Source organism: Anarhichas minor, unplaced genomic scaffold (assembly GCF_050575085.1).
Source record: "Anarhichas minor isolate MPS153535 unplaced genomic scaffold, ASM5057508v1 ptg000027l, whole genome shotgun sequence".
NCBI classification, from domain to species: Eukaryota; Metazoa; Chordata; class Actinopteri; order Perciformes; family Anarhichadidae; genus Anarhichas; species Anarhichas minor.
The window spans coordinates 12,573,995-12,632,998 of NW_027466473.1; the positions used below are offsets into that span (position 1 = coordinate 12,573,995).

The 59,004-nt window shown below is 40.4% G+C and overlaps 11 protein-coding genes across 12 annotated transcripts; 4 read left to right on the forward strand and 7 right to left on the reverse strand.

Annotated features, from left to right (window-relative positions):
* The first annotated feature begins 8,803 nt into the window (after positions 1-8,803).
* Positions 8,804-9,779, forward strand: LOC142960383 (olfactory receptor 5B12-like). Its single transcript, XM_076102197.1, has one exon. The coding sequence runs from the start codon at positions 8,804-8,806 to the stop codon at positions 9,764-9,766; it is 963 nt and encodes a 320-aa protein (XP_075958312.1). The 3' UTR covers positions 9,767-9,779.
* Positions 9,780-12,149: 2,370 nt separating this feature from the next.
* On the forward strand, positions 12,150-13,148 carry LOC142959924 (olfactory receptor 1M1-like). Its single transcript, XM_076101437.1, has one exon. It carries the CDS (start codon positions 12,150-12,152, stop codon positions 13,146-13,148), a length of 999 nt encoding a protein of 332 aa, XP_075957552.1.
* A 1,751-nt stretch (positions 13,149-14,899) lies between these two features.
* On the forward strand, positions 14,900-16,071 carry coa4 (cytochrome c oxidase assembly factor 4 homolog). Of its 2 annotated transcripts, none has more exons than XM_076101756.1 (2): positions 14,900-15,036; positions 15,701-16,071. In XM_076101756.1, the coding sequence occupies exon 2, from the start codon at positions 15,728-15,730 to the stop codon at positions 15,989-15,991; it is 264 nt and encodes an 87-aa protein (XP_075957871.1). In that variant the 5' UTR covers positions 14,900-15,036; positions 15,701-15,727; the 3' UTR covers positions 15,992-16,071. The 2 variants fall into 2 exon arrangements, with proteins under 2 accessions (XP_075957871.1, XP_075957872.1); XM_076101757.1 differs by having other exon boundaries at positions 14,906-15,036; positions 15,704-16,071.
* A 2,024-nt stretch (positions 16,072-18,095) lies between these two features.
* LOC142960160 (olfactory receptor 2AT4-like) lies at positions 18,096-19,124 on the forward strand. The gene has a single exon (XM_076101813.1). The coding sequence runs from the start codon at positions 18,165-18,167 to the stop codon at positions 19,122-19,124; it is 960 nt and encodes a 319-aa protein (XP_075957928.1). The 5' UTR covers positions 18,096-18,164.
* A 2,945-nt stretch (positions 19,125-22,069) lies between these two features.
* LOC142959926 (olfactory receptor-like protein OLF4) lies at positions 22,070-25,666 on the reverse strand. Its single transcript, XM_076101441.1, has 2 exons — positions 25,651-25,666; positions 22,070-23,031 (listed from the first exon to the last, which is right to left on the reverse strand). Exons 1-2 carry the CDS (start codon positions 25,664-25,666, stop codon positions 22,070-22,072), a joined length of 978 nt encoding a protein of 325 aa, XP_075957556.1.
* Positions 25,667-32,626: 6,960 nt separating this feature from the next.
* On the reverse strand, positions 32,627-35,476 carry LOC142959927 (olfactory receptor 1E16-like). The gene is made up of 2 exons (XM_076101442.1): positions 35,461-35,476; positions 32,627-33,588 (listed from the first exon to the last, which is right to left on the reverse strand). The coding sequence occupies exons 1-2, from the start codon at positions 35,474-35,476 to the stop codon at positions 32,627-32,629; spliced, it is 978 nt and encodes a 325-aa protein (XP_075957557.1).
* A 6,131-nt stretch (positions 35,477-41,607) lies between these two features.
* On the reverse strand, positions 41,608-42,588 carry LOC142959932 (olfactory receptor 8G17-like). The gene has a single exon (XM_076101451.1). The coding sequence runs from the start codon at positions 42,586-42,588 to the stop codon at positions 41,608-41,610; it is 981 nt and encodes a 326-aa protein (XP_075957566.1).
* A 1,549-nt stretch (positions 42,589-44,137) lies between these two features.
* Positions 44,138-45,106, reverse strand: LOC142960159 (olfactory receptor 1f45-like). Its single transcript, XM_076101812.1, has one exon. The coding sequence runs from the start codon at positions 45,104-45,106 to the stop codon at positions 44,138-44,140; it is 969 nt and encodes a 322-aa protein (XP_075957927.1).
* A 1,767-nt stretch (positions 45,107-46,873) lies between these two features.
* LOC142960158 (olfactory receptor 1E16-like) lies at positions 46,874-47,842 on the reverse strand. The gene has a single exon (XM_076101810.1). The coding sequence runs from the start codon at positions 47,840-47,842 to the stop codon at positions 46,874-46,876; it is 969 nt and encodes a 322-aa protein (XP_075957925.1).
* Positions 47,843-50,714: 2,872 nt separating this feature from the next.
* Positions 50,715-51,686, reverse strand: LOC142960157 (olfactory receptor 1E16-like). Its single transcript, XM_076101809.1, has one exon. The coding sequence runs from the start codon at positions 51,684-51,686 to the stop codon at positions 50,715-50,717; it is 972 nt and encodes a 323-aa protein (XP_075957924.1).
* Positions 51,687-53,877: 2,191 nt separating this feature from the next.
* LOC142960154 (olfactory receptor 1E16-like) lies at positions 53,878-54,861 on the reverse strand. The gene has a single exon (XM_076101807.1). The coding sequence runs from the start codon at positions 54,859-54,861 to the stop codon at positions 53,878-53,880; it is 984 nt and encodes a 327-aa protein (XP_075957922.1).
* Positions 54,862-59,004: the final 4,143 nt, after the last annotated feature.

Sequence of the window (59,004 nt, forward strand, 5' to 3'; positions counted from 1 at the left end):
CAATTACCATGGTTACTTTCAATTAATTGTCAGCTTTCGAGACCGACATTTATAGCTCATTATTAGTGTGCACCCCCACAAATTCCCTTGCAGTTTTATTGAGTGCATGCTTGGTACTCCTAACAGGTTCTTATGAGATTAATTAAGCTTAAATTCGAACAATAAAAAGTTTGGTTGTTTGTTCCAAGCAAGGTCATTAACCGGCATTCAGTGGTAATGCCGTCTAAAGAGGAGCTCATTAGAGAGACTCCCAGGAGTCAAAGAGGCAGGAGTGAATCCTTTTGTTTGGGGTCACCGTGCCCTGTTTGATGATAAATCCACCCTCGGGGAATACTTAACATTTGGCATTTCATCATATTATTTTGTTGACTTAATTCATACAGCCAAAGCTCACACACAGTAAGATGAACAGAGACTACCATACAAGTATTGTACAAGACAAGAAAGAAAATGATGGAATAATCAATCCCATCTTACATCTGGACTACTCCAATCGATATTTCCATTTTCTGGCTACTCTGCAGTGTAATTACAAACCATGGGAACCGATATTCTGAAGTGTGATATTTTGAACTTTTGTCTGGCCTCTGAGTTTAAGGGTCGTGGGTTTTGATCAGAACCACATCAGGTTTTAAAGTGGACGACTGCAGTCCTGGCCTGGGTTTTGATTAGTCCTGGACTGTGGATAAACACAGTTGGCTGGTCGATTGGCCTTTGACCGGGAGGACAGATTCTGTCCTCACAAGCTGTCCAGCTGTCTCAGATCTATGCACTAATTAAACCCGTTGACTTGCAGGTCAGAGATACAGAGAGAGAGTTTTGACCTTAATCCCCCACTGGAAGGCAAACATCAATTATTATATTTCACACGTTAATTTCAATCAAGTTCTTTCCAGCGAGGTGCTCCTTTAATGGATAATTTGGTTAACAAAAATTCCATAATACCCTTCACCTCCCTGCAGTGTTGTAGTCAAGGCCACCTGAACCAAGACCAAGTCATGACCAAGAATTCGGGATGAGACCAAGTCAACACCAACACCAAGACCAGAGCAGTACGAGTCCCTCACTGCATGACACACTAATAATAAAATGTGGAACATGCAAGTCACTCCTAAATGTGATGAGAAATATCCACATTCTCATAAAAACAAATATTTTCACCTCTTTTATTACCATATACATGCTGTATGTGTGTATGTATAAGTGTACCATGAGAAATGTATTGATAAAATAATCACAAAGGCATTGCAGAGGAGAATTTTATGTAATAATAATAATAATAATACATTTTATTTAATATAGCGCTTTTCATAGTACTCAAAGACACTTTACATTAAAATCATCATATATAAAAGCAATACACTAAAAACATAAAATACACAATAATGGTCACACGTTAAAAGCAGTTTTGAAAAGGTGGGTTTTGATTTGGGATTTGAATGTGGAAAGGTCAGTGCAGTCTCGGATGTGTTTGGGGAGAGAGTTCCAGAGGGAGGGGGCAGATATGGAGAAGGCTCTGTCACCCCATGTCCGGTGCTTGGCCCTGAGTGGAAGGGACAAGAGGTTGGCATCAGAGGAGCGGAGCCGACGGGATGGAGTGTGGTGGTGAAGCAGGTCGGTGAGGTAGGAGGGGACCTGATTATGGAGGGCTTTGTGAGTGAGGAGAAGGATTTTGTATTGGATCCGTTGTGGGACGGGGAGCCAGTGGAGGTTCTGGAGAACAGGGGTGATGTGGTCACGGGAGCGGGAGTGGGTGAGCAGGCGAGCAGCAGAGTTTTGGATGTACTGGAGTTTATTTAGGATTTTGGATGATGTGCCGTGAAGAATGCTGTTGCAGTAGTCAATTCTGGAGGTGATGAAGGCGTGGATCAGAGTTTCAGCAGCAGATGAGGAGAGTGATGGGCTGAGACGGGCTATGTTTTTTAAATGTGTGGGAAATTGTCCTTTTAGTTTTCTATGCGCTAACACAGTTATGGTTTAATCAAATAAATCAGACAATGTACAGGCAACTTAGTGATATCCTCGCAGTTGTGGTCTTGACTGGTCTTGAGTCTGAGACCAAGACAAGGCGGCTTAAAGACCGAGACCGGTCTTGAGTACTATATGAGAATTAAAAAACGCCATACATAGATGCTTCTCTAATGACTCACAGACAAACTTGCTGACGACCTTATGGCCCCGTCATTTAATCGAAAGCTTCAAACAAAGTTGCTGTCTATGGTACTGAGTGCTGAATATTCAGCAACTGCCTCGCAGCTAAGAGGCCCTCATTGAGCTTTCACTGGCTGGAATGTACTCTCAAGGACAAGTAGGAAATATAAGCAGAAATAACTCCATCAATACTTGAATGATGAATACATGCAGATGTTTATCTATTTTAGAACATTTAAGCTACACTGCAGTCATTTCTTAAATGAATACGGGTCACTTATAACAGCATTACCCTCAGTCAAAATAAGAGAAGATAATATTAAAATAAGAAAAAGAGAAATTCACATCTAATCTGATGTGAAAAATACTAATTATGGCTAAAGTCCTGGCTTTCGCAGATCTGCGTAGTAAGAACACAGAGTATTCATATACTTGTGTTTGGAAACAGAATTATACTCCATACATCAGACAAACAGCTCTGCATTTCTCACTTAAATTACCTCATTTTCTGTGGCACAGGTGACAGGAGCACACCACAGTGGCTCTAATTACAGTAACACACAAATATATTTCAATACATTCTTTTTTAATCACTGAAGCAATTCTAAAAATAACAATAAAGCATTTAAATGCCTGATGACAAATATTCAGCCTGATTACCAAATGTTTGGTGCTCATTAAATCTCACTCCCATCAATCACAGCACCATCTACTGTAGCTCTGCTAATTAGCCGCCAGCGAGCCTGTTTGAGCAGTATGAGTATGTGTAACAGGCTGCTTCTTGTTCAAATGGCTGTGAAAAAAAATTGCAATCTCGGCAGTTTGAATATTTCATGTTGTCCTTCGCTAGAGAGAAGCTGCAGATCCTCTGAGCGGTCACATTGGCTCGTTACCTCGGAGAAAACAGCATCTGCTCTGACAACCTGTCCGTCATTTTCTGAGCACTCTCCTCTCAGAACAACGTCAAGCCAACTATTACAACCCGATTTTAAACATGCAACCAAAGCATGTTACAGTACAAGATACTTTCACCATTCTTTCCCTGTCCCATTTATTTTTGTATTTCAAAATTCCTCAGAACAAAATCCTGGAAAGTCCTGGTTTCACGTCTTACTGCGCTCACAATACATCCCGGCAGTATAATGCTAAGCGGATACAGCTCCAACATGATGTTCTGTGGGCTGTAGTATACTTTGTTCAGAAGAGTACAACCTCGTTATATCATTCAGCGTGCATTTGAGTGCACACTGACTTTTTGCACCCACCATTAAAATGGGCCAGCTACTACCCCCGTGTGGCTGTTTGGCTGTCCTCTTATCCCACGGACTCAAATGTGTTGATTCATTCCTACACTTCAACACTGTATTGTATTTTACAAGTGTATGAAAGATGTGGTCACACCACCTATTGTAAAGTGTGGTTACGATGATGACATATGATGCAATATGACTTTAAAAGACACAACAGTATGTTCTTGAACATTTCCACAGATCAACATGTGTCTGACAGTCTCCGTACTGCGGTGATAATTAAATACGTATTAAAGTATTTAACACTCTCTGGATTATAAATAAATGAACATATGGCTCTTCTGATTTGCAATACAGAAAATATAAGCGTCTCTTATATTCTGAGGGATCACTCTGTGGCTGTGTATACAGTATAAAGAATAGAGATGACCTTTATTTGTGGCTGTGCTATCATGCTGCTGATGAAAACAACCGTGTCTTATTTCACTTATAAAATGACTCGCCATCCACAGACACTGATCAAACTGGTCGAATATGTTTGGGCATTAATGGAAATGAAACAATTATAGGTACAGACACATTTTTATTCTATATAGCACAAAATATTAAATTATATATTCAAAATGATTACGGATTACTCATTATTTGGGAAAGGATTTTTATTGGGAGATTTAATAGTGAGTTCAGTGCTTTGCAATTAAGGCAAATGAGATTAATTAGGCTGAAGTCCAAACAGTGAAAAGGTTTCTTACAGGCAAAATCATGAACCAACAGGCTCTGATGATATCAGAAATGTGTCTCATTAGGAAAGTTTATTGGGTAAAAACGTTAGGAGAGGGTTGTGTTTTCTGAGGGCAACTGTCTGAATAATTTATATGGATCATATGCATCACACTATGTTAGTCTGAAATGCAAACATTGTGTCATGAGTGCAGGGAAAAAATCCATTCATATGCATCTCACTTCTGGGTGATAGATGTGAAGTTTGGGGTGAACAAGTCACTTAGCTTTTTTTTGCTATATTTAAGGTAATCAAACAATTACACCATGGATAGTCCATGTCTTTGGGTTTCAAGGTACAGCGGACATGCTTTTAGAGGAGTTGATGTAGATTGGTAGATAATGACTGCGCTGTCATGTTTTCAGAGAAAGTAAATATATAGTTAAGTTTCACACATCAATTTCACCATACTGCTGTTAACTATTAACAGCAGTATGTTCAAATACCAAAAACTTTCACATTTGGGGCAAAACCTTCTATTTTGACAATGAGTCAGCCCGTGACCAACTGTTTCACAAAAGCCTGCGCTATAAGTCCTGAAACTCTAAATCCACTGTTAGAGCTCTCTGCTCATATAAACACAAGGAGGGTTTCTTGTTCTTGCCTCATCAGGAGCCTGTAGTCAAGTTATCTATTTTTACACAATAACCTATATAAATCACAGACAAGCTGAGCCTCATGAGCTCATTACTGGTGCAAATCATCAAAAGAGTGTTTGTCATGGGTTCATTGCATTACAAGTTAGCCACGGTCAACGTACTATTCAAACAGGGATTGACTTGAACAATAAAGTCAGATGTACTTATATTCAGTCTTGTCCGGCAGTCTGACACTTTCATGGGATTCAATTTAAAATTCATAACTCCTACTTTATTTTATCATCAACAAGGACATGGTGACCCAAGACAAAGGGATCGTGCCTCTAAGAGTCCCTCTGATGAATCCCAGTTGGGGTGGCATCACTGGGGAACAATGCTTAATGGCCTTGCCTGTAAACAAACAACCCTCCATTGAACTGTTTGCCTAATTAATCTCTTCCCTCATTCCTTGAAATGGAAGGGAAAGTGGTCATGCAAATATTTTAAAGACACATTACATTTTAAGGAAACCTGACACTTTAATTCAAAACAGACCTACGAACAACCACCAATAATCAAAAAGCCACCCTTCTATTAAGCCCCCATAATATGTCCATATAATGTTACAGCCCTCTGTAAATAATAAAAAATAATGTAAACGATATCTCATGTTAAGTAAACTGCTATAAAAACTGCAGTTCAGCACAGTGCCTTCACTTTGTATAGTTGTTTAATGATTCATACTAACTCATGAAAATGAGTATTGTGTTTTTTAGGACTTTGCTCTGATAGTAAATCTTTGCAGTTCGTATACTGCACTGCACAATAAAGATGTCTCTTATCTGCTCTGTTCTCATGGATCATGCTGGGCTCTTGGCCGGACTTTATCACTAACTTTTCCTATTTTCAAAGTCTCCTTAATGCTTTAGCACTGACTCACCCCTGTTTTTCACGATTCTATGTCGACATTTTTACTGTAATACCCTTGTGATGATCTTGGACATTTTTTTTTAAAGAATGTATCACACTGTTGGACTTTCAAACTACTTAAATAATATGGAGACACCATATTTTTTAAGTTTCAGTTGTATACTGCCAGTCGGTGCCAATATTGACCTTATTGAGCAGATTAGGTATCAAGCAGTTGTGTCTAATCCACAATAAATACAGTTTTTTTGTTTAAATAATTCTGTGTTTCTACTATCGGGCCACTGAATGACTTTCTTTATAGTAAACTCTGCCTCATATTACGCCACATAAAAACAACCCCAATGAGTTCCACTCATTTCTGATTTGTGGAAAAAGAGAACAGGGTAGATTAATGCTGGTGCCTCCTATAATGTTACGCCTCGCTTTAAATACCCAACATTGGATGGTAAATGTATTGATTGATTGTGGTTACCCAGGACATCACAGTAAGTTATTTAGAAGCATTTTGAATTCCCTGCTTCCGTACACAAGTAACTTCTAGATGTCTTGTGAGCATTCAGCCTATTTCAATGAATTATGTTCCTTTTGGAGATTGCACAGTAAATTGTTTTAGTCCGAGGCCAACGCAGCAAATAACTGTGAACACAATCTAAAGTTTAATGAAACTTTTATCACACGTCTGCAACTGCAGAAAAGGCATCAACAGCGTATAGGGGCTAAGCTCGCAGGCCTATCAGAGGAGAGGTGACTATTAGACAATTAGTGGGTTTATACTTGAGCTTTTCAAGAACACCACAAACTCATTAATATCGCTGTACACCCGTTCCCATTACACTCGAGTTTTAATTGCAAGAGTGCAAAACCTTCTAATAGATGCATATGAGATTAATTAGGCTGAAGTCTGAACAGTAAAAGGTTTGTTTGTTTCAGGCAGAGTCATTAACCAGCATCATTTGGTAATGACATCACAAATAGAGCTCATTAGCAGGGTTCCCAGGAGTCAAAGAGGCAGGAGAGAAGCCTTTAGTCTGGGGTCACCGTGCCCTGTTTGATGATAAAAGCACCCTCAGGAAATACTGTTGATTGTCAATGTCGTTGCACTTTGTTGTTAAATATCTTCATACACACCAAGTTTATACAAAGCGGGAACGCTTTTTTGAAAAAGATTCATGGAATTGTGTCTTAAGTTTTCGATTACTAAACAGTGAATATTGTATTATAGTTAGTATTGTATTTGTATTAGTCATGGTTGAATATAAGAAACCAAAGATGGCAATGACACAGTGTGAGTTTAGTGGGAGAAACAAACAAAGTGAGTTTATGGTTGTTACAGCAAAATCACAGCTCTGATCATTCGTTGATAGGTGCACAATGTATTGTGTGCCTACATTTAACTAAGCCTCTACAAAATCAAATGATATGTTTCTGTGTTTGTTTGAATAAAGTTAGCTTGTTATTTCAGACGAGGTACTCTTGGGGGGAAAGCACTGTGCACAGGGGTCCCAATTTCCTATCCATTTACCTCAGAATGTGAGACTGCAAGACCTGCTAATAGATGCAGGTGAGATTAATTAGGCAAAGCTTGAACAGTAAAAGGTTTGTTTGTTACATGAAGGGTCATTAACCGGCTTTCTCGAGTGATGAAATCTCAAGCTGGGTTCATTAGAAAGACTCTGAGGTGTCATATGCAGCAGAAAGTCATTTTGTCTGGAGTCATTATGGACTGTTGGATGATAAACGCTCCCTTTAGACTTCTTTTGTTTTTCACCCACTTGGAGTTCTATACAAAGATTTGTTTGCTACACTATCACATAGTGGACCTGAACTTTTATTAACATTAAATGAAATATTTTACCATCAAATTTGGTGCAATAATACTGGTTTGTAATGGCAAGTGGGTAGGTTTAAGTGTGTTTGAGAGTCCCATAGCTAAGGCAGGAGTCCAAGTTGTTGGTTAAGACGATAAGGTCTAGACCAGCCCCGTTTCTGGTTTACATTGGGACAATTGTGAGACCAGACTGGTCAATAGGCTTCTGACCAGATCTAACAAATCAGTCAGTCTCTATGTTGTCAAGAACAGAGATAGACACAAGATGTCATGAGCAGAGCTTAGGAGCGTAAGACGGTTTTGTGGTTTAGAAGTATTTATGTGGCAACAAGAGATACAAAATGTGTACATATCCTCCCAAAATCAGGATGACAGTTATATTAAGTGTAATACAACTCCAACATTTTATTATCTACCGTTGACTCTGCTGTCTCACTGAAACTGGCCTCCAAGCTCAGACAGCAAAATCAAGTTTCAATCCGTTGCACTAAAAGCATGTCTGCACCACACCAACAACTTCATCATTCTTACATTCGTTCATCGATTCCTCAAAAGCAACAATCAAATGAAAACAGAGGGGTCACACCCAACCCCAAAATGATTGACAGGTCTCTTAATACATACACGTCATTAATGTTGTCAGATGGAAATAAAGGTGATTGCCAGTTGAGTTTCAGTGTTATTAAGTGGTATTATAACCTGCATGTTTTCCTGCTCTTGAGATAAAGATGAATGTGGTGCTCAGAATCACAAAACAACAACACGTTTGTTTTGCCTGCAAGATAAATTAGAAGACAAAACACTCCATTACATTAACCTTCAATTTCAATCAAAGGGCACTGCTCATTATTGTATTGTTGATCCATGTTATTCTTAATTAGAAGACTGCACACTATCTCTGGAGATTGATTGATGAAGAGGGTATAATTACCACTGTGCACAGGTCAGACATGCAGACATTCAATGGCTACTATTGGAGTCGGCATTGCATGGAGCCACTTTGTGTAAAACGATCATCAACCGAACAGGTGAGCCACAAGTACACTGCTTTCTGTTGTGTGTTAATTGAATCACTCAGGTGGAAAAATGATTGTTTCAATGACAAATGCACAAGTGTGTATGTGTCCTTCTGAAGCTTCCAATTACTTTGTTTTCATCGATTCATGAATAAGATAACTTGTGCATTTATGCTGACAAAAAAATGAAGGAAAAATAAGAAATAAGATGTATTCTTTCCCCTCTTTTTCAGACCAGACAGCTTTTACGCACCCTGGACCAGAGGACTATGTCTTCTCTCAGGACTGTTGTAAATGACTCTGTCATCATTCATCCTCCAGGATTTTATATCGTTGCATTTGAGACATTTCCCTTCATCAGTGTTTACATTATCTTTCTAGCATTTGTTTATGTGGTTACGCTGGTGTTCAATATTGTACTGATCGCCATAATTGCTCGTGACCACTGCTTACACACTCCAAAATTCCTGGCTGTCGTCAACCTCGCGGTAATTGACGTAACCTTAAGCACATGCATTATTCCCAGCATGATTAAGACATTCCTCTTTAAGGACAACTTTGTTCCATTTAACCTCTGTCTGTTACAAATGTATGTCTACTATGCTGGTATATCTTTGGAGTCATTTGCGCTCGCTATACTTGCCTACGACAGGTTCATTGCAATATGTTTCCCTCTGCGTCAGAACTTATTCAACACACTGCCGATCATGTTGTGTATTGTAGGCGCGACTTGGGTTTACAATCTGAGTAGAGTAGCATACAGCACGGCGATCATGACTCGACTGTCATTTTGCAATTCTGTCAGAGTGTTCAGCTATTTCTGTGACTATGCGCCTGTGTTCAGACTCGCCTGCAATGATTACACATTGCATTGGTCTATAGCTTCAACTTCTAGTATGGTGAATCTGATGTTCCCTTTGACTTGTGTTATTCTGTCTTATCTCAGCATATTGGTCACTGTGTTCAGAATGAAATCACTAGGCAATAGGATGAAAGCTCTGGCCACTTGCATTGAGCACCTAGTCCTTGTTGCTGTATTTTACATTCCTATATTCAGCATATTCTTAATAGGGCTTTATGTGCGATCCATTGACCCGGACCAGCGTGTCCTGAGCCTATCACTTGCCACTTGCATCCCACCCTGCATCAATCCGATTGTGTATTCTTTGAAGACCAAAGAGATTAGAACCAGAGCCCTGGCACTGGTTCGTAGAATTAAAACAAGCCCTTGACAACTTTATTTTAACACTCAACAGTCAAGGATGTGTGTGTGTGTGTGTGTGTGTGTGTGTGTGTGTGTGTGTGTGTGCGTGAGAGCGGTGCAACAAAAAGAGGCCTATTTTGGAAGTTTCATTTGATTCCTCAGCATTTAAAAACAACCAGGTTTCCACACAGAGGAAGAACTTTTACTGTTTCACGATGTCTTGAATGCCAACAGCAGAGATATTAAACAGTACTGAGTATTCTAAAAAATAACATTCATTTAGAGTGAGTGTGGCCAGCTCCACACCACAGTATATAGGAAGGCAACAGGTGGAAATACTGTGCTGAATGCAGAGTTTTCATCCTAATTGGCTTAAGGACAACATCATTTTTGGCCAATTTCATTACATTGTCAATGCATTTGTGACACAGACCAACATTTTTAAAAGTATTCTACATGCTATAAAACAAAAACTGGATACATCTCTCCAGCAAGTCCCTTAAAAAGGATAATACACTCAAACCGCGATCTCATTAAATGTGACATATTCTTAGGGTTTATTTTTTCCTGCCCCTCTTAAGATCAGTTTAAATAGGTTAGTGTCTAGCCATCTCCTGTCAATATTATATAAAGGCATGTAGGCTACTCAAGACTCATAAGGTGTAGAACATTAAAACATTCATTAACTGCAATGCATTTGTTGTGATCAACTGAAATTATTATTAAAGAGAGAAACCTTTTATGTCCACAAGACGCAGCCCACAGCTTATCCAGGACTAAATGAAGTAATTGATTTCAGTCTTTTTTTGTAATTCCTCTGATGCATGGAGTCTGTTAATATATATTTTGATATATAATATTTCGTCTGTGTTGTTGTCTGTATATTCATGTTTTATTATAGTGCCCTCGTTATCTTTTTCTTACTTCTAAACATCTACAAATTGTTTGCAATCATCTTGTATCTACTAGTGGGGAAACTGCGTGCTGAGGAGCACACTCTGAAGAAGGCTGTTTGTGCAAAGTGGCAGCGAGCAAAGCTCCAAACCTTGAATAGTATCCTGTGCATGGTGGTGGCAGAAGAAACATAGCAAAGGCACTCACAGATAAAATTTAATTTTTTGGTTATTGTAGGCAAAAACTAAACGTGTTTCAGCTCCAAGCCATTACTGCGAACGTGATTACACGTTCCTTTTTTGCCCAAAATGAAATAAAAAAAGACCCTTTATCTGTGAGTGCTGGGGCTCTGTTTCTTCCTGTAACCCAGCTCTAACTTAACATGAACCTGCATTGTCTATGTTTTTAGGATCTATTAGGATGTTTTACTTTTTGCCAGAAGAGTGACTTGGTTTGTGTTCCCTTCTAAAGAGCCCCTTCATTAGTGTTCTTTGAACTTCTGAGCACTCCGGACCTTTTCTTTCTTTGTTCACGTTTCCACACATATGCAGTGTCATGTTATTTTGCAATTAAATAAAAACATATTACACAATACCATGTTTTTCAGAATATTTATTTTATTTATTCTATTCTGCCATTATGTAAACACTCACCAGATTCAAGTGAATTAAATACCTATTTTGAGAAATCATCAAAATACAGAACAAATTAGATTTTTAGGAGTTTGGTCTGAAATAATGCATAATAACAGTGTAACTGTAAGGTCATTTTATATATGATTTTCCATACATTTTCCATATCATGGTATATATTGATACTTACATACGCAACAAAACTCTAGCAGTGAGTATATTTTCATTCTTTCACACTTATCTTAAAATTTAAACCTTTTCCTCCAACAAAGATTATTCAGACTGAGTATTTTAAACGTTTGAACAGTCAAAGCAACATATGTCCTTAACACATTTTCTTTTCTTCTCTAATTCATTTTACTATCTTCCATGAATCTTTAAATTATCAATCAAATAAACACGAACCCTTTGTTTTAAGTAGAAGTTTAATCAGAAAGAAATAACCTATAGCCCGACTCTCCAGGGGTTAAACTAACTTCACTGATAGGGTACTGCACAATGACTCCGTCTCAGTTGATCCATCAGGAGAGTATATACGTCATCGTCCACCAGTCCAACATGCTGACATCTGCATGCTGCTTTCAGAGTCAGCATCACCAGCTAGTGCTGAGCCATTCTTCACAGATAATCAGGTTGGATTATTTTATTGACTTGTAGCACATTAATAAGTGATTTAATTTACTGAGGATGCATTATACAAATACTGCTTTGTTTAAGTGTGTTTTAACTGAATGGCATGACAATTGTGCACTTTATCTATTAGCCTTCATAGAAATCCATTCACTAATGTACAATATGATATGATTGCCCTGATTTTCAGACTGGAGAAGTTTTAAACACTGTGGACCAGAGGCCGTCATCCAACACAGGCTGTGGAGTTCAACTATGTCTTCTCTCAGGACCGTTTTAAATGACTCGCTCATCATTCATCCTCCAGGCTTCTATGTCATCGGATTCGAGACATTTCCCTTCATCGGTGTCTACTTCATCTTTCTGTCCTTTGTTTATGTGGTTACAGTGCTGTTCAATAGTTTGGTGATCTATGTCATTTCTTTTAATCACTGCTTACATACTCCAAAATTCCTGGCTGTGACCAACCTCGCAGTAATTGATATAGTCCTTAACACATGCAATATTCCCAGCATGGTAAAGATATTCCTTGTTAAGGACAACTTTATTCCATTCAACTTGTGTTTGGTACAAATGTTTGTCTACTATGCATTTGGGTCTTTGGAGTCAATTGCGCTCGCTATCCTTGCCTACGACCGGTTGATTGCAATATGTTTCCCTCTGCGTCACAACTCAGTCAACACTTTGCGGAGCATGTCTTGTATTATCGGCCTGACTTGGTCTTGGTCTCTTGGAATAATTGCATTTTCAACAGGTATAATGACTCGACTCTCATTTTGCAATTCTGTCAGAGTTTTTAGCTATTTCTGTGACTATGCACCTGTGTTCAGACTTGCCTGTAATGATTACACAATGCAGTGGTCTGCAGCTTCTTTTCTCACGATTATGATCCTCGTAGGACCCTTTATTTTTATTCTTCTGTCTTATGTGGCTATCCTGGTGACCGTGTTCAGAATGAAATCTTTAGACAGTCGGGTGAAAGCTCTGGCTACTTGCGTTGAGCATATCATCCTTGTTGCTGTATTTTACATTCCTCTCATTACCATTTTTACTATTGGGTTTTATCTGCGTCTGATTGACCCGGACCAGCGTGTGCTGAGCCTGTCGCTGGCCTCTTGCATCCCACCCTGCGTCAATCCTATCGTCTACTCTTTGAAAACCAAAGAGATCAAAATCAGAGCCCTGGCTCTGGTGAGAAAAAACAAAATTGGCACAGACCAACGTAAGAGCAAACAATTGAGGGATAATAAGTAGTTCAGGCTCTAATTGTAATGGGTCAAAAGCCTGGGCTCTTTTCATTCTGACATCAGTTTTCATTAAAACCAGTTTAATAAAGCCACCTTAACTGTCAAAGTCTGTTTCCCCTTAAGTTAACCTGACCCCAACCTGTCCCTTAACCACTTTTCTCTGCTACACCAAGCCTAAGCCTTGAGGCTTTTCCTGCAGTAAAACTGTTAGACTTTGACACAAGGCCGACTTGTAACATTTACTGTGGGAAAATTTGTGAAATATGTCTACTTATTTCTTAACCCGTACAAAAGCTATAAATAGTCTTTCTATGCCAGGGGTGTCCAAACCTTTTTCAAAGAGGGCCAGATTTGATAATGTGAAAATGCCCAAGGGTCAACAGTCCCTGCTGACATTATTTTAAACAATACAAGTAGCCTATACATACATTGTTATTTAATCATTTTATTTTCAATGACAGCAAATAGCAATGTAACCAAACGTAAGCAGCTATAATCACTATTTTAAAGTGATTAGTGACTCATCTAAAACATTTAAAAAAGGAATAACTTCAATAGAATCATTCTATACACTGTAGCTTCTTTACATTCTATTAGAATGTAAAGAAGTTACATTCTGATACAATGTAACTTATTTACATTCTATTAGAATGTAAAGAAGTTACATTCTGATACAATGTAACTTATTTACATTCTATTAGAATGTAAAGAAGTTACATTGTTGCCTTTTCTTTTCTTTTCTTCCCACAAGAACGTAATTTTGTCAGGTTGATAAAAAAATGTCACTTTACTTCCTGACATTGTTATTTTACGCAATGCTTACAGAGTCCCATCTTGATATTTTAATCAAGATTCATCCCCAAATTGGAACAACTGCAGATGAAGTGATTGCTGATATTGAAGCATGAGACTTTTCCAATATTCAACCAAATCTTTTTAATGAGGTTTTAGTAGACTAAACACATCATTTGGCGGGCATGGACGTGAACCCTGGTCTCTTTGTGTCAAACTCCTGTATGATTTGAGTCATCTAAGTTTTTTGAATTAAATCGTGCAAATGTTTGAAATGGAAACAAATGAGAGTACAACTGCAACTGTCTTTCTCCTCCATGAGCTATCCGTTGTCTGTCCGGAAATTTATTTTAATTTCAATGGCTCAGTTTGCTCTAGTAGGAAAAGCAATCAAACAAGATTCTTGCCGAAATTAGCCCCAATTAAAAAGGTGTAAGGCTAAACAGTCATATGTATGTTTAAGGCTTATTAATCAGTAGCAAGATCCATTAGTCACATCATAGCCCATTGGTCTTCATATTATCTGAGATAATAGGTCCTACCGACAATGTTTTTTTGTTAAGTTAGCTTTTAGTTACTAAATGTTAACAACTCAAAACATTATAAACTAGGCTATCAAATAATGTTCATTAGTGAATACACAACATTTTTGCTATAAACATTATGTATTCAACAGGCTACTTGGACCAACTGTACATTATACAGATAAGCATTGCAGAACAACATACAACACAAGCTGTCAATAAGCCAGAGAACGTGGACAACAAATGGTGATGTGGCCTGCCTTCTAGTGCCTTCAATGTGTACGTGTGAGTGTGACTGCTCTACTTGGTTTAAACCTGCACTGGCAACAATATTTTCATTCACATATTCATGAATTCATTCACAAAATGACTTCATTGTCATTAGTTTTCTGAAGCGGAACCGATGTAGGTATCGACGGAACTATTTTACGGTTACACTTCCGTCCTCCGCTCAAATGTGTCCTCCGCGGAGCGCCGACAGCGCCGACTGTGAGGTTGATTACGAGAAGCCCAGAAGAAAGCAGGTTATGGAAAACGTAATTTCAGTGACGGACAGATTCGCTTAAAGATAATAAACAGGTGAGAACAATGGCGGCTGATTGTGTGTGAACGTATATGTGTAAGTAGTAAGCTAGCCTTTAGGTAACGTTAAGGAGTGTAGCGTTAGTTAGTGCAGCTAAATGACCTCGTTAAGTTACTTTGACACTGACGAGTATTTCCAAATCGTTACTGTACGTAAGAAGTAGCAGCAATACAACAATTAAAAATGAATCCATGACAAGTAAAAGTCCTAGTCTCACAATCTAACTCGAGCTAAAGTACGGTGGTCCAACTATACAGCAGTCAAATGTCTTTGTATTGCACAAATGATAGAATAGTTGATTAAAAACATAAATACTTCCTCACAAAGTGGAAGTGCCTCACGAGACAGGGTAAGTTTACATTCTACACCACCAACTAAGACTCATAAGAGGTGAGGAAATATGATTAAAATGGAAATGTAACAGACAGTGAATGACAAAATACAGCAGTATCTTCTTAAGTGTGTAATTTGGCTCGCTCATAATTGTGAGTGAAATAAATAAATTACTACAGATGTTACAGCCGGAGATTTAGAGGTGTCGCTGTGAAGAGGCCTGAACAACAAAGGCACGCTGAAGGAACAGCTGGGGAGGTTTTGTGGTTGTTACTGAAACCTTATTATCACCTGTTTATTAACAATAACATCACGTGTTGTCCTCAGCAGACCCACTGAGTTCATTGAAACGGGATGGCAGCCCCTTCACCCCATGACCGCAGCCGTAAAGACGACGATGAGGACGACCCCGTTGAACAGATGATATCCCGCACTGGCTGTGCTGAGCTGCACTATGCTGTGCAGGAGTGCATGGCTGAACACCAGGACTGGCGCACGTGCAAGAGCCAGGTCCAGACTTTCAAAGACTGCATGATGAACTTCCAAATCGCACGGAAAGAACAGCTGATGAAGCAGCGGCAGCAGCAGCCGACCTCCACCCAGGCCGCGCCCAGCTGAACTCACAACACCCCCCGCAAAGACTGTACATCACTTAATTATTGTTCAGAAAATAAAGTGTGATCGGTGACAAAAAAAAATCCTGACTTGGACTTTTCAGTTTGTGTGTTTTGTGAAGAGACCAAATGTGATTTATCAGCCAATAGAAGCTTAACGCAGACAGTTTGTATCGATGTCTCTGTTTGCTGATAAAGGAAATGGGAGAACAGAAATAACAAAGACATGTTTGAGGTCATTTAGAAACAGGGTCTTATATGGTTTGTCCACCAGAGAGCAGTGGGAAGTTAATTTCCAAGCACTCTGTACATATCTTGGTCACTGCTGTATTGTTCAATTTAAGGAATTCTTAAGGGACAACATTTTTGTTTAGGATTTATATATATATGTGTGTGTATATATTGATCCAGTATTCACTTTCTTTTTATTTAGTTTTTATAATTCATAAATATAAAGAAAGCAATTTAAGTGAACCAACTTTGTAAATAGTACACGAACACCCTTTGTGTTATGGGGCTTAATTGTGTGAGAAATATTTCATGAATAATTCAGATCTTATACTAAACAAATAACAGATAACAGAGCTCAAATCCATCTCAGTTGATTTTAGGATTTAAGGTGGATAAAAATGAGCCATACTGTTGAATGAGACTGGCTCCATTCCAGTGAACGCGCTCCATGCATATGGCTCTGAATGCACCAGGTTTAATAATAATGTGATATTTATTTCCTAGAACCACTGAGGGGTCTGTGAGCTGCAATGCAATAAACCAAGCTTCACCACGAACAACATGAGCTAGTAACTCCAAAGAGCACTCGGTAATTACATTTCACTTCACGTTTTATTTGTGAGAAATTACAAGGTTCCTCACGAAGCCCAGACATCGCAACAACAATGCTCATCTCAGTTAAAACTGTGAATGAACGTCAGTGATTCAAACACCTATAAAAGGCCTACAATGTTTACAATGATAAACTTTGGGACAACAAAAAAGAGATATAGTCAGTAAGAGGATGTTGAACTTAAGACTTCTCACCTGACTTAAAAAGAAAAGGTGGACAGAGGAGAGAGTGTCAGGCTGTCTTTTCTCTTGCAGCCCATCATAGGTTAGTTAATAGGTGCTTTGGAGATTCATTAATCCCAAATTCAAACAGTAAAAGGTGTGTTTGTTACCGCAAAGGTCATTAACCAGCATCCACTGGTGATGTTATCATAAACTGAGCTCATTAGAACGTCTTTCTTTTGTCTCACCAATGATAAATGCATCCTCGTGGCACATTACGCAACAAGTCATTACTGTCCAAGTGTTTGTCACTGTTAATTCACTTTGTACAAACACTGTTCACAAAATGTCGTGTACATTCTTACACTTATTATTATTTTTATAGATCTTTGTCAGTACAGATTTCATATGCTGTAATACTTTCTGTACAAGTCGTTCCACTCGAACCATGGCCTCTAAAGATGAATGCACCTTGAGGGAACATCGTGGTGTTTGCTCACTGTGTACAAACTCACTTCACAAAGCATTTCGTAAGTGCTTATACTAGAGTGTTAAATAAAAAATGTCACAACAGCTAATCTTTGTATCTAAGTCATGATACAGCAGCTGGCCTACTTTGTAGGCCAGCTGCTGTATCTGCATTTGGGTAACCTTCAATCTATCCATATTTAAAACTGAGTGATGTGCGAAGCTCAAATTCTTCAGAATTCAAAGCAATCATCAGATGTTTGTTTTCGACGCAAAAAAAAGTGTCATCAGAGCCCTGCTCTTAATGGATCAATTCATTAATAGGGTATTGCTGAAGGAGGTCCTCTTAGTAACAGCTGGAAGCTCTATCTCAAGAGATCAATGAGGAAAGTATATCTCTCGCTGTACACAGGTCAGACACGCAGTCATCCTTCTGGATGCAGCATCAAATAGAGCTGCTGCTAAACAATCGTTAAGAGAACATCAGGTATGATACATTGTTTTTTAGCACATGTGAATTTACTGGAATATGTGTTGCATACCGCTGTGTTTTACCATGCTCATTGAACTTGTATGAAAATGATCCATGTGGTTTTTAGTCTCTATTGAGGTTTAATGTGTAATATGACTTGATTTCTCTGTTCTGTAGACTGTGGAGCATTTAAGCAGAGGCCGTCCTCCAACACAGGCTGTGGAGTTCAACTATGTCTTCTCTCAGGACCGTTTTAAATGACTCGCTCATCATTCATCCTCCAGGCTTCTATGTCATCGGATTCGAGACATTTCCCTTCATCGGTGTCTACTTCATCTTTCTGTCCTTTGTTTATGTGGTTACAGTGCTGTTCAATAGTTTGGTGATCTATGTCATTTCTTTTAATCACTGCTTACATACTCCAAAATTCCTGGCTGTGACCAACCTCGCAGTAATTGATATAGTCCTTAACACATGCAATATTCCCAGCATGGTAAAGATATTCCTTGTTAAGGACAACTTTATTCCATTCAACCTCTGTCTGTTGCAGATGTTCGTCTGCTATTCTTTTGTATCCCTGGAGTCATTTGCGCTCGCTATCCTTGCCTACGACCGGTTGATTGCAATATGTTTCCCTCTGCGTCAGAACTCAGTCAACACTTTGCGGAGCATGTCTTGTATTGTCGGCCTGACTTGGTCTTTTGCTCTGGGAGTAACAGCATTTTCAACAGGTATAATGACTCAACTCTCATTTTGCAATTCTGTCAGAGTGTTCAGCTATTTCTGTGACTATGCACCTGTGTTCAGACTTGCCTGTAATGATTACACAATGCAGTGGTCTACAGCTTCTTTTCTCACGATTATGATCCTCGTAGGACCCTTTATTTTTATTCTTCTGTCTTATGTGGCTATCCTGGTGACCGTGTTCAGAATGAAATCTTTAGACAGTCGGGTGAAAGCTCTGGCTACTTGCGTTGAGCATATCATCCTTGTTGCTGTATTTTACATTCCTCTCATTACCATTTTTACTATTGGGTTTTATCTGCGTCTGATTGACCCGGACCAGCGTGTGCTGAGCCTGTCGCTGGCCTCTTGCATCCCACCCTGCGTCAATCCTATCGTCTACTCTTTGAAAACCAAAGAGATCAAAATCAGAGCCCTGGCTCTGGTGAGAAAAAAAAATCTAATTTAACCAGACCAACGTAAGAGCAAATCTTGGCGAGATGTTAAAATGTTCGTGTAGAGTCTGTCCTCTGCCTTTCTTTGGTTTTAGTTAGTTCCAATATTTCTGAATAAAATGGCCTGACTGTAAAAAAAGGCCTTCAGTTGGCCAAACCTAAAATATAGATTACTACATCACAGCTTTTTTTGCCACGGGAAGATGTCATGCATTAAATGTCTGCACTTTTAAGGTCTGTGTGCTGTATTTTTTCATAGTTGCAGCAAATCAGTTTCAGCTCTACTCTTTGAGAAACAAATTAAACAAGATGTTAGCTTTTGTTGGGGGAAAAAGTAAGATGATCTCTGATTTGAAGGGAGTCAGAGTTAGCAAAACTAAAACTACTGGCTGTTGTGTAATGTACACCTCCATCTATTACCAACCAAGATAATAAAGGATCGAGTTTAAACAGTAAAAGTCAATTTTATTTCTCCAGTCCAAATCACAAATTTGCCTCAAGGGGCTTTACAATCCGTACAGCATATGATACCCTCTGTGCTTTGACCCTTGTTTCGGAAAAGGAAAAACCTCTCCAAAAAAACATTTTACCAGGGAAAAAACAAAATGTGGTATTTTATTTTATTTCAGATGGTTGTTTAAGTCAAAGTCACTCTCTGGTGATGCCATCACAAATTGGACCCATTAGAATCATTTAGTTTTGTCTCACTCTGGCCTGTTTAAGGACAAATCCATCCGCAAGGGACAAACACTATGCAATGTTCAAGTTATCATATTGCACTGATTAGTCACTTTTAATCTGACCTCGATGTCTACACTGAGGCAAATATTAATACCAGGTGTAAATGTATTCAGGTTAAATCCGATAGATACAATCTGGATACTGGATCTAGATGTAACAGGGGTCCTTGAGAACTGTGTGGCATCATGTACTACAGAAGACAAGTCCTTCAGATATTGTAAAAATGTATATGCTTAGTGGTATCTTATTGATATTGTGCTCCTGTTAACCTACCAAATTAAGATACAGAATAACAATACATTACACTGTACTTAATTAATAAATAATGGGGGACATAGATTAGAGCAGTGTTTCTCAGTTCATATGATGAGTGCCTGCCTTCTAGTGGATTTATGTGGACAGTGCAAGCTCTACCATGAATGACGAGACCCACCTGAGCCTGCTGGAAGTGCCAGCTATATACGCATCATCTGAACATGGCTGGCCCCCTCTTCTTTGGCTCCTAATCCTTAGCTGGCACGGCTGCTACTTTGTTTTGTTTGGTTGTCTAGTTTAGTTTGGTTTGTCTTCTTTGAATAAATGTATATTTATTACTTTTACCAGCCGTCTTGTCTCTCTTATGTTGCAACCTTTGAGCCACTGTAGTTGTTTCGACACTCAACTGTGACCTGTGTATTTCAACTGTAATCTACTAATCCTGTACAATCCAAGTCTAAACCACTAGATGGTGCAAACTCACCATAATTGTAGAGTCCTGCATGCTTCATTTTCAGCCTGAGTCTTGATTGCCTCTTTTTGTAAAGGCGTTTACATCTGTGAGGAATTTTAAGTTTTGAAGCTCCTAATTATCTTTATTATGTCATCCAGTATATTTACTTCGGAAGTTTTGAACCAAGGAGTGTGTTTGAGTGTCTGTGTGATCAGGTTGAGGAATGTGCTGGAGCGGGGGTTGGGCGAAAGTGGCTGCTTGAGGTGTTGGAGTGGAACAATAGCTCAAGAGCCAAGGCGGGTTGGAAAATGGCTGAGTGAGGTGTTAGAGGTGTCAACAGGTCAAGAACCAAGGAGGGGCTTGTTGGACTTCAGCCAATCAATGAGCTGATCGATGAGCTGAGAGATGTAACTTTGAGGGGACAAAGGGTTTGAAGCTCTCGGGGATTTCAGATCTTCTGCGGGCCACCGAGGAGGGCATACCAGCCTCCTGGGTGGCTCGGATTGGATCTCACATTTCATGGAATTTATATGTTTGTTTTGTTATTAGTAGTGTGATTCGGTTTGTAACTGTTTGTATCTGTTTTTATGCTTCTTTGATAATAAATCCATTTGATTTGACTTAAACCTGCTGTTGTGTTTTGGAGGTGATTGAGAGCGCATGGCTGCAGGAATGGGGGCGATTTCTCCCTGTGTCCAGAAGTTCGGACAAACACATCACATCAACTTATCAGTCATTATTTTTTACCAAGCTTGACCTTTCAAAATCTATGCACATATGGATGTGGTTGCTTTTTCCAATTCACAGCATGGATTTTTTTAAACCTTTATTTCAGGATTTTCAATATAATACACTATAATACACTCAGTACATCATTTGAGCAACCCAGTCCCAGTCCTCAAAGGCTTGAGAGAAACATTCAAATGCACTCTTCAAATAAGTAAACAATTTCTGACATTTCCAAAGTAATGTGTCAATGTCCTATCAATCCTGTCAAACAGTTTGGCATGTTTGCTTGAAAAATAGCAACAAATGAAACAATTAATTGATTATGAAAATAGTTGCCGTTGCCATTTAACTGCCTTCAATCGACTTATCACTGTAACAGATCAGACTCAAGATAAGACTCAAAACTGACTCTATATGAGAGCTCCACTGAAAGTATGTGTAATTTCCACTTATTTCCAACAGATACAACAACATGTTTTACTTTATTTCTGTCTCAAATAATTGTTCTAATAAGCAGTGTACAGTCACAACAACAATTCATAACATACTAAAAACCCTGATTACATTTTGGATGGGCGATCATTAGTATTGCTGAAGTAATATAAAATGCAACCACCTCATTTGGTCTGGTTACATTGCAAAGTACAGTAAATGATGAATTACCACTCCATAACCATTTCTAAAAGTGAAATAATAGTGCGTATAAGTAGTAAAAGGTCATGAATACAATTATGCTATTGTAACACTCCTAAATGTTTCATTACAGCATTGATAAAGACGTCACCCTTCTTTGGTTGTGTTTGTTATCCTATTTCTTTTGCAAAGCTTCTTGATAGAGATCAGCACTTCTTCTGTTTTTAAAGAGTATATAATAGGATTGAGCAAAGCTGGTACGATGTGTGTCAAAGATGAGTTTATGATCCTGGTATTAGGATGGATGTAGGTGGTTACTGACGCTACGTTGGTGCCCACGATTGGTAGGAAGAAAATAGCCACAAGAATCAGGTGAGAAGTACAAGTTTTAAATGCTTTGAGTCGTTCCTCTCCTGTTGCAATCCTGCTCAGTGCTACGGAAATGCAAACATATGTCAATGTTATCAGTACTAAAGGAATACAGAGGACTACAACAAAAGAGAAATAAGCCAACATCCTATTTAAAGACGTGTCATTACAGGCCAGAAGAAAAACTGGTGCGTAATCACAGTAAATGCTCTTTACCACCAAAGATCGACAGAAGGAGAGGCGAACAATAGACCAAATATCCAACGCTAGGAGAGTAATAAAAAAAGCCCACACAAACAGCAGCATTGCAGTAATAACTGGTTTAGTCACAATACTATGGTATCTTAAAGGGAAGCAAATTGCTATAAATCTGTCATATGCCATTGTGACAAGTGTCCATGACTGAATACTTACAAAGACAAGAACAAAGAACATATGACTCAAGCAAGCCTCATAGGCAATGTATCTCCTGTCAAACACAAGTGTGTCGAGGACTTTTGGGATGAGAGCAGTGCTCCCACACAAATCTGTGAAAGCCAGGTTAAAGACAATCATATATTTAGAAGTATGAAGAGTCTTAACTAGGTAAATAGTTGAGAGAAGGAAGCTATTCCCAAGAACAGTGATGATATAGGCAAAACACAGGAAGACATAGTAATACTTAACGTGAGGGACGTTGGAAAACCCACTGAGATAGAATTTGGCAGGGCGAACAAATGTGGCATTCAAATTGGAAACAGCTCTCTCTTCTGGGGTCATTATAAATATCTGTTTCCCTAGATGTACAAAGAGAAAACAAGACAATAAGACTATACGACACAGGATGAAACCTCAGACAGCATTGAGTGCACGAGAGTCAGTTGTGCTGTGACAGACCTAACATTTATATCCCACCCCTTCATTCTGAGACAGTAGAAACACGCAGTGTCACATGTTCAGTCAACGAGTAACTGTCTCATAGTTTATGTCATCTATGGGCTTTTTCATTTACAGGCAAGTAATACAGTCAGGCAGGGGCGTCGTTAGGCCTATTTTAGGGGGGCTGAAGCCCCCCTCAAATGTTATTCAGCCCCCCCAAATAATTTGGCATTATTGGCTTTAAAAAAAAAATAATTATTATTATTTTTATTTTGGTGATGTCCATCCATCCATCCATTTTCCTCCGCTTATCCGGGGTCGGGTCGCGGTGGCAACAGGCCAAGCAGGCTGACCCAGACTTCCCTCTCACCGGCAACATGCTCCAGCTCATTCTGGGGGATCCCGAGGCGTTCCCAGGCCAGCTGGGAGATGTAATCCCTCCAGCGTGTTCTGGGTCTTCCCCGGGGTCTCTTCCCAGTTGGACGTGCCTGGAAAACCTCCAGTGGGAGGCGTCCAGGAGGCATCCTAATTAGATGCCCGAACCACCTCAGCTCACTCCTTTCGACGTGAAGGAGTAGCGGCTCGACTCCAAGCTCCCTCCTGATGACCGAGCTCCTTACCCTATCTCTAAGGCTGAGCCCGGCCACCCTACGGAGGAAGCTCATTTCGGCCGCTTGTAGCCGCGACCTTGTCCTTTCGGTCACGACCCAGAGTTCGTGACCATAGGTGAGGGTAGGAACGTAGACCGAGTGGTAAATTGAGAGCTTTGCCTTCCGGCTCAGCTCCCTCTTCACCAAGACGGTCCGGTGCAGCGCCTGCTTTACTGCTGCAGCCGCACCGATCCGTCTGTCGATCTCCCGCTTACAAGACCCCGAGATACTTGAACTCCTTCGCTTGATGTAGGCACTCCGTCCCCACCTGGAGGGAGCAATCCACCGGTTTCCGGCAGAGCACCATGGCTTCAGATTTGGAGGTGCTAATTCTCATGCCCGCTGCTTCACACTCGGCTGCAAACCGCCCCAGTGAATGCTGGAGGTCACGATCCGAGGAGGCTAACAGGACCTGTCATTAACAGGATGTCATTAAATTAAACTATTGTTTCTCACATGGACAAGTTATTTATAACTCAAACATGGTACATATGTGCGTGCGTTCTGGTTTGTATGTTTTCTCCCCCTTCAAATTACAATCCAATAGCCTATCATCATACTTAACGATATAAAGTTGACACTATCAGGTCCATTCTCCATCCATTGTGTGCGGTCCCTTTAAGAATTAGGATTTGGGAGTGACGCGGATATTCTTTATTTGAGAAAAGTTCATATTTGTGTTGTCAAATTTCACGACGACCCTCAAATTCTGTCTCTTGTGTTATCATATACTGAATGCAACCAAAACTACAGAGCAGAATCACACTCTTTCTGATTGAACCAATCTATGAACTGTCTGAAACAATGGATATCCGCGGCCCCAAATGGGCCCCAAAAAAAATCGCAAACATGCCACTCCCCTTGGGGCTAAGCCCCCCCTTTCTTTGAATCCTACAAACGCCCCTGCAGTCAGAGCCATAAGTATTTGGACTGTGACACAATTATTCTAATTTTGCCTCTTTACACGACTCCAATGGAAACAGTCAATATGTGGTTGAAGTGTACTTTCAGCTTTAATTCAATGGATATAACAGCCATTTTTACACAGCCCCCCTAATTTTCAGAGGCTCAACAGTAATTGGACAAACTAACATCACTGTGAATATAATCATTATTTTTAATACTTGGAGGAAAATCCTTTGCAGTCAATGACTGGCACCCATAGACATCACCAAACGCTGAGTTCCCTCCCTTGAGATGCTTTGCCAGGCCTTTTACTGCAGCCTCCTTCAGCTGCTGCTTGTTTGTGGGTCGTTCTGCCATTAGTTTTATCTTAAGTAAGTGAAAAGCCTGCTCACTTGGGTTGAGATCAGGTGACTGACTTGGCCATTGAAGAATATTCCATTCCTTTGCCTTGAGAAGCTCTTGGGTTGTGTTCGCAGTATCTGTTGGGTCATTATCCATCTGCACTGTGAAGCGCCACCCAATTGGTTTTGTAGCATTTTGCTGAATCTGAGCAGATAGTGTAGCTAGCTACTACTACTGCTACTTCGATCAGCTGTGACATCATCAATAAACACCAGTGACCCAGTTCCATTGGCAGCCATTCCTAGAAGGTTAATGTGATATTTTTGTTATATCCATTGAATTAAAGCTGAAAGTCTCCACTTCAACCACATATTGACTGCCTAATTTCAAATCCATTGGAGTCGCGTAAAGAGGCAAAATTAGAATAATTGTGTCACAGTCCAAATACTTATGGCCCTAACTGTACGTTCTCGTTTAAATCTATGCAGCTGTCGGCTCCGGCTCTGTGCACGCTCGCGTTTCACAGGCGTATCCGTGACCTGAAGCATTTATTCAGTGTGGCTTTGTAGCACAAAGGCAGTAAAACTGCCTATGCCAAAGTACACTGTATATAATCCATCGGGCTTAATAACAATCTTTATCCAAAAGGTTTGGCGCGCTTCTCCTCATACAGCGTTGCCAACACCTGAGCAAAAAATACATCAACACGTGCGGCCTGATCGGGAATAGTGTGCTAAGTATCTTTCGGAGAGATTCGCCCAGCGGTTTTCCCGAAAATCCAGAAAAACTGAGCAAAGTTTCTCCATTCACTTGAATGGGGTTTTGGCGTGAAGACAGCAAAAAAAAACACTTAACTTTGGGCCCATATTGACAAGCCATACATTAACATAGAAAAATGATTCCAAGTTTAAAACGTAGCCAAAACGCTGCACTTTATTGAGCCAAATGGACATTTTGATAGCTAGCACAGTTTTCATTATATCACAGATTAAGTTTCAGGAACATTTCGGGTCTGTTTCTGACTTTATAATGGGTGTGTATTGCGCACCTTAGAGTGCGTGATGTCACCGCTAGAGTGAAGTGGAGCTTGAGATTCTTGTGAAAAATATATTTGTCTTTTGCCACTGACTCCACAATTTTCACTCTTCATGCATAATTTTTGGATGGAAAAGTAGCTAATCGTGTCCTTGTCGTAGAAAAATGACTGTGGAATCCAACGGACTTACACATTTGGCTCAAAGAGCCGCAGAGCGACATGAACTCCAACCAACTCCAACTCCATCCAACCAACAGCTTGTAAACTCAGTATAAAAGTGCAAAAAGCGACCAAGTGAGACTCAGTGTGACTGCTTCCGGAGGGACCTGGTGCTGCTGACAGTATTTCAATATATGTGTAACACTGGAACTGCAACGGTGCTGCTACAGTGTGTCACAAAACTACACAACTTAGACACATACACACACATTAATATATACTTATTGTGTTTAGGGCTGGGTGATATGACAATACATATTGTCAAAACTATATAAAAAACGTCTATTAAATACGGTACATGCGTCAACACAATGTTTTCTTTCGTGCTGCTTATGTAATTTACCTTTAGTAATTTACCTTTAGTAAAGGTCATTAGGTACCCTTTATTAAGAGTATTGAGACCCTTTACCAAGGTGGTGGCTTGATCCTCATCCATAATTAGTTGAGTCTCAAGGTTTGTTAGATGTGTTAAAGCAGAACGTGAGACTGGACGGTGAACTAGTAGGAAAATATGTGTTGGTGTAGGCCAGAGGTAGCCAACACGGTGCCCGCGGGCACCCTGTCGCCCGCAGGGAGCATTTGAGTCGCCCGCAAGGCATGTTCTAAAAATAGCACTCACCATGGAGCTCCATCTAAAATTGTAGTTGCTGTTCTTTTTTAATCAAAAACGCTTGCATTATTGTAGATTTTTAAATGACAATATTTCTTGTCATAAGAGAGTCGGGTACCCGGAGGCGCACGGCGGACAGCCAGGACGAGGCCGCCGCACCGCACTAGGTTTTCAGGTTCTGAATGGCGGGCGCTTCCCATTGGTGCCAGACGCGCGCCGCGAGCGCACCCCGTTGTCAGGTCCGTAAATCCTCGGAACAGGCCGCGGGGCAACAACTCAGGGGTGGCGGGGGTAGAGGCGAGGCAACGCAATCCGACCGAAAAGGCCCAGACTAGAGGTTTGAACGCGGGCGCCCGAAGACGCTCGCGCACCTCGGAGGGTTGGATCCCCCGCTCGGATATAGACGAGACTCGTTACTAGTTTCTTCGTTGAGAAAAAGGTACCGTTGGAAAAGCTGGTGTCGGTGACAACAGACGGGGCTCCCGCGATGACGGGCCGGCATGCAGGCTTCATTGCGCAATGCAAAGGTGACCCAGACTTCACAAAATTTCTACATTACCACTGGATCATTCACCAGCAGGCGCTATGTGCAAAAGTAACCGGCTTTAATCATGTGATGATACACAAATATTAGAGATGTGATACCTCTGACTTTCAAATGTTGAAACAGATTAACAGAAATAAAAGTTGCATGTTTAAATATGTATGTGTAGCTATACCATCATTGTTGTGGAAATCATTCTTTATAATTATTGTGAGGAATAATTAACTGACATGTGATCAAACAGTCTCTTCACATATATTATTATTATTAAGGTGATCTGTGCAACTTTGTTATTCAGGAAGTTTGTATCAAATAAGTAGCCCTTCTTACTACTCGGTACCCTTGAAGTACCTCTCAGTTTAAAAAAGGTTGGTGACCCCTGGTGTAGGCTTTGATGGTGTTGCCATTCTCTCCCTATGCTGGTCTTGAATGCGTTGACTGAGGAGGCACTAACTGTTTCTTGACTCAGGCTGTTCCATACTGGTGTTGTTCTACTTGAAAAAAAAGGTTTCCGTGGACCAGGCTGGTGTTGTACCTGTAGTTTCAGATCGTGACCTCTCGTAGTGGTGCTGAGGGATTTCTTAAACATACTATTGCCACATACATCACAACATCTGTCAGACTGTACGCTGTCGATTCCTTTCAGTATTTTAAAAGTTTGGACCATGTTGGCTCGTTTGCGTCGAAATTCTAGCGTTGGCAAGTTGAGGCTGGCAAGTCTTTCTGGGTATGAGAAGTTCGAGAGGCCATGCACTAGTCTTGTGGCACGTCTCTGAACTTGTTCCAGGGCATCTTTGTCCCGCTTGAGTTTGGGCGACCAGACGACTGAGGCGTACTCGAGGTGTGGACGTACCAAGGATTTGTACAGGTGAAGAAATGATGTTTGATCTAAGGACTTGAACGTGTGTTTGATCGCTCCTAAAACTCGGTTGGCCTTGGATACCTGAGTTTGGATGGGCCTAGAGAATGAGAGGTTGTCGTCGATAATTACACCCAAGTCTTTCTCTTCTTGTGTGGTTTGAAGCCGGTGGATTGTGCCATCATTGTTCCTCATTGTGTATGTGTGTTGTGGGTTAGTGTTCCCGAGGTGCATTGTTTTGCATTTATCTGGATGAAATAACATGCACATTGTTTGGGCCCAAGATTGCAGATGGTCCAAATCACACTGAAGACTGGAGTGCTGCGTGTCATGTAGCTGTGATATGACTTCAAAGATCTTAGTGTCGTCGGCAAACATCAGGACAAAGTTGTTGAGGAAATCCGGTATATCAGCCACAAAGAGTACAAACAGCAATGGGCCAAGTACTGAGCCTTGAGGTACCCCGCTGTTGACGCTGGCAAAATCAGAGAATTGTCCATTTACCACTACTCGTTGTCTGCGGTTGGTAAGAAAGTTACGGATCCATTGAAGTATGTTGTCTTGGATGCCAAAAGTTGAAAGTTGAAGGAGAAGTCTCTCATGTGGAACCGTATCAAAGGCCTTAGCGTAATCTAGGAAGAGAATATCGACTGGAAGCTTGTGACTAATGGCTTCAGTCCAGATGTCGATTGCTTCCAGTAGATTAGTGACTGTTGATCTGCCGGACGTGAAGCCGTGCTGTTGCTTGCATAGAAGCTCGTTGGATTTCAGGTGCTCTCTGATGTCTTCAGCAATCAGTCTTTCCATGAGTTTGCACACTACCGACATAAGTGAGACGGGCCTGTAGTTTGCTGGGTCAGACTTGTTGCCTTTTTTAAAGATGGGGGTTATTGTTGCCGTTTTCCACTGTACGGGTACCTCGCCGCTGGCTAGGCTTGTGTTGAACAGGCTACACAATGGTGAAACAAGGATATCAGCCATTTCCTTGAGTAATCGGTTGTGGATCTGGTCAGGCCCCGGGGATTTGTCTGTTCTGATGGATCTGAGCTTTTTGAGTATCCTGTCCTCTATAATCGAAATCGGCAGGTCTGAGGTCAGCAGCTTTGCTGTGAATGTTGGCATGGTGGAGGTGTCCTCTCTGGTGAAAATACTTGAGTATTGGTCCTTTAGAATATTGGCTTTGCTCTTGTCGTCGCTGTTGTAGGTTCCATCCTTGTTCTTCAGATCCGCGATATTTGGTCTAATTGTTCTGCGGCTGTTTACATACTGTAGTTCCAGAAGGCTTTGCTGTTGGTGCGTGAGTCTTTTGCCAGCTTGTGCTCAAAGTCCCGTCTAGCCTTTCTTGCCGCATGAGTCGCCTCGTTCCTTGCTGTGATGTATGTCTGGTAATCCTGGCCGTCTTTGGTATTTAGGTATCGTATCCAGGTGTGGTACTTTCTCTTTACCTTTTGTAGAGCCTGTTTGTTCAACCACAGTGGTTTTTTCTTCCTTGTCGTGCCCAGGTTGTTCGCCTTCAGGGGGATACACTTCACCATGGCATCATGGATGGCACGTTTTTGATTGCTATATGTTGGACACTATCACGCTACAAGTCCATTGATAAAGGAAATGGAAGAACAGAAATAACAAAGACATGTTTGAGGTCATTTAGAAACAGGGTCTTATATGGTTTGTCCACCAAAGAGCAGTGGGAAGTTAATTTCCAAGCACTCAGTACATATCTTGGTCACTGCTGTATTGTTCAAAGTTTCAAAGTGGTCCATAGGCCGGGGGCGCAGATGGCCGTGGCTAACTTCCTCTCCTGCTCTCATGGGGGGGGGGGGGGGAGTAGGTTAGGCCGGATGGCTCCGAGGCCTAAGTCGGGCGGGGGTATGTGGTGGCGGGGGCGTATGTGGGCTCAGCTGCGGAGGGGACAGAGTGGGGGAGTGGTTCAGGGAATGGTGCCGGGAAGAGACTTTATTAGGCGCAGCGCAGCTGAAACAGATCCTAATTGTCTCACTCTCGGATGTATTTAAACACCAGTAGTGACGGAGGCGCGAGAGACAGCTCGGCACGAGCCGCAGTGGACGGAAAGGGCGGGAGACCTGAGCAAACTCCCGCGGCGTGTGCTCGGAGGCAAGGCAGGAGAGCACACGGCCAAGTCCAGCCTGATTGTGTGAGACAATAAAGAACGTTTGAAAACGCTATTCAACTGTGTGCTGGCATCATTGTGCTCTCAGGACCCACCGGGGTAGCAGAGAGTCTGTTACAACATTACACTGTAATTCATAAATAATGGGGGACATAGATTAGAGCAGTAGTTCCCAGTTCATATGATGAGTGCCTGTCCTCTAGTGAATTTATGTGTACAGTGCAATCTCTACCATGAATGACCCTCAGTTATTAATATACGACAATTGGCCTTCTGGTTGTTCATCAAATTGCATTGTCACTTTGTTTATTGTGCTCAGTTCCAGAGTACATGCTTATTTGTGAATGTTGTGATGACCCCTCCCTTCCACTAGGGGTCTTTGTCCTGTTTGCTGTCTATTCTGTCTTTCAGGATGTTGATCGGCAGCTGACGAGCCCCACCTGAGCCTGCTGGAAGTGGCTGGCTGGCCCCCTCTTCTTTGGCTCCTAATCCTTAGCTGGCACGGCTGCTACTTTGTTTTGTTTGGTTGTCTAGTTTAGTTTGGTTTGTCTTCTTTGAATAAATGTATATTTATTACTTTTACCAGCCGTCTTGTCTCTCTTATGTTGCAACCTTTGAGCCACTGTAGTTGTTTCGACACTCAACTGTGACCTGTGTATTTCAACTGTAATCTACTAATCCTGTACAATCCAAGTCTAAACCACTAGATGGTGCAAACTCACCATAATTGTAGAGTCTGAGTCTTGATTGCCTCTTTTTGTAAAGGCGTTTACATCTGTGAGGAATTTTAAGTTTTGAAGCTCCTAATTATCTTTATTATGTCATCCAGTATATTTACTTCGGAAGTTTTGAACCAAGGAGTGTGTTTGAGTGTCTGTGTGATCAGGTTGAGGAATGTGCTGGAGCGGGGGTTGGGCGAAAGTGGCTGCTTGAGGTGTTGGAGTGGAACAATAGCTCAAGAGCCAAGGCGGGTTGGAAAATGGCTGAGTGAGGTGTTAGAGGTGTCAACAGGTCAAGAACCAAGGAGGGGCTTGTTGGACTTCAGCCAATCAATGAGCTGATCGATGAGCTGAGAGATGTAACTTTGAGGGGACAAAGGGTTTGAAGCTCTCGGGGATTTCAGATCTTCTGCGGGCCACCGAGGAGGGCATACCAGCCTCCTGGGTGGCTCGGATTGGATCTCACATTTCATGGAATTTATATGTTTGTTTTGTTATTAGTAGTGTGATTCGGTTTGTAACTGTTTGTATCTGTTTTTATGCTTCTTTGATAATAAATCCATTTGATTTGACTTAAACCTGCTGTTGTGTTTTGGAGGTGATTGAGAGCGCATGGCTGCAGGAATGGGGGCGATTTCTCCCTGTGTCCAGAAGTTCGGACAAACACATCACATCAACTTATCAGTCATTATTTTTTACCAAGCTTGACCTTTCAAAATCTATGCACATATGGATGTGGTTGCTTTTTCCAATTCACAGCATGGATTTTTTTAAACCTTTATTTCAGGATTTTCAATATAATACACTATAATACACTCAGTACATCATTTGAGCAACCCAGTCCCAGTCCTCAAAGGCTTGAGAGAAACATTCAAATGCACTCTTCAAATAAGTAAACAATTTCTGACATTTCCAAAGTAATGTGTCAATGTCCTATCAATCCTGTCAAACAGTTTGGCATGTTTGCTTGAAAAATAGCAACAAATGAAACAATTAATTGATTATGAAAATAGTTGCCGTTGCCATTTAACTGCCTTCGATCGACTTATCACTGTAACAGATCAGACTCAAGATAAGACTCAAAACTGACTCTATATGAGAGCTCCACCGAAAGTATGTGTAATTTCCACTTATTTCCAACAGATACAACAACATGTTTTACTTTATTTCTGTCTCAAATAATTGTTCTAATAAGCAGTGTACAGTCACAACAACAATTCATAACATACTAAAAACCCTGATTACATTTTGGATGGGCGATCATTAGTATTGCTGAAGTAATATAAAATGCAACCACCTCATTTGGTCTGGTTACATTGCAAAGTACAGTAAATGATGAATCACCACTCCATAACCATTTCTAAAAGTGAAATAATAGTGCGTATAAGTAGTAAAAGGTCATGAATACAATTATGCTATTGTAACACTCCTCAATGTTTCATTACAGCATTGATAAAGACGTCACCCTTTTTTGGTTGTGTTTGTTATCCTATTTCTTTTGCAAAGCTTCTTGATAGAGATCAGCACTTCTTCTGTTTTTAAAGAGTATATAATAGGATTGAGCAAAGCTGGTATGATGTGTGTCAAAGATGAGTTCATGATCCTGGCATTAGGATGGATGTAGGTGGTTACTGCCGCTACGTTGGTGCCCACGATTGGTAGGAAGAAAATAGCCACAAGAATCAGGTGAGAAGTACAAGTTTTAAATGCTTTGAGTCGTTCCTCTCCTGTTGCAATCCTGCTCAGTGCTACGGAAATGCAAACATATGTCAATGTTATCAGTACTAAAGGAATACAGAGGACTACAACAAAAGCAACATAAGCCAATATGTTATTTAAAGATGTGTCATTACAGGCCAGAAGATATACTGGTGCGTGATCACAGTAAATGCTCTTTACCACCAAAGATCTACAGAAGGAGAGGCGATCAATAGACCAAACAGTCAACGCTAGTGGACTAAAAGAAAAAGCCCACACAAACAGCAGCATTGCAGTAATAACTGATTGAGTCACAATACTATGGTATCTTAAAGGGAAGCAAATTGCTATAAATCTGTCAAATGCCATTGTGACAAGTGTCCATGACTGAATACTTACAAAGACAAGAACAAAGAACATATGACTCAAGCAAGCCTCATAGACAATGTATCTCCTGTCAAACACAAGTGTGTCGAGGACTTTTGGGATGAGAGCAGTGCTCCCACACAAATCTGTGAAAGCCAGGTTAAAGACAATCATATATTTAGGAGTATGAAGAGTCTTAACTAGGTAAATAGTTGAGAGAAGGAAGCTATTCCCAAGAACAGTGATGATATAGGCAAAACACAGGAAGACATAGTAATACTTAACGTGAGGGACGTTGGAAAACCCACTGAGATAGAATTTGGCAGGGCGAACAAATGTGGCATTCAAATTGGAAACAGCTCTCTCTTCTGGGGTCATTATAAATATCTGTTTTCCTAGATGTACAAAGAGAGAACAAGACAATAAGACTATACGACACAGGATGAAACCTCAGACAGCATTGAGTGCACGAGAGTCAGTTGTGCTGTGACAGACCTAACATTTATATCCCACCCCTTCATTCTGAGACAGTAGAAACACGCAGTGTCACATGTTCAGTCAACGAGTAACTGTCTCATAGTTTATGTCATCTATGGGCTTTTTCATTTGTAGGCAAGTAATACAGTCAGAGCCATAATTATTTGGACTGTGACACAATTATTCTAATTTTGCCTCTTTACACGACTCCAATGGAAGCAGTCAATATGTGGTTGAAGTGCACTTTCAGCTTTAATTCAATGTATATAACAGCCATTTTTACACAGCCCCCTCATTTTCAGAGGCTCAACAGTAATTGGACAAACTAACATAACTGTGAATATAATCATTATTTTTAATACTTGGAGGAAAATCCTTTGCAGTCAATGACTGGCACCCATAGACATCACCAAACGCTGAGTTCCCTCCCTTGAGATGCTTTGCCAGGCCTTTTACTGCAGCCTCCTTCAGCTGCTGCTTGTTTGTGGGTCTTTCTGCCATTAGTTTTATCTTAAGTAAGTGAAAAGCCTGCTCACTTGGGTTGAGATCAGGTGACTGACTTGGCCATTGAAGAATATTCCATTCCTTTGCCTTGAGAAGCTCTTGGGTTGTGTTCGCAGTATCTGTTGGGTCATTATCCATCTGCACTGTGAAGCGCCGTCCAATTGGTTTTGTAGCATTTTGCTGAATCTGAGCAGATAGCATAGCTAGCTACTACTACTGCTACTTCGATCAGCTGTGACATCATCAATAAACACCAGTGACCCAGTTCCATTGGCAGCCATACATGTCCATCCAAAGTACTGCCTGCACCATGTTAGACAGAAGATGGGGTTTGATCATGAGCCGTTCCTTTCCTTCTCCACACTTTTATCTTCCCATCATTCTGGTACAAGTTCATCTTGGTTTCGTCTGTCTAAAGAATCTTTTTCCAAAACTGGTCAGTCCCTTTCAGATGTTTTCTGGCAAAGTCTAATCGGGCCTTCCTGTTCTTCAGTGTTATCAGTGGTTTGCACCTTGTTGTAAACCTTCTGTATTTAGATTCTTGAAGGCGTCTATTGTTTGTAGACTTTAACAATGACGCGCCTACCTCCTCCAGAGTATTCTGGACTCCAGTAGATGTTATGAAGGGGTTTTTCTTCATCACGGAAAGAGTTCTGCGATCATCCACTTTAGATGTCTTCTGTGGTCTTCTGGGCCTTTTGGTGTTGGTGAGCTTGCCAGTGCATTCCTGCTTTAAGAATATACCAAACTGTTTAATTGGCCAATCTTAATCTTTCTGCTATCTGCCTGATAGGTTTGTTAAGTGTTTTCAACCTAATAATGGCCTCCTTCACTTGCATTTACACCTTTTTGGTCCACATGCTTAGAGTTCCGTGGACCAGCTACAATTGTCCAATTACTTTTGAGCCTCTGAAAATGTGGGCGGCTGTGTAAAAATGCCTGTAATGCCTAGAAGGTTAATGTGATATTTTTGTTATATCCATTGAATTAAAGCTGAAAGTCTCCACTTCAACCACATATTGACTGCCTAATTTCAAATCCATTGGAGTCGCGTAAAGAGGCAAAATTAGAATAATTGTGTCACAGTCCAAATACTTATGGCCCTGACTGTACGTTCTCGTTTAAATCTATGCAGCTGTCGGCTCCGGCTCTGTGCACGCTCGCGTTTCACAGGCGTATCTGTGACCTGAAGCATTTCTTCAGTGTGGCTTTGTAGCACAAAGGCAGTAAAACTGCCTATGCCAAAGTACACTGTATATAATCCATCGGGCTTAATAACAATCTTTATCCAAAAGGTTTGGCGCGCTTCTCCTCATACAGCGTTGCCAACACCTGAGCAAAAAATACATCAACACGTGCGGCCTGATCGGGAATAGTGTGCTAAGTATCTTTCGGAGAGATTCGCCCAGCGGTTTTCCCGAAAATCCAGAAAAACTGAGCAAAATTTCTCCATTCACTTGAATGGGGTTTTGGCGTGAAGACAGCAAAAAAACCACTTAATTTTGGGCCCATATTGACAAGCCTTACATTAACGTAGAAAAATGATTCTAAGTTTAAAACGTAGACAAAATGCTGCACTTTATTGAGTCAAATGGACATTTTGATAGCTAGCACAGTTTTCATTAAATCACAGATTAAGTTTCAGGAAAATTTTGGGTCTGTTTCTGACTTTATAATGGGTGTGTATTGCGCACCTTAGAGTGCGTGATGTCACCGCTAGAGTGAAGTGGAGCTTGAGATTCTTGTGAAAAATATATTTGTCTTTTGCCACTGACTCCACAATTTTCACTCTTCATGCATAATTTTTGGATGGAAAAGTAGCTAATCGTGTCCTTGTCGTAGAAAAATGACTGTGGAATCCAACGGACTTACACATTTGGCTCAAAGAGCCGCAGAGCGACATGAACTCCAACCAACTCCAACTCCATCCAACCAACAGCTTGTAAACTCAGTATAAAAGTGCAAAAAGCGACCAAGTGAGACTCAGTGTGACTGCTTCCGGAGGGACCTGGTGCTGCTGACAGTATTTCAATATATGTGTAACACTGGAACTGCAACGGTGCTGCTACAGTGTGTCACAAAACTACACAACTTAGACACATACACACACATTAATATATACTTATTGTGTTTAGGGCTGGGTGATATGACAATACATATTGTCAAAACTATATAAAAAACGTCTATTAAATACGGTACATGCGTCAACACAATGTTTTCTTTCGTGCTGCTTATGTAATTTACCTTTAGTAATTTACCTTTAGTAAAGGTCATTAGGTACCCTTTATTAAGAGTATTGAGACCCTTTACCAAGGTGGTGGCTTGATCCTCATCCATAATTAGTTGAGTCTCAAGGTTTGTTAGATGTGTTAAAGCAGAACGTGAGACTGGACGGTGAACTAGTAGGAAAATATGTGTTGGTGTAGGCTTTGATGGTGTTGCCATTCTCTCCCTAGGCTGGTCTTGAATGCGTTGACTGAGGAGGCACTAACTGTTTCTTGACTCAGGCTGTTCCATACTGGTGTTGTTCTACTTGAAAAAAAAGGTTTCCGTGGATCAGGCTGGTGTTGTACCTGTAGTTTCAGATCGTGACATCTCGTAGTGGTGCTGAGGGATTTCTTAAACATACTATTGCCACATACATCACAACATCTGTCAGTGTAACAGATCAGACTCAAGATAAGACTCAAAACTGACTCTGTATGAGAGCTCCACCGAAAGTATGTGTAATTTCAACTTATTTCCAACAGATACAACAAAATGATTTACTGTATTTCTGTCTCAACTAATTGTTCTAATAAGCAGTGTACAGTCACAACAACAATTCATAACATACTAAAAACCCTGATTACATTTTGGATGGGCGATCATTAGTATTGCTGAAGTAATATAAAAAGCAACCACCTCATTTGGTCTGGTTACATTGCAAAGTACAGTAAATGATGAATTACCACTCCATAACCATTTCTAAAAGTGAAATAAAAGTGTGTATACGTAGTAAAAGGTCTTGAATACAATTATGCTATTGTAACACTCCTACATGTTTCATTACAGCATTGATAAAGACGTCACCCTTCTTTGGTTGTGTTTGTTATCCTATTTCTTTTGCAAAGCTTCTTGATAGAGATCAGCACTTCTTCTGTTTTTAAAGAGTATATAATAGGATTGAGCAAAGCTGGTACGATGTGTGTCAAAGATGAGTTCATGATCCTGGCATTAGGATGGATGTAGGTGGTTACTGCCGCTACGTTTTAGGGGGGCTGAAGCCCCCCTAAAATAAAATAGTGTTAAAAGTTCATCATATTTGCTCATGATCGAGTTGTCCGTATTGGTATAGTACGCCTTCAGATTTCCTAGTTTGCAGTTGGTTTGGACTGGTGGGGGTTTACATCTGTTTAGGTCTGAACTGTTGTTGCTGCTTCTGTGTTTCCTGGAGCCTCGACTATCCTTCCTCTCTTGATTACCCAGTCTTTGGGTGGGTTTGCCAGGCGAGTCTCCTGCAGGGACGCTCTCAAGTTTTTTGAGGAACAGTATTTCTGTTAACAGATGAAAAAAAATATCTATGGAGAAGCCGTGCGCACCCCCAGATAACACAAATGACACTTAAATGTATAGTGGCACGTTTTTGATTGCTGTATGGTTGGCACTATCACGCTACAAGTCCATTGATAAAGGAAATGGAAGAACAGAAATAACAAAGACATGTTTGAGGTCATTTAGAAACAGGGTCTTACATGGTTTGTCCACCAGAGAGCAGTGGGAATTTAATTTACAAGCACTCAGTACATATCTTGGTCACTGCTGTATTGTTTAATTTAAGGAATTTAATTTCAAAGTGGTCCATAGGCCGGGGGCGCAGATGGCCGTGGCCGACTTCCTCTCCAGCTCTCATGGGGGAGGGGGGGAGTAGGTTAGGCCGGATGGCCCCCCGGCCTAAGTCGGGCGGGGGTATGTGGTGGCGGGGCGTGTGTGGGCTCAGCTGCGGAGGGGACAGAGTGGGGGAGTGGTTCAGGGAACGGTGCCGGGAAGAGACTTAATTAGGCACAGCGCAGCTGAAACAGATCCTAATTGTCTCACTCGGATGTATTTAAACACCAGTAGTGACGGAGGCGCGAGAGACAGCTCGGCACGAGCCACAGTCTGGCAGTGGACGGAAAGGGCGGGAGACCTCAGCAAACTCCCGCGGCGTGTGCTCGGAGGCAAGGCAGGAGAGCACACGCCAAGTCCAGCTTGATTGTGTGAGACAATAAAGAACGTTTGAAAACGCTATTCAACTGTGTGCTGGCGTCATTGTGCTCCCAGGACCCACCGGGGTAGCAGAGAGTCTGTTACAGCATTACACTGTAATTAATAAATAATGGGGGACATAGATTAGAGCGGTGGTTCCCAGTTCATGAGTGCCTGTCCTCTAGTGGATTTATGTGTACAGTGCAAGCTCTACCATCAATGACCCTCAGTTATTAATATACAACAGTTGGCATTCTGGTTGTTCATAAAATTGCATTGTCACTTTGTTTATTGTGCTCAGTTCCAGAGTACATGCTTATTTGTGAATGTTGTGATAACCCCTCCCTTCCACTAGGGGTCTTTGTCCTGTTTGCTATCTACTCTGTCTTTCAGGATGTTGATCGGCAGCTGACGAGCCCCACCTGAGCCTGCTGGAAGTGTCAGCTATAAAGACGCAACATCTGAACATGGCTGGCCCCCTCTTCTTTGGCTCCTAATCCTTAGCTGGAACGGCTGCTACTTTGTTTTGTTTGGTTGTCTAGTTTAGTTTGGTTTGTCTTCTTTGAATAAATGTATATTTATTACTTTTACCACTCGTCTTGTCTCCCTTATGTTGCAACCTTTGAGCCACTGTAGATGTTTCGACACTCAACTGTGACCTGTGCAAGTTTAAAAAACATCAATACCATGCTGGGAGGAGATAACACATCAACATGGAATCTCTCACTTTATGCTTGAGAGTTAAATAATGAGAACCTGTCCTGCATCAGTAAACTTCACCTGCTGGCATTCAACCTGCTGTTGTTTTCTGCAAATCTTTGAGATTCCACTGATTTGTGATCAACTTCTGTTGACTAAAAAAGCAGAAGCCAAGTACGTTAATGGGATGAGAGAAAAAATGATTTCTTAATTCCTATGACACAGATCACTTCCACTTCAAAAGCATTACTCCTGGGGTTATTTGCATCTATCTGAAAGTGCATGCAACCAAAATCATCTTGTTTTTAGGATATGTCATTCTAGAGCCCTTTTAACACTAAACACTTATGTTAAACTCATTAGCTTGTCCTGTACAAAGTTGAATATAGAGGCTATAGACTAAAATCCTACTGGTTAGCTATATGGCTACTAATGATAAAATAGTGTCGCAGTATACACAGCAACCCATCCTGTTTCTGTTTTGGTTTATACTGTGTATTCCAACTGTAATCCACTAATCCTGTACAATCCAAGTACAAACCACTAGATGGTGCAAACACACCATAAAAGTCCTGCGTGCTTCATTTTCAGCCTGTGAGTCTTGATTGCCTCTTTTTGTAAAGGCGTTTACATCATATCAACTTATCAGTCATTATTTTTACCAAGCTTGACCTTTCAAAATCTATGCACATATGGATGTGGTTGCTTTTTCCAATTCACAGCATGGATTTTTTTTAAACCTTTATTTTAGGATTTTCAATATAACACACTCAGTACATCATTTGAGCAACCCAGTCACAGTCCTCAAAGGCTTGAGAGAAACATTCAAATGCACTCTTCAAATAAGTAAACAATTTCTGACATTTCCAAAGTAATGTGTCAATGTCCTATCAATCCTGTCAAATATGTGGCATGTTTGCTTGAAAAATATCAACAAATGAAACAATGAATTGATTATGAAAATAGTTGCCGTTGCCATTTAACTGCCTTCGATCGACTTATCACTGTAACAGATCAGACTCAAGATAAGACTCAAAACTGACTCTATACGAGAGCTCCACCGAAAGTATGTGTAATTTCCACTCATTTCCAACAGATACAACAACATTTTTTACTTTATTTCTGTCTCAAATAATTGTTCTAATAAGCAGTGTACAGTCACAACAACAATTCATAACATACTAAAAACCCTGATTACATTTTGGATGGGCGATCATTAGTATTGCTGAAGTAATATAAAATGCAACCACCTCATTTGGTCTGGTTACATTGCAAAGTACAGTAAATGATGAATTACCACTCCATAACCATTTCTAAAAGTGAAATAATAGTGCGTATAAGTAGTAAAAGGTCATGAATACAATTATGCTATTGTAACACTCCTAAATGTTTCATTACAGCAGTGGTTCCCAAAGTGGGGGTCGCGACCCCTAGGGGGGGCGCGGTGGTACTACAGGGGGGTCGCGGCTTCATCACCAACCCACACACACAGACGCACACATACACCGGTAAAACAATATAAAATAACCGACGTGACATGCACTGTGTTCCAACCACGCCACCAGAGCGGCTCATGTCACAGACCGACTGTGGCAAAACCAGCGAGAGCGAGAGCGAGCGCGCGCGAGCGAGAGAGCGAGCGCGCGCCCGAGCGAGAGAGCGCGAACGAGCGAGGGAGAGAGAGAGTGAGGGAGCGCGAACGAGAGAGAGACACACAGCGACACAGAGCGAGAAAGATACGGAGCGACAGAGAAAGATAAAGATTGGAGTGGAGAAAGACTACCCACTACTAGGCCAAAGAGCTATGGGCATACTGTTGCCTTTTGCCACATCCTATTTATGTGAAACAGGGTTTTCTGCAGTTGCTGCAATGAAGACCAAATACAGATCAAAGTTGAACATTGAGAATGAACTGAGAGTAGCTATCTCCAACCAGCAACCCCGCTTTGACAAAATCTGTAAAGCAAAGCAAGCCCACACCAGTCACTGATTGATATATATGAATAGGAATATACATAGGAATATGATCACAAAATAATATGGTCCATGTAGACCTGCACACCTTGTTCATAATTGTGTTATTTTATTGTTTGAGAAAACCTGATGTTCAATGTGAGGAAATACAGTATATGTTGTTTGCACTTTGTTTGAAATTAAGTTAATTGTATTTACAAATTATTTTATATATTTTTTATTTTATATATATTTTATTATTGCTATTTTTTTCCCAGTTAAACAAACTGAAGAATAAACTGTGAAGTGATATGTACTTATTTTAGAAAGAAATAAAAATATTTTATACAGTTCATGCATTATAATGCAATTCATTAAAAACCAAGAAAAATTTGGGGTCGGGTTGCGGGGGGGGGGGGGGGGGGGGGGGGGGGGGTCGTCCAATGTTCCTATATCATCAAAGGGGGTCTTGACAGAAAAAGTTTGGGAACCACTGCATTACAGCATTGATAAAGACGTCACCCTTCTTTGGTTGTGTTTGTTATCCTATTTCTTTTGCAAAGCTTCTTGATAGAGATCAGCACTTCTTCTGTTTTTAAAGAGTATATAATAGGATTGAGCAAAGCTGGTACGATGTGTGTCAAAGATGAGTTTATGATCCTGGCATTAGGATGGATGTAGGTGGTTACTGCCGCTACGTTGGTGCCCACGATTGGTAGGAAGAAAATAGCCACAAGAATCAGGTGAGAAGTACAAGTTTTAGATGCTTTGAGTCGTTCCTCTCCTGTTGCAATCCTGCTCAGTGCTACGGAAATGCAAACATATGTCAATGTTATCAGTACTAAAGGAATACAGAGGACTACAACAAAAGCAACATAAGCCAATATGTTATTTAAAGATGTGTCATTACAGGCCAGAAGATATACTGGTGCGTGATCACAGTAAATGCTCTTTACCACCAAAGATCTACAGAAGGAGAGGCGATCAATAGACCCAACAGTCAATGCTAGTAGAGTAATAAAAAAAGCCCACACAAACAGCAGCATTGCAGTAATAACTGATTGAGTCACAATACTATGGTATCTTAAAGGGAAGCAAATTGCTATAAATCTGTCATATGCCATTGTGACAAGTGTCCATGACTGAATACTTACAAAGACAAGAACAAAGAACATATGACTCAAGCAAGCCTCATAGACAATGTATCTCCTGTCAAACACAAGTGTGTCGAGGACTTTTGGGATGAGAGCAGTGCTCCCACACAAATCTGTGAAAGCCAGGTTAAAGACAATCATATATTTAGGAGTATGAAGAGTCTTAACTAGGTAAATAGTTGAGAGAAGGAAGCTATTCCCAAGAACAGTGATGATATAGGCAAAACACAGGAAGACATAGTAATACTTAACGTGAGGGATGTTGGAAAACCCACTGAGATAGAATTTGGCAGGGCGAACAAATGTGGCATTCAAATTGGAAACAGCTCTCTCTTCTGGGGTCATTATTAATATCTGTTTCCCTAGATGTACAAAGAGAAAACAAGACAATAAGACTATACGACACAGGATGAAACCTCAGACAGCATTGAGTGCACGAGAGGCAGTTGTGCTGTGACAGACCTAACATTTATATCCCACCCCTTCATTCTGAGACAGTAGAAACACGCAGTGTCACATGTTCAGTGAACGAGTAACTGTCTCATAGTTTATGTCATCTATGGGCTTTTTCATTTACAGGCAAGTAATACAGTCAGGGCCATAATTATTTGGACTGTGACACAATTATTCTAATTTTGCCTCTTTACACGACTCCAATGGAAACAGTCAATATGTGGTTGAAGTGTACTTTCAGCTTTAATTCAATGTATATAACAGCCATTTTTACACAGCCCCCCTCATTTTCAGAGGCTCAACAGTAATTGGACAAACTAACATAACTGTGAATATAATCATTATTTTTAATACTTGGAGGAAAATCCTTTGCAGTCAATGACTGGCACCCATAGACATCACCAAACGCTGAGTTCCCTCCCTTGAGATGCTTTGCCAGGCCTTTTACTGCAGCCTCCTTCAGCTGCTGCTTGTTTGTGGGTCGTTCTGCCATTAGTTTTATCTTAAGTAATAGAAAAGCCTGCTCACTTGGGTTGAGATCAGGTGACTGACTTGGCCATTGAAGAATATTCCATTCCTTTTCCTTGGGGCTTTTTTTGATCGGTCTTTTTTATTTTTAACTTATATTTTCAATAAAACAATTCTAAAATATGTTAGCTTAGAGCTCAAAGCATCATGCTCATGTACAGTCTCACAGACTCTTAGTTTTGTTTTATTACAGGTCAGTAAAAGATACTAAATTATATTTTTAGAAAACACTCGTGATAAAGAGGACCAACAAAACAATTGTAACAATAAATAACCAAGTTATCACTGATTTTAAAAATACAAAATTCTGATTGTATCAGAATTCTACATATATACTGTATATATATACTGTATATCAAAGATGTAAATGAATACATAAATAAACTTCCAGAAACAAAGTAGACTGCACACTCCAACAAGGTGCCATGCATAGAGACACAAAGTGTTGTATAACAATAACTTGTTTGTTCAATTAATGATTTCAAGAATGCAAATAAACATTTATTTTCAAACTTTTCCTTTTCTCCGTTATTTTTTGTCGAGAACAAATTTCAGTGTAGGCTGCTTTTTTAATTCTATAACCTCTTTCAGAAAAAATACAAAATAAATAAATAACAACCAGCATACATATGAGACAAAGATCAGTACAAATGATTTAATTCACTTAGATTGTTCAGGTATTTACATATTCTTTCATCTTTCTTCTACCATTACTTTTGAAAACATTGTACAGGACAGAGTGGATTTTTTTGTGTTGATTACTTTGATTATTAGTAAATTAATTCATAATCAATTTCCCTAAAAATTGCATGATGTCAGAAAGTATAATTCTGCCATTTACAATGGCAACTTTACAACAAATAAAGCACCCAAAGAGATGGTGTATAACAGAGGCAAATTGTCACGTTATGGTTCATTTCTTTATGATTTTGGATTTCCCTCTGATTTTCAACAACCTTTTGACAGATTGTTTGATTTCTTGTGTCTGCAGAACATAAATGATTGGGTTCAGCATGGGAGGAAAAATAGAGGTCAAAGACAGGTTTATGATCCTGGCATTTGGATGTATTTTTTCCATCAGAGTAAATGTGATTAACACTGGAATGAAATATATTGCCACCAATGAAAGATGAGCTATGCATGTTTTAAAGGCCTTGAGACCTTCTTGAACAGTCGCCACTTTAGCCAAAGTGCAGCCAATATATAGGTAACTTAACAAGATAAAAAGGAATGGAAGCCAAAAAATAAGAACAGGGTACAGACAACTAATGATGTAATTGGGGAAATGGTCGTTGCATGCAAGCCTGTATATCTGGCCATGGTCACAGAAATAGCTGTTAATAACCACAGACTTACAGAAGGAAAGTCTCGTGAGAAGGCCAACTGCAATAAGAACAGCAATTATAACAAAGACACAGAAAGAGGCAATCAAAGACAGCATGAACCTGTGGGTCACCATCACTTGATAGTGCAGAGGGTAGATGATGGCTATTAGTCTGTCATAGGAGAGTGCAACCAGATTAAATGACTGCATGGAAAGGCAGGTGTAGCAGAAAAAAAGGAATGTCAAGCAGTCGTTGTAGGGGACGTAGCGATGGTTAAACAGAAAGATGTCAAGAAGCTTCGGTATCAGAGCAGAGCTACCAAACAGGTCCACAAATGCTAAATTAAAAACTGCAATATATTTTGGAGTTCTCAGATTATGATCCAAGTATATTACGGCCATCACAGCTGTGTTTCCAAGCACTGAAACAATGTAAACAAAACAGAGGAAGACATAGTAGTACTTAATTTCTTGGATGCCGGATAAACCACTTATTATGAAGTAGGCAGGACGCACAAACGTGATGTTATTCCCGAGAGCTGAGTTGAATAAATTCATTGTCAAACTATCCACACCGCAGTGCTTTATGTAGTGTCCTCTTCTGTGCTTCGGTATTCGCACTGTGATGCGTCTCTCTTTGTGGTAACAGAGCTCTGTCAAGCTTTAACTGTTTTGACAGGAGTGGCTACGAAGAGAAGCTGTCCTCCTCTGCATTTCTGTCAATGTCTTCTCCCCTGTGTCTATTGTATCTAAACAACTCATCATCAGACATCACACCAATTTGAATCCATCTTACCGACTCCAATTTACTTTCGCAAATCTATACAGCATCTACTGTACGACGCAATTCATTTTATATCTGGTATGGTATTTCAGTGAGTGACCTTTGAATTAGTTTTCTGTTATGTCATCGATATTTTTTATAATAATGATCTATCAAATAACAATGTGAAAGGAGTCGCTCATAGTGATGAACCTACAGATAATTATCACCTGAAACTAAGAGTTTCAGCTCATTGTTTAGCTGTCGGGCCACAGCTTTACTGTTTTGGTTCACTCTCATCGATCTCCTAACTCGTTTTTTCCGCAACATTAAAAAACCCACTGAACACCACCTGCTCAGCAACAAACAGCCGACAGACACAGTTAGCGAACAGTGGGGATGGGTACGGAAACCAGGTGTTTAACAGGGATGGGTGGTAAATTATTAAAGGCCATATTATTGATAAGCTCCAACATTATCAGTTTCTTTTTCTGTACTTTTTAACACTTTACCTCTCCAAGGCTCCGGCCTGGCCTCACTCCCCATTGCTGTTTGAATGTGTAATGTTAACTATTGTGACGTTAATATTATATAACAACATGTTATTGTATAGTAATGTATATATTATAACTTATTTTATTATATAATGATAGTATATTATTATTAACAATTTTCTTTCTTTATATTATGATTTTGCTGTTACATCATATATTTATTCTCACCATAAAATTAAGAACATGTCTTGTTCTTTCTCTCCACCACACATCCCATAGCCTACTCCTGTTCCCACATACCAGCCTGTCCAGGTTCACTGAATGCGGATACATATCACTGCTTCTCCTAAAAAACATCCAAACATGCACACACACATTACCCACACATACACTACATAATCTAATCAAATCTCTATTCCCGGATTATCATATCATCACATACATACATCATTGTAACTGCTTCATATTATTGTCTACATGCCTGTCGATTGTATCTATCAATCTGTACATATGTCACTCCTGTATTTTGTCACGTTATAGAAAAAGTAAGAAACACGTTATCAGCAACTTCACTTGTTCTTGCAGTTCTGACACAAGCAAACGACAATATTACTGCACAGTTATTTCAGAGAAGATAAGATAGAACTTTGCTGTCGGTTCACACATGAAAATGTGTCTTGAATCACATGCTCCAAATAATCAGCAGAGTAACATAAAAACAAATTTAAAAAAACAACTGCCAGGTCACCCTCTAGCAACGATCACAAGAAGACTCTGTAAAAGAAGTATGGAAGTTATTATTGTCAGGAGCTTTTTTTAAATGATTGTAAATTCAGTCATTCTTAACTAATACATGAACATTTTTTTTACATTTGGGTGACATTACAAAATAAATCTATTATTTACAACAAGCCATTTTACTATATTGCAAATAATGCCAAAAATAAATTAATACTCAACTTAAATGATGTTAGAAAAGACAATCCTACTAATTACAAAGGCAAATGTATAGCAAATAAAACACCCAAAGAGATGGTGAACAGCATAGACAATTCGTCACATCATGATTCATTTATTCGTTGTTATTTTAGATTTCCCTCTGATTCTTAATAACCTTTTCACTGATACTTTGATTTCTTGTGTCTGCAGAACATAAATGATTGGGTTCAGCATGGGAGGAAAAACAGAGGTCAGAGACAGGTTTATGATCCTGGCATTTGGATGTATATTTGCACTCATAAATGTGATTAATATTGGGAGGAAATAGATTGCCACTAATGAAAGATGAGCTGTGCAGGTTTTAAAGGCCCTGTATCTTTCCTGAGCTGTGGCCACTTTAGACAAAGCATAACCAATACATAAATAACTTAACACGATAAATGCCAGTGGAAACCAAAGAATTAGAGCTACTAACAAAACACCAAAGACATAGCTGGGTGTGTAGTCATTGCAGGCCAGCCTGAATATCTGGCCATGGTCACAGAAATAGCTGTTGATAACCACAGACTTACAGAAGGAAAGTCTCGTGAGAAGGCCAACTGCAATAAGAACAACAGTAACAACAAAGACCCAGAAAGAGGCAATCAAAGACAGCATGAACCTGTGGGTCACCTTCACTTGATAGTGCAGAGGGTAGATGATGGCTATTAGTCTGTCATAGGAGAGTGCAACCAGATTAAGAACCTGCATGGAAAGGCAGGTGTAGCAGAAAAAACAGAATGTCAAGCAGTCGTTGTAGGGAACGTAGCGATGGTTAAACAGAAAGATGTCAAGAACTTTCGGCATCAGAGCAGAGCTACCAAACAGGTCCACAAATGCTAAATTAAAAACTGCAATATATTTCGGAGTTCTCAGATTATGATCCAAGTATATTACGGCCATCACAGCTGTGTTTCCAAGCACTGAAACAATGTAAACAAAAAAGAGAAAGACATAATAATACTTGATATGAGGTATGCCAGAAAAACCACTTATTACGAAGTATTCAGGACGCACAAAAGTGATGTTTTTCCCGAGAGCTGAGTTGAATAAATTCATTGTAAAACTTGTCAAGCCTTTTCTGTCCACAGTGCAGTTGTTGATGTATAAGCGTCCTCTTGGGCGTGTCAGTTCTCACTGATCTATTGTTCTGTGTGTGATGATGAAGCTCTGTCCAGCTTTAAATGTTTTGACAAGAGTGGCTGACAAATCCTCCTCTGACTTCACATCAAATAAGGTCAAAGTCTGATCCCATGTGTCCATCAGCCACTCAGCATCAGACAAACTCCTTTTCAGTCTGATATACTTATCGCACTCATGTAAACACTTAGCATGCTTCTCAGCTAACCTGTGCATGAGCTGGCTGTAACTGGAACAGATTTCTACTGATTTGACTTATACCTCTGGCTTGTGTTGCACAGTATACCGTTAAAAGTAAGGTATTGCAATAGCCTGCCTTTAAAAACGGTACGATAACCCATTTTATTAGTATGGTGCTTTAAGAATTACAGTGGTTTGAAAGAGTTGTTGACTATTTCCTGTGAGATTAATGTTGCATTGATGTAGGGCTGTGTGTGTGTGAGTGTGTGTGAGTGTGAGTGTGTGTGAGTGTGAGTCTAACCAAGAAACTCGGAAGGACCACGTTGACCATTGAAAAGCCATCTCACAGTCAGGGCTTACTTGGTGTCTGGGCTTAGCTAGGTCATTGTGTTTGTATTACCTTGTTTGTTTTGTTCTAAGTTACTGTATTGTTATAACTGTGACTTTATCATTGAAAAGACCAGAACCGACGGTTTCTGCATTATAAGTTAACAGTTTCCGTATTCCACGGCCACGGTGAGGCTCTGCCTTGCCCCTCCTTTTTCTTTTTTTCATCCTCTTTCACTAACCCCCCCCCCCCCCCACACACACACACGTTCTCACGTTCTAGCATGCTCACACATGTATAGTAGTTGTAGTTAGCTTTAGATATTAGTTGATTAGATCATTAGTGGAACTTAATAAAGTCTGTTATACTATAAAGAGCAGCTTTCTGTGATGACTTGCTGCATGGGTATTGTGATAATAGCTGGATATGTGGTCGGCGCTCAAACTCAAAACCTTCACTGTTTACTCTGAATTTGAAATGATACTTTGACTTATGACATCGTGAGTGAATACTAATTATGAGACTTAGATCATAGTTTGCTTATTAGTCCCTGTTCTCAGGGTGGTGCCCCGTTATTTTGAATAATTGTTGATAATCTTACTGACATTTATAATTCTATTGATGTCAATAATTTAGTTTTTCATATTTGCTGATAACTCAAACACGCTCCTTTTCGTTCCCAACAATTATTTCACAATTTTCTTTCTTTATATTATAATCATACATCATAGAGCTCACAGTCCCATGGGAGAACGCGTTTGAAGAGGCCTATGAACGTAAGAAGCTACGCTATGCAGAGCTTGCAGCAGAAGCAAAGCAGCGTGGCTGGAACACAAAAAACTGTCCAGTGGAAGTGGGGGATGCAGAGGATTTGTGGCTTCTTCGACCATCAGACTGCTGAAAGAGCTGGGAAGCCACGGTCAGGCTCTGCGGCAGACCATCAAGGCAGTCTCAGAGGCGGCTGAAAGAAGCAGCCAGTGAATTTGGATCAAGCGGAATGACCCATGCTGGGCTCCAAATAGATCAGCATAACCCACTTGAGAATCCCCACCTGTTAACCATTCAACCGTCTACCATTCTCAATGTTGTCAAGTTTGAGACAGTTGGGCACGGCACACAAGCTGAGGGCTGATCATCCTGCAGCTGGCCGCCCTTGGGGAGGGTGTATAGTGTTGAAAGGCCGAAACACTCAATGACACAAGGGAACATTACTGATGATGTGTTCTGGGCCCAACTGTCCCAAAATTCTACAACCTAAACCAAACCAAGATACACCCCACACAAGCTGGAAAATCCCCACTTGTAGATCGTCAACCACTCAAAACAAGGTTAATTTCCTGGAAGTGCTCACCACCTTGGCACAAAGGACAGACAAACATCATGTCCTGTGTTTTTTGATTCTTATGATTTTGCTGTTACATCATATATTTATTCTCTCCATAAAATTAAGAACATGTCCTGTTCTTTCTCTCCACCACACATCCCATAGCCTACTCCTGTTCCCACATACCAGCCTGTCCAGGTTCACTGAATGCGGATACATATCACTGCTTCTCCTAAAAAACATCCAAACATGCACACACACATTACCCACACATACACTACATCATCTAATCAAATCTCTATTCCCGGATTATCATATCATCACATACATACATCATTGTAACTGCTTCATATTATTGTCTACATGCCTGTCGATTGTATCTGTCAATCTGTACATATGTCACTCCTGTATTTTGTCACGTTATAGAAAAAGTAAGAAACACGTTATCAGCAACTTCACTTGTTCTTGCAGTTCTGACACAAGCAAACGACAATATTACTGCACAGTTATTTCAGAGAAGATAAGATAGAACTTTGCTGTCGGTTCACACGTGAAAATGTGTCTTGAATCACATGCTCCAAATAATCAGCAGAGTAACATAAAAACAAATTTTAAAAACAACTGCCAGGTCACCCTCTAGCAACGATCACAAGAAGACTCTGTAAAAGAAGTATGGAAGTTATTATTGTCAGGAGCTTTTTTTTAAAATGATTTTAAATTCATAATTCATATTCTTAACTAATACATGAACATTTTTTGACATTCGGGTGACATTACAAAATTAATCTATTATTTACAACAAGTCATTTTACTATATTGCAAATAATGCCAAAAATAAATTGATACTCAACTTAAATGATGTTGGAAAAGACAATCCTACTAATTACAAAGGCAAATTTATAGCAAATAAAACACACAAAGAGATGGTGAACAGCATAGACAATTCGTCACATCATGATTCATTTATTCGTTGTTATTTTAAATTTCCCTCTGATTCTTAATAACCTTTTCACTGATACTTTGATTTCTTGTGTCTGCAGAACATAAATGATTGGGTTCAGCATGGGAGGAAAAACAGAGGTCAGAGACAGGTTTATGATCCTGGCATTTGGGTGTATATTTGAACTCATAGTAAATGTGATTAATATTGGGAGGAAATAGATTGCCACTAATGAAAGATGAGCTGTGCAGGTTTTAAAGGCCCTGTATCTTTCCTGAGCTGTGGCCACTTTAGACAAAGCATAACCAATACATAAATAACTTAACACGATAAATGCCAGTGGAAACCAAAGAATTAGAGCGACTAACAAAACACCAAAGACATAGCTGGGTGTGTAGTCATTGCAGGCCAGCCTGTATATCTGGCCATGGTCACAGAAATAGCTGTTGATAACCACAGACTTACAGAAGGAAAGTCTCGTGAGAAGGCCAACTGCAATAAGAACAACAGTAACAACAAAGACCCAGAAAGAGGCAATCAAAGACAGCATGAACCTGTGGGTCACCATCACTTGATAGTGCAGAGGGTAGATGATGGCTATTAGTCTGTCATAGGAGAGTGCAACCAGATTAAATGACTGCATGGAAAGGCAGGTGTAACAGAAAAAAAGGAATGTCAAGCAGTCGTTGGACGGAACGTAGCGATGGTTAAACAGAAAGATGTCAAGAAGCTTCGGTATCAGAGCAGAGCTACCAAACAGGTCCACAAATGCTAAATTAAAAACTGCAATATATTTTGGAGTTCTCAGATTATAATCCAAGTATATTACGGCCATCACAGCTGTGTTTCCAAGCACTGAAACAATGTAAACAAAAAATAGAAAGACATAATAATACTTGATATGAGGTATGCCAATAAATCCACGTACTATGAAGTATTCAGGACGCACAAAAGTGACGTTTTTCCCGAGAGCTGAGTTGAATAAGTTCATTGTAAAACTTGTCAAGCCTTTTCTGTCCACAGTGCAGTTGTTGATGTATAAGCGTCCTCTTGGGCGTGTCAGTTCTCACTGATCTATTGTTCTGTGTGTGATGATGAAGCTCTGTCCAGCTTTAAATGTTTTGACAAGAGTGGCTGACAAATCCTCCTCTGACTTCACATCAAATAAGGTCAAAGTCTGATCCCATGTGTCCATCAGCCACTCAGCATCAGACAAACTCCTTTTCAGTCTGATATACTTATCGCACTCATGTAAACACTTAGCATGCTTCTCAGCTAACCTGCGCATGAGCTGGCTGTAACTGGAACAGATTTCTACTGATGTAACTTATACCTCTGGCTAGTGTTGCACAGTATACCAATAAAAAATAGGTACTGCATTAGCCTGCCTTCATGAATGGTACGATTGGCCACCAAAGAGTAAAATATCATTTTACCATGTTTCTCAGTGACATGAAATGGACCAAATGGAAATGCAGTCCGGAGGCGAGAGTGACATTCTCTTCACAAACACCACTTCGACACAACACAACGCTTACTGCAGTCACTGTGGTGTCTTCTTGATTTTAGCGGCTGAACCCTCATCAACTTCTCACAGAACTTCATCTGAATTTATTATCATTTTGTGGGATTTGGTTTTGAAAGGATCTCGTCGTGTCCCGTGCTGCATTACCACTCTCCGCCTCATAAGTTACTGATGCACCAGCAGAGGCCTTATTACTAGCCAGCTGTCCGCTAGTTAGCTAGCTAGCATTTTAATTATGCCATGGTTTAATGCTACACTAGTTACAGAAAATAAGCCTAACAAAGTCGTCATTCATCTGGCGCTAACAATCTGCTTTCCTGCGCTGTCACAAGAGTGTGTGGATGAAGCATTAAGTTGTGACTCATTTACTCTGGCTTTCTACGCTTCGTAACATAAATATTCCACAGCTAGTTCTAGTCGTTACTATCAAACCTCACCTCGCGTGTCGTCTGTGTGACTTGACTTAAGCCGATTTAGTCTCAGGAAGTCAGCTCGCTACAAAGGTCACAATGGCGACAGCACACAAAAAAATGGCCGGCGCTCTAACAATCCTGCTGTGTTGATTTAAATGTGAATGTCCGTTCTTTTCCTATTTTACTTATATGCATGTAACACATCAACTTATAAAAGCTACAACAAAAGCGCTTCATAATAATCTGGTTGCTTTATAACTGCCTCCCAGGTCAACCCAAATAATGTGCATCAAGGCATGCTGCAACGACATGCTAAAAAGACACAGAGCCTCACAATTGGTTTCAGTAGCCTGAACCGGACTTCGTCTCTTGATGAGAACCTCCCTCTGGATAAATATGTCAAAACATTTGGGTACATTTGCATTGTTCATCTTTGATTATTTTGAAATTCAGACATTCAGCTCCAAAGAATCTACGCTTTCTGTGGGTGCTTCACAATAAAGTTCTTTAATGAAAGTCTGTACGTCCCTGAATGGTTGGAGAGGTTTAATGTAAAGTAGGGTTAAAAAACACAGTACAGTGGTTCAGAAAAGAGAAGCAGGCAAGAAAACGAGGTGCGTCTCGGTGCTTTATAATTATGAGATATCCATGTCAATAAAGAAGCAGAAAAATATCCCAACATTTGATTGCGATGAATCTTTAATTATAATGTATTTTATGAAAAATCTGCTTATTTTTATTTTCTAAATTTTGCACCAAAAGATGAAAATAAAAACTATATAAATGTTCTAATGTATGGTGAACATGTGCAGAGACACAAACTTAGATCACAATAACTTGTTATCTTTGCATCATACAAGCACATCAGCACAAATTAAAAATGCTAATTTAGTTATTTAGGATATTAAGATAAGTCCCTTGAGATGGGTCATCATGTTTTCGAGGGCTTCTACACATAATATAACAAAGTAGAAACATTAACAAGTGAACAGACAATACAACAAACAATTTAACAGTTAAACATACAGACACAACAAATGGCCACAAAGCAGCCATGGACAGGTGGTTATTAAAGTCACTTAAAACATGTAACTTATTCTCAAAATAGTAGATCAGCATAACAATATAATTAATTCAGAATAAATCCAAGCTGAATTTAGTGTTGAAATATTTACAATAGCTCCTGCTTAATACATTTTAATTAACAATTATTACTTTAATGCCCAAAATATAAACACAGGTGGTCATTTTATGATAACTTTCTTCACTTTCATTTTAGATTGCTTTCTGATGTTTAATATTTTTTTCACTGATACTTTGATTTCTTGTGTCTGCAGAACATAAATGATTGGGTTCAGCATGGGAGGAAAAACAGAGGTCAGAGACAGGTTTATGATCCTGGCATTGGGATGTATATTTTCCATCAGCGTAAATGCGATTAATATTGGGAGGAAATAGATTGCCACTAATGAAAGGTGAGCTGTGCAGGTTTTAAAGGCCCTGTATCTTTCCTGAGCTGTGGCCACTTTAGACAAAGCATAACCAATACATAAATAACTTAACACGATAAATGCCAGTGGAAACCAAATAATTAGAGCTGTTAACAAAGCACCAAAGACATAGCTGGGTGTGTAGTCATTGCAGGCCAGCCTGTATATCTGGCCATGGTCACAGAAATAGCTGTTGATAACCACAGACTTACAGAAGGAAAGTCTTGTGAGAAGGCCAACTGCAATAAGAACAACAGTAACAACAAAGACCCAGAAAGAGGCAATCAAAGACAGCATGAACCTGTGGGTCACCTTCACTTGATAGTGCAGAGGGTAGATGATGGCTATTAGTCTGTCATAGGAGAGTGCAACCAGATTAAGAACCTGCATGGAAAGGCAGGTGTAGCAGAAAAAAAGGAATGTCAAGCAGTCGTTGTAGGGAACGTAGCGATGGTTAAACAGAAAGATGTCAAGAACTTTCGGCATCAGAGCAGAGCTACCAAACAGGTCCACAAATGCGAGATGAAAAACTGCAATATATTTTGGAGTTCTCAGATTATGATCCAAGTATATTATGGCCATCACAGCTGTGTTTCCAAGCACTGAAACAATATAAACAAAAAATAGAAAGACATAATAATACTTGATATGAGGTATGCCGATAAATCCACGTACTATGAAGTATTCAGGACGCACAAAAGTGATGTTTTTCCCGAGAGCTGAGTTGAATAAATTCATTGTAAAATTTGTCAAGCCTTTTCTGTCCACAGTGCAGTGGTTGATGTATAAGCGTCCTCTTGGGCATGTCAGTTCTCACTGATCTATTGTTCTGTGTGTGATGATGAAGCTCTGTCCAGCTTTAAATGTTTTGACAAGAGTGGCTGACAAATCCTCCTCTGACTTCACATCAAATAAGGTCAAAGTCTGATCCCATGTGTCCATCAGCCACTCAGCATCAGACAAACTCCTTTTCAGTCTGATATACTTATCGCACTCATGTAAACACTTAGCATGCTTCTCAGCTAACCTGTGCATGAGCTGGCTGTAACTGGAACAGATTTCTACTGATTTGACTTATACCTCTGGCTTGTGTTGCACAGTATACCGTTAAAAGTAAGGTATTGCAATAGCCTGCCTTTAAAAACGGTACGATAACCCATTTTATTAGTATGGTGCTTTAAGAATTACAGTGGTTTGAAAGAGTTGTTGACTATTTCCTGTGAGATTAATGTTGCATTGATGTAGGGCTGTGTGTGTGTGAGTGTGTGTGAGTGTGAGTGTGTGTGAGTGTGAGTCTAACCAAGAAACTCGGAAGGACCACGTTGACCATTGAAAAGCCATCTCACAGTCAGGGCTTACTTGGTGTCTGGGCTTAGCTAGGTCATTGTGTTTGTATTACCTTGTTTGTTTTGTTCTAAGTTACTGTATTGTTATAACTGTGACTTTATCATTGAAAAGACCAGAACCGACAGTTTCTGCATTATAAGTTAACAGTTTCCGTATTCGACGGCCACGGTGAGGCTCTGCCTTGCCCCTCCTTTTTCTTTTTTTCATCCTCTTTCACTAACCCCCCCCCCCCCCCCACACACACACACACACACACACGTTCTCACGTTCTAGCATGCTCACACATGTATAGTAATTGTAGTTAGCTTTAGATATTAGTTGATTAGATCATTAGTGGAACTTAATAAAGTCTGTTATACTATAAAGAGCAGCTTTCTGTGATGACTTGCTGCATGGGTATTGTGATAATAGCTGGATATGTGGTCGGCGCTCAAACTCAAAACCTTCACTGTTTACTCTGAATTTGAAATGATACTTTGACTTATGACATCGTGAGTGAATACTAATTATGAGACTTAGTTCATAGTTTGGTTATTGGTCCCTGTTCTCAGGGTGGTGCCCCGTTATTTTGAATAATTGTTGATAATCTTACTGACATTTATAATTCTATTGATGTCAATAATTTAGTTTTTCATATTTGCTGATAACTCAAACACGCTCCTTTTCGTTCCCAACAATTATTTCACAATTTTCTTTCTTTATATTATAATCATACATCATAGAGCTCACAGTCCCATGGGAGAACGCGTTTGAAGAGGCCTATGAACGTAAGAAGCTACGCTATGCAGAGCTTGCAGCAGAAGCAAAGCAGCGTGGCTGGAACACAAAAAACTGTCCAGTGGAAGTGGGATGCAAAGGATTTGTGGCTTCTTCGACCATCAGACTGCTGAAAGAGCTGGGAAGCCACGGTCAGGCTCTGCGGCAGACCATCAAGGCAGTCTCAGAGGCGGCTGAAAGAAGCAGTCAGTGAATTTGGATCAAGCGGAATGACCCATGCTGGGCTCCAAATAGGTCAGCATAACCCACTTGAGAATCCCCACCTGTTAACCATTCAACTGTCTACCATTCTCAATGTTGTCAAGTTTGAGACAGTTGGGCACGGCACACAAGCTGAGGGCTGATCATCCTGCAGCTGGCCGCCCTTGGGGAGGGTGTATAGTGTTGAAAGGCCGAAACACTCAATGACACAAGGGAACATTACTGATGATGTGTTCTGGGCCCAACTGTCCCAAAATTCTACAACCTAAACCAAACCAAGATACACCCCACACAAGCTGGAAAACCCCCACTTGTAGATCGTCAACCACGCAAAACAAGGTTAATTTCCTGGAAGTGCTCACCACCTTGGCACAAAGACAAACATCATGTCCTGTGTTTTTTGATTCTGACCATCTGGATTCGTCCAGTGACTGCTGTGAAAGGACAGCTGACAACATGGGAAAGACCGAGTGACAGCTTGGAGAGACAGCTGACGGGAGGGAACAGACCCCAATGGGGCCGTCATGGGCTAGCTACCCATGGCAGCAGTCGCCAACGCTGATTCAGTTAGTTGGCGACACCCGCTAAATGCTACGACAAGTAAACAAAGGAACATACCCCTAGAGCCTGCGAGAGCGGGGGCGCAAGATGGCTCACATACTGACAACACGGTAACAGACCTAGGAACGGAAACGACTACGCACAAAGAGAGCACGACACATGAAACAACCACAACAGCAGCAGGACACAAGCTTCAGGTGTGCATTTGTGGTTGGGAGAAAGTAACATCAGCAATAGACCTGAAGATCCACCAAGGGAGGAAAAAGTGTTTGAGAGATCAGAGACATGGGCCTCGCATTGACCAGTACTTCTTACGAAGCAACCAGTCAAATCAGTTGAATGAAGCACAGCGACAGGACACAAACCAAAGTTCGCAGAGCATCAGCACCCCTGTCACTGAGGAGGGAAATACAAGCACAGAAATGTCGGTGGAGTGGCCCACCCAACCACAGAGACCTCCAATTGAGAAAAAGATCAAAGGGCACAAACCTGGTGTGAAGTGGCCCAAAGTTGTTGAAAAGAAAGAGTGGGAAACCATCAACAATGATCTTTCCAAAATTTCAGCAAGTGGGCACTACAACTAGAAAGCTAGAAAAGATGGGCGACATTATCTATAACTATGGAGAGGAGCGCTTTGGAGTTAGCAAAGTGAGAAGCAGAAAAACAGTACCAGCACCAGCCAAGTCCAGGAGACAGCAAGAAATGGACAGGCTAGTCAGAGAAAGGAGACAGATGAAAAAGCTGTGGAAGAAAGCCTCTGACACAGAGAGAGAAGGCCTTGAACAACTCCAAGCGGACATCAAGAGCCGACTGGCAACTTTGCGAAGAGCAGAGAACTTGAGGAAACTCCGAAGAAAGAGGGAAACAACAAGAACACTGTTCTACAAAGATCCTTTCAAGTTCGTCAAAGACCTCTTCGCAAAGGAAAAAAGCGGAACTTTGAAAACATCTAAGCAGGAACTAGAAGAACATCTAGAAAAGGTCCACCATGACAGGAGAAAGCATGAGCAGATAATCATCCAATATGACATCCCACCAATTAAACCTCCAGCTGTCAACCTGGACACAAGCCCTCCAAAATGGAGCGAACACAGTCCGGCAGGCAAGAGCAGCATCTGCTCCTGGGCCTAATGGAGTACCATACAAGATCTACAAGAATGCACCGGACGTCCTACGCTTTCTTTGGAGGCTCATGAGGATAGTGTGGCAGAAACAAATAATACCCAAGGCATGGAGAAGGGCTGGAGGTGTGCTAATACTAAAAGAGAAAGATGCGTCAGACATTGGTCAATTTCGGCCAATCTGCCTTCTGAACGTGGAGGGGAAAATCATTTTCAGCATAATATCACAGAGGCTGTCCACTTACCTAGAAAGAAACAAGTACATTGATACATCTGTACAGAAAGCAGGGATTTCAGGATTCTCTGGTTGCTTGGAGCACACAAGCATGATCTGGCATCAGATCCAAGCAGCTAAGAAGGACAAAAGAGACCTCCATGTTGTATTCCTTGGTCTGGCAAATGCGTTTGGTTCAGTTCCCCATGAACTTCTCTGGGAATTTTTCAACTTTTTCCATGTACCAGAGCCCATCACCACACTGGTTAAAACCTATTTCCAAGACCTGCAACTGTGCTTCGCCACAGCTGACTTTACTCCAACATGGCAGCGCTTGGAGGTAGGCATTATGGCAGGCTGCACAATCTCACCTTTGGCTTTTACAATGGCCATGGAAGTCACCATCAGAGCCTCAAAATGGGTGGTGGGTGGTGAACGAACAACGGCGGGGCTCCGTCTACCACCCATTCGCGCATATATGGACGATATGACAACACTGACCAATACTGCAGCTTGCACCAAGCGGCTACTTGGAAAGCTACAGGAGAACATCAAGTGGGCCCGCATGAAAATCAATCCAACCAAGTCTCGAAGTATCTCTATTGTCAAGGGAATGCTTAAAGACACGAGGTTCTGTATTGGCGATGACCCAATACCAAC

Coding starts and splice junctions, on each gene's coding strand:
- LOC142960157 (XM_076101809.1), bottom strand. CDS start 51,686: ATGAACTTATTCAACTCAGCTCTCGGGAAAAACGTCACTTTTGTGCGT.
- LOC142960159 (XM_076101812.1), bottom strand. CDS start 45,106: ATGAATTTATTCAACTCAGCTCTCGGGAATAACATCACGTTTGTGCGT.
- LOC142959924 (XM_076101437.1), top strand. CDS start 12,150: ATGTCTTCTCTCAGGACCGTTTTAAATGACTCGCTCATCATTCATCCT.
- LOC142959932 (XM_076101451.1), bottom strand. CDS start 42,588: ATGACCCCAGAAGAGAGAGCTGTTTCCAATTTGAATGCCACATTTGTT.
- LOC142960160 (XM_076101813.1), top strand. CDS start 18,165: ATGTCTTCTCTCAGGACCGTTTTAAATGACTCGCTCATCATTCATCCT.
- LOC142960158 (XM_076101810.1), bottom strand. CDS start 47,842: ATGAATTTATTCAACTCAGCTCTCGGGAAAAACATCACTTTTGTGCGT.
- LOC142960383 (XM_076102197.1), top strand. CDS start 8,804: ATGTCTTCTCTCAGGACTGTTGTAAATGACTCTGTCATCATTCATCCT.
- LOC142960154 (XM_076101807.1), bottom strand. CDS start 54,861: ATGAATTTATTCAACTCAGCTCTCGGGAAAAACATCACTTTTGTGCGT.
- coa4 (XM_076101756.1), top strand. CDS start 15,728: ATGGCAGCCCCTTCACCCCATGACCGCAGCCGTAAAGACGACGATGAG.